A 71,888-nucleotide genomic window follows, 5' to 3' on the forward strand; every position below is an offset into this window, starting at 1 on the left:
AAAGTTAATATACAGTGCCATCGGAAAGTATTCAAACCCCTTGACTTTTTCAAAATGTTGATAGGTTACAAGCCTTATTTTAAAATTGATTAAATTTTTATTTTTCCCGCATCAATCTACACACAATACCTCATAATGACAAAGTAAAAACAGGTATTTAGAAATAGTTGCTAATTTATTGAAAATAAAGAACTGAAATGTACATAAGTATTCAGATTACAACTTCGAGTCTTCTTGGGTATTACACTACAAGCTTGACACACCTGTATTTGTGGAGTTTCTCCCATTCTTCTCTGCAGATCCTCTCAAGCTTTGTCAGGTTGGATGGGGAGTGTCCCTGCACAGCTATTTTCAAGTCTCTCCAGAGATGTTTGATCGGGTTCAAGTCCGGGCTCTGGCTGGGCCACTCAAGGGCATTCAGAGACTTGTCCCGAATCCACTCCTGCGTTGTCTTGGCTGTGTGCTTAGGGTCATTGTCCTGTTGGAAGGTGAACCTTCACCCCAGTCTGAGGTCCTGAGCAGGTTTTCATTGAGGATCTCTCTGTACTTTGCTCCGTTCATCTTTGCCTTGATCCTGACTAGTCTCCCAGTCCCTGCCGCTGAAAAACATCAGCTTAGCATTCAGGGCAAAGAGTTCAATCTTGGTTTCATCCGACCAGAGAATCTTCTTTCTCATGGTCTGTAAGTCTTTAGGTGCCTTTTGGCAAACTCCAAACGGGCTGTCATGTGCCTTTTACTGAGCAGTGGCTTCCGTCTGGCCACTACTATAAATGCCTGATTGGTAGAGTGCTGCAGAGATGGTTGTCCTTCTGGAAGGTTCTCCCATCTCCACAGAGGAACTCTAGAGCTCTGTCAGAGTGATCATCGGGTTCTTGGTCACCTCCCTGACCAAGGCCCTTCTCCCCCGATTGCTCAGTTTGGCTGGGCGGCTAGCTCTAGGAAGAGTCTTGGTGGTTACAAACTTCTTCCATTTAAGAATGATGGAGGACACTGTGTTTTTGGGGACATTTAATGCTGCAGAATTGTTTTGGTACCCTTCCCCAGATCTCTGCCTTGACACAATCCTGTCTCAAGCTCTACGGACAATTCCTTTCACCTCATGGCTTGGTTTTTGATCTGACATGCACTCTCAACTGTTGGACCTTATATAGACAGGTGTGCCTTTCGAAATTTTAGAATAAGGCTGTAACGCAACAAAATGTGGAAAAAGTGAAAGTGCCTGAATACTTTCCGAAGGCACTAAGTGCATATGACAAATGGGCGCAATAATAAATATTCAGTTGGCTCCTCTTTCCTTTATTAAGAGCCTTGAAAAATGATTAATGTGATATGTTTACTTTATTGAGAATATACACTGAGTATACAAAACATTAAGGTCACCTGCTCTTTCCATGACATAGACTGACCAGGTGAATCCAGGTGAAAGCTATGATCCCTTAATGATAAATCCATTTCAGTCAGTGTGGATGAAGGGGAGGAGACAGGTTAAAGAAAGATTTTTAAGCCTCGAGACAATTGAGACAGATTGTGTATGAGCGGGTGAATGGGCAAGACAAAATATTTAAGTGCCTGTGAACGGGGTAGGTAGTAGGTGCCAGGCGCACCGGTTTGTGCCAAGAACTGCAACACTGCTGGGTTTTTCACACTCAACAGTTTCCCGTCTGTATCTAGAATGGTCCACCACCCAAAGGACATCCAGACATCTTGACCCAAATGTGGAAAGCATTGGAGTCAACATGTGCCAGCATCGCTGTGGAACACTTTCAACACCTTGTAGAGTCAATGTCCTGACAAATTGAGGCTGTTCTGAGGGTCAATGGGTGTTCCTAATGTTTGGTATACTCAGTGTATGTGCAGTTGAAATTTGGCCAAAAGAATCATTGACCTAAAAATACATATTTTCAAAGTCTGTAAATGAATTATTTTTAACGTCCGGAAAATACGTATTTTTGAAGTGAGGAAATTACGTCTTTTCACCTTCCATTCAGCACCTTAAATACACCTGATTTCAATGTCCGGAACATACAGTTGAAGTCGGATGTTTACATACACTTAGGTTGGATCATTAAAACTCGTTTTTCAACCAATATTATGGGGTCAGGTGTGTTAAATATCACAATATTATATATCACGAGGCAAGTGGTGCAGTGACCGTTAGGCCAATTCTTTGTTGAAGAAAGTGTTAAAAACGAATTTGAATGAATATAATTATCATAAACATCAATCAATAATCTCACTGTTTGCATTCGTTTATTTCCCCCATCATTATGATTTTTCACTTTTGTCCAGTAGAGTCCGCCCCCTACCCAACAGCAAGGTTGAACTTTTGTAATAGTAGGCTTAGTCTAGAGTCTAAGACCACCTTATTCGAGTTTGATTCAAAACCAAGACAGTGGGGGGTTGAGACCAAGTCAAGACCAAGAGAGCAACCCCAGTCAAATGTGAGACCAGGAAGTATTAAGGATTTCCAAAAAGTGATTTTCTAACACCAAATTTGCCTAAATGTCTTATTGCCATCAGTAGTCTGCAATCACAGGAAATAATGCACTATTTTATATACATTTATAATTCTCCAAGACTGAGTCAAGACCGAGTACAAGACTACAACATTGGTGATTTCATAAATTAAATAAATCTCACAGCCCTGTGTTGTTCACCATCTGTTAACCTTCTCATGTGTCAGTTCCAAATATCTCTAACAGTCCCCCCAGCGTGAGCTTTTTTATGCACATGATGTCAGAATGCGCTCACTGTTCCAAAATGTGATTGTTACACAACAGGACAATTAACCCGTTTCCCCCCCCTCAAACCAAGGCACGATGCCTGCTAATTATCTATAGGCTATGTTTCAACTTGTCAATTTGAAATTATTTTCAAACAACAGTTTTAGTTTGAAATTGAGGCGTGTTCCGCCTCCTCGTTAATGCGGGCAATTTAAGTTTGAGGCATACTATGCTAATGTGATGCTAATCTCCAGTAAGAACAGAACTTTATCCCTCTTCATTGTTGTTTTCCTTACTAAAAGACGTTGTGGCACAGATGCTGTAATGTAAAGAAATGGTCTCGGTTTATGCATCCTCAATGAAGTAGGAAGCCCATGTAATGAAATCATAGAGCATGGCCTTTACATAACCACACACAATAACATGTGTAACCAAACAAGTGGATTCAAGTTGAAAAGGTGCACTTTTTAAAAAACTCTGTTGAGTTAGTGTTTTTAGCTAGCAAGATGGTATTTGATTCACTGATGAAACATGGCACATCATGACACAGGCAGTCTTCATGTATCATTGCTGTCAATGGTCATGTACTATGTCATGTATCATTGTTGTTACAGTGCAGTGTGGCTGCCTTTTTGACACGTCCTCCTTTCCCTGAGCCCCTACAATCCAACATGAGACGACCTTGGGAGTGTCCAGACCAACCCCAAGTCCTACTGTAGTCTATTAATAAACACTGCAACTATGTCTATAATACAAATCATTAGACTGATAATATGACAATTCACATATGTACGATGTTGTCTACATGGCAGGCTCTCACACTCATTTAATCCAATATAATGACAGAGGCTATTTTCCTGTTTTCAGACCAGGGGTGTGGTGTTTGGTCTTTTTCAACGAATGTCATAGCATTGCCCAGAATAGAGTTCACACATCTCCCCTGTGCTCACCTTTCAGACAGTGGCCAGTTGTGTGACAGCAACTGGTCCCCGTGTGTGAGTGTGTGAAAAGGGAGTAGAGGCTAGTAGCACTAATGAGAGGTTTCCCGAGAAATGTTTTAGAGGAAGTTTAACATTTGAGAAGAAACGTATCCCTTTTGTCAGTCGGTTTTCTTTATGAGTAAGTGAATTGAGTGTCATGACACTATCAAAGCACCAGGGGGTGATCTTTCTGTTGAAAAGAGTGCAGTATGTGTATTAGCTTTCTCATTGTATTTTTCTATTTAGTGCACTGATCTATTCTCCCATATCTGATATATTGATCTAATCTATCTACCTTATATCTGCTTTGGGTAAACCTGACAAACCGCAAAGTCTACCTGTGTCTTTAAAATTTGACATTGCTGTTTAATATTTTGAATTCATTTGTTGTGTTTATTTGTTAGCACCACAATGCAAATGTATTGTTTTTATAAAGAACCTCTCCCTCTGTCTCATTCTCTTTCTCTCTCTGACCTCGACATGTTCCAAACATATAATAATCACATTGCTAAGTATCATCCATCACATTAACCTGTCTAACACAGATCTTTAGATCTAACCTTCAAATATGGCCTTTTGCCAATTGTGACTCACCCTATTGTCATGGATTCATGGTGAGATATATAGCAGTCCAACTGAGAATATATATATATATATATATATATATATATATATACGCTGACCATGGGAGGTTTGTTGACTTTACAGTTGATATATAGAGTTTGGAACTTAGTGTATATTCAGAGGGTCCAAGCACAGGAGGTTGGTGGAACCTTAATTGGGGAGGACGGGCTCATAGTAATGGCTGCAACAGAATAAATGGAATGGTATCGAACTCATCAAACACATGGTTTCCATGTGTTTGATACCATTCTATTCACTCCATTCCAGACATTATTATGAGCCGTCTTCCCCTCAGCAGCCTCCTGTGAATCCAAGGTTCATAAGCTCACACTAATGATGCTATTTGCTATATTAATTCTCAACAAGACAAGGTTGCCAAGTTAGACTTTTTCAAAGGTCTCCCTTCTTATGCATTTGGCACATTTCGATCAAGGAGTCAGGCTATTGAGGCCAATAGCACTCCAATGAAAAACTCCTGTTACATATCACCATCTACCCCCTCTCTCTCATTGACCACCACATCTGGGACTTTGGCATGGCGGAAATAAGCTCAAGCCACATGCCTGGAGGGCTGACTAAAAAGAAGGAAACACAGATAATGAAAGAAAAAACAGAGACAGAACAAGTCGGTGGGAAGATGGAAGGATGGGAAGAGAGAGCAAATATACACGTGTGTCTTCATGCCTGCTGTTGACTGATGACTGGACACAGCAGTTGCTGCTCCCTTTAGGGGGGGATTGAGCGATGGGCCAACTGAAGTACTGCTGTATGCTCATCACTCGCTCCGCTCCATAATATGAATTCCTAGAGGAGCCACTCAGATTAATGTCGAACATGCTCAGCCATGTGAGTCAGGGTGGCACTATCTTTGTCCATGCAGCCCAAGGGAACAGAGGGGCATTATGGTGGGTGGTCAGGGGTCAGTGAGCAGGGGTTGGGGTCAGGGGTCACCATCACTGTGGCGAGAGACTAAGGAGGGGATTTGACAAAGATTGAGGTGTGGGGTATTTACAGGTGGTAGGGATGGTGAGCTGGGAGCCTTGGTTTCGGTGGTTAGGTTTGGTTGACAGATCACATTCTTCAGGTCCCTTGTGCTGCTAAGCAGGGTGTGGTGGGTGGAAGTGGAGCATGTTAGTAGAAATCAGGACAGGAATACAGAGAAGACATGGTAACTAACTACACTATCACCACACACACACACACACACACACACACACACACACACACACATTTACCAAAAAGCCCTTCTCACACTCTATACCTGACTATTTTTTATGGAATATCTACATAGGCATACAGAGGCTCATTATCAGCAACTATCACTCCTGTGTTCCAATGGCACGTTGTGTTAGCTAATCCAAGTTTACGGGGACCTCCCACTCCTCTTTCTATTCTGGTTAGAGCCAGTTTGCACTGTTCTTTGAACAAAGCGGTCACCCAGCCTCTGTTTCAGTGAAAAGCTGAGGGATGGGCCTGGAGGAATGTAACCACTTTCAAATTCATTGACAAGGACTGACCATCCATGATATCAAAATTATAGTTTTTATCATGTTTTGAGGCTATACAGTGTTTGTTTACATGTAGGCTATATTGTTCACAAACATTGGAATAGCCTAAAAAAAAATCATATTTTTGGTTTGGATGGGGTACGACAGTTCAACTAAATCGTGAGGCATCAATAAGTTGTAATCTTCAAGAATCAATGGGTACATATAATTTATAAGTAAAACATTTTTTTTTTAAGTAAAAATTGGATTCAAGCTGTAATCTCCCCCATTCTTTGCCATGCCAAAGGGAAACCCACATTTCAGAGGTCCCAGTCTGACCATGTAGTTACATCGAAATACAAAATTAGGCTATATTTGTGCGCAATGTTGTTACATTTGATCATAGTTTTAAGAGCGGCATTGTACTTTGTGTCATCTGATTTCACTTCGTTCACTCCGTGAGAAACAACCATGGGCAAGTAACTAAGAATTTAACCAGTTATGTCAACAAAGAGATAAAGAATGATTGTAAAACGTATTCTCTTTCTTGTCAAGTAGGGACCTAAATGGGGTCATAGACTAGATGTAACATAGTAAAGGAAAGTCCATGACACTCAAATTAGTATGATATGTTACGTTTGGTATGTTTACAAAAGACATAAGGTTACTTAATAAGGCAAAAACGGAAAGAGGGTGGTTGGTCGGTGCGGATGGGTGGGCGTATGAAGTGAACGTCTATAAATCCAAAAGGTTGCGTGTTCAAACTTCATCATTGATAACTTAATCAGTTTAGCTAATTAACAACTTTGCAACGACTTACTACTTTTTAGCTACTTTGCAACTACTTAGCATGTAAGCTAACCCTTCCCCAACCGTAACCCCTAACATAGCTAACCTTAGCCAGCTAGGTAACATTAGCGTTAGCCACAACAAATTGGAATTTGTAATATACCATACCTTTTGTAAATGTGTAACATATCATACGAAATGGATGATGGACATTAAGGGTGTGCTGACATGGCCATCGACAGTTGATAATCGGATCGGATGATACTCGTGATCGGAAAAACATGAATTGTTTTAATATGCCTAAATAGATGTTCGCAAAATACCTCCCTGCACATTTTCTCTGCAAAAAAAATGCAGATTAGAAGCAGCGCGATGAGGGGTGTGTTTGTATGTGTCTGTGTTTCCTCAATTTGCAGCAGGCAGCCAAATTTGCTGTCACTCAGTCAGATTGCGCATTAGCGTTTCGTCCTTTTCCCCTACCCTTGTCCCACCTGTTAGATATAATGCACATTGCAAACGTCCTTGCCGTGTGATTTATCATAGTAGCAGCAATCTAAACGATTGGACCGAAAACATGAAAGAAAAAGTGATCAAGTGAAATTTTGTGGACAGAGAAATTTCTTCACTCCAATCAGAGCAGCAAGATCAACGCACAGCCCGATTCTCTCTTTACAGTGATGCAAACTAGCCAGCTGAGTAATTTAGACCATGCAAACCCTTGCACATGACATGATTTACATTTACATTTAAGTCATTTAGCAGACGCTCTTATCCAGAGCGACTTACAAATTGGTGCATTCACCTTATGATATCCAGTGGAACAACCACTTTACAATAGTGCATCTAACTTTTAAGGGGGGGGGGTTAGAAGGATTACTTTATCCTATCCTAGGTATTCCTTAAAGAGGTGGGGTTTTAGGTGTCTCCGGAAGGTGGTGATTGACTCCGCTGACCTGGCGTCGTGAGGGAGTTTGTTCCACCATTGGGGTGCCAGAGCAGCGAACAGTTTTGACTGGGCTGAGCGGGAACTGTACTTCCTCAGAGGTAGGGAGGCGAGCAGGCCAGAGGTGGATGAACGCAGTGCCCTTGTTTGGGTGTAGGGCCTGATCAGAGCCTGAAGGTACGGAGGTTGACATGATTGACATGAGAAAGATGCGTGCTGGCATCGGAAAATGTATTTTTTTTTAGATCAAGGATAATACAAAAAAAATACTCGGTTCATAATCGTATCCATAAAATTGCCCATATCCGTTACGATACTAGTTTTGTCTGACTAGTCGGGCCACCCCTAATGGACATTCACAAATGAATACATACCATACCAAACATAACATGATGCCAGGTTGGATAATGCCCTTTTGGTGTAAGAGCTGTTTGAAAAGACCACCTGAAATGTCAGCCTGTTTTGGTGGGATGGAGTTTTGGCCTACCTGGTGAAATGAGTTAATAGACCATTGTAACCTTTATTTAACTAGGCAAGTCAGTTAAGAACAAATTCTTATTTACAATGACGGCCTACCTTGGCCAAACCCGGACAATACAGGTCCAATTGTGCGCTGCCCTATGGGAGTTCCATTTAAGTTCCAAACCTCTCTGCTATTAACAGCTAATTTTCAGTTTTCCCTTCAGTCCTTGCAAAATTTTTGCTTGAGAAATTGCTCACTGCTAAGAATACTTTTTTGTTTGTTTCTGACCATTTTAATTGAAAAAAAATCACAGTAAGGTACTTAATTTTTAACCAGAAATTATTTGATATTGAGATATTGGACCTTTAAAACCATAAATTGTAGTTTCATATTATTACATTGTATTGTGTTACACCCAATCAAATTATTGCACAGATCCCTTTTTTTGTTTTTATATCTGGCCGCGGACCCCCTGCAGTACCTCTTCCACAGACCACACTTTGACAACCCCTGGACTAGGGCACACAACTAGGCTACTCTATCGTATTAAAGTGGGTCTGCTCAGTGCTCACTAACCCAAACAAAGAGCCTGACAGACTGACATGCGACACGCCTACATGTATCCAACTTGTGTAATGTGCTGTCTGCTGAATACAGTACATTATTGGAAGGCCTGGACGAGATTCCCTAAAAACACGCCACTTCGATACAGCTACGACTTTTTCGTTGCAGGTTAGGAGAATTGGGTTAAGGTTATGAAAATGGTTAGGGTTAGCGAAAATGCTCTCCTAAACTGCTACGAAAGGTCACTTGTATCGAGGTGGCGTGTTTTTAGGAGGACCCTCCTAGGCTATATTTGCTCAGATTATTTAAATCTATTTTCAGCGCATGTGAAGACCATAACTCAACAGAGACAAACACACTTGACAAGTTAGGACAACTCTGTTTGTCCCGAGCTAAAACACTGTCATGAGGAGTAGGCTAGTTTATACATGTTCTAAATGGAGAGACGCATAAATGGGACAAGCACGATGTGAGGAGATCAAGGCAGCCAAACCAAGCGTGAGTGTGACCGCACATTTTCAAACAGAATCGACACATTCGCGCTCCAAAAACGACACATTCTGGCGTCCAAAACGACGGAGATCTGTCTAGATGGATACAGTTTTAGACTTTGGTTGGTTTATAGTTAACCCTAACTCTTTTCCTAACTTTAACCTGATTATCCTAACTTCATACATTAATTATCCATACCTGCTGTGTAAATTCTCCTAAACGTACTACGAAAAGTACATTTTGACAAAAGCTGTATCACTTCTAGACAAAACCGTTACATAACATCAGAAAACAACGCCAGTTTGCGGGCAAGGCAAGCCTACTAGATGCTATCAACCAAGGGGCGCACACACCTCTCTATCGCCAACGCCCCCTCCACAATCCTCCTCCCCGATAGGTCCAGGCAGAGATGAAAAAAACAACAACAACGAGGGCTTTAAAAAGAACCACAATGTCCCGTCCATCAGTAACATCTGGTCATTAGACCGGTGCTACTGTTACAGTCTCCGCATTGCCGACGCACACTTTCTCCATCTCCGAGGAGGACAGAAATCAAAGTTCTTAATTCTTTTTTGTAGCTTCAACCAAAAACTCGAAAATGCCCAGCAAAAGGAAGAAGAACAAGCGCCGCATGAGGAGGGTGGTAAGTGCGCACACCAGGGTTCCTTCAGTTCCTCCATATTATAGCTAATTATTATTTGATGATTATACATTTTTTTGTAATCCGTGCTACACGTGTTCCCCTCCACTCCGGTAGTCGAAGTGCATTGAACAGTTCATCCACTGAAATTCACCAAACATGAAACAATATATCACTGGATGAATGATCCTGACCATGATCAAGCAAACCTCTTTGTAGGCAAACTAAATAGTTTTTCACATTCTAAATTACTGATCGTTTTTTTTAAGACTAGTTGAAGCATGCGAAGAAACCACTGCCAATATGTCCTAATAATTTCCAATCCATCAGCCTGGTCTCATAGACGAGACGTAACATAGTAAACGAAAATCAGGGAAAACAAATTAGTATGATATGTTGTGTTTGGTATGGTTACATAAGACTGAAAGTTAGTTATGGGTGTCTGAGTTGGTTGGTTGTCGGAGTGCATGGGTGGGTGTATAACGCGAACATCTAGCCATCCAAAGGTTTCTTAGCATGTTGGGTAACTCTAACTCCTAACCCTAAACGTTAGCCATCTAGTAGTCTAGTAGTCACCTACCTAAGCCACAACAAATTGCAATTCGTAACATATCATACAATTTGTAACATCATACGAAATGAATGATGGACATCCACAAATTAATACAATTTGTTTACTTTGTTACGTCTAACCCTGAGTTCAGGTTGCACAATCCATATATCCCAATCCACCCAGCTACATGATGGGCACCATGCTTTGATGTAGCTCGTCTGGCTACATGACCAGCACCCTGCTTGTCGAACTGTTTCATTTAGTCTACTCCTGGCTCTGTAACGTTCCAGGCACGGTGCGCCTAGTTGGCAATGTGTGATTAAGAGCCATGCATAAAGTGTGACATGGCCATGCTGGTTCTGAGATTTTGTTGTAAATCTGATTTTAAGGTCCAGGAGTTTCATGTATCCTCCATCTTAGAACGTGCTCCTCCTCCATTTACACCATGATAATGTAACGCAGCAACGGGACAGTCCTCTGTAACCCTTCTCACCATGTATTCTTCCTTTTACATAAACTAACTTGAATGTGTATTCTACAAATCACAACATTTCAATTCCCTTTCTGTGACTTTCCATTGTAATGTTATCCAGAGCTCTGTCATAGCTCAGCAATAAGCCAGTAGGCCTAACATTGTACATGCACTACACTAGCGATCCCTTGCAAATACTTCTCAGTATGGTGAGAAAGAAGTTCTCCTAAACACTCTTCCCCCTAGTTTTCTGGCAAGACTCCACTCAAACCAAGCCTGTATTTGGTAATGAATTGTAGGCATGCCCTCCACCAGACTGCTTTTTTAGGGCCTGTGCCGTGAAACCTTTCACAGAAGCCCAAATGAAAACGTATCCCAAATCAGTTAGCCTTATCACCTCTGCATGCTCTAGATATCTACGGAGGTGCATGGAAGGGAGGTCTCTTGCTGATTGACACTCCGAGCACTAACTGGGGCTCATGTTCTGCTTACTGACTTTCTTAATGTGCTTTTTTTGTGCTCCCCTGCCCTTTCAAAACAGTTTTTCTAGTTTATTTCCAAAGGATGATGATGCCTAGTAAATGTCCTTTAGACTAGTCCTGTTGATAACTCAAAAAAACTCTAAATCGTACCATTACAAAAGGGGCAGGGAGGGGTTGTTCTGACGGACAGACCAAAGGCAGAGCTGTTTTTGTATGCACACTCACTGGGCTTATGCACTTGGTGGGCTGTGTAAACTCTGCTGGCTGGCCGGTCTTCTCTTGCAGCTAACGAGGCGTAGGGTATGATTGTAACCGGATTATAATGCGATTAGTTTACTGTCTGCTATGCGGGGCCCCATCCGGAGCCCTGAGCCCTGCTGACTCGCAGGTTTCGGTCCCGCCTGACTTGACCTGTCAGAATCACTCCGATTCAGCTAATTTACTGCCATTATCTAACTAGTTTGCCCCCCCCCCCCCCCCACCCCATTGCTCGGCGTCATAGCTCAAAGGTTTAGTCCTCTGTCCTCTCTGGAAAAACATGTTGATCCTAATTTGGCATCCCTGGTATTTCATCAAATAGAATACCMCCCCCCCCCCCATCAAACCCAAACTAGATGAGGAATTCAATAACTAACAGCCCTCTGGCTGGATTACCTTCAGCAGCCTCTCCCCATATTTTTTTCTCTCCATCTTTCAATGTTTAATCAAAGTGGAGTGATTCAAGGTAAAGTTAATCTGACACCCTTCTCTCTCTCTGTCTTTCGCTCGCTCGCTCTGTGTGTTGAGCAGCAGGCCCAGAGGAAAGTCCTTGAGGAGCAGCATGTTGCTGGCACTGGCAAAGGGACCCCAGGAGTGGCTGCTGTGGCGGCCCCCCCTGTTAAAGTCAAAGAAGTGGCAAAGTGTCCAAAGCTTGTCCCCATACAGACTCAAGTAGTAAATGTCCCCGTTGTAGCGCTGCTGGCCCCAGTCGAGGTACCGGAGCCTAAACCTATGGTGGCGGCTGAAGTGGTGGCAGCAGAGGTTGAAGTTGAGGCGCCAGTCGAAGCTCCAGTAGAGGCTGAAGAAGCCACATTGGAGGTCGAAGCCCCAATTGAAACTCCAGATGTGGTCGACGGCCCAGTTGAAGCCCCAGAAGAAGTCCCAGTTGTAGAAGTACCAGCAGAAACTCCAGTGGGGCCACCTACAGAAGAAACTGCAGCAGTGCAGGAGGTTGAAGAAAGCTTCATTCCAAAGATGGAGCTAGTAATGGAGGTAAAGGCCCTCTCCCATTTTGAATTTGTTTGCGGACGGAGAGTATATGGGGTCAGGTGCAGTTTCTGGTGTGTTGGGAAGGAACTGAGAGGGGGCAGTAAGAGAACAGTGTGTTCTATTTAAGAGGCTGTACATGTACACAGGGAGTGGGCAGGGCCTCTGTTGCAGTCACTATATATTGCCGGGTACATTAACATGGTCTACAGTGTAAATTATTTGTGTCTGTTTTAAAACTGATTTCACTTGTGTTTTTCAGAAGATTGTGGTGAGAGTAATTGGATAAAATGAGATTGATTACATTTCTCTAGAGCTGTACAGATCTAGGATCTTAATTTGAGCCAGTTTGCTACAGCAGGAAAATAATCCTGCAACAAGAGGACATTTGAATTATTATGTGGATTATAGTTAATGGACATTTTTGTAGGGGTTGATCCATTTTTCATACGGGAAAATGAAGTGGAAATTACAAATGTGTTTAACATTTCCTGTAACAAGGTGATCAAATTAAGATCCTACATCTGTATTAAGGTTTAGTGATGAATCATCTAAGCTAACGAAGGATAAAGCTACTTGCGACCCGCAATGACCACCAAATCATCTGTACTTGCGGGTCGTAAGTAGCTTTATCCTTCGATGTGGAAGTTTCAATCTTATGAAAGTTAAATGTTGGTAGTGTGTCATCGTAATAGTTTAGTTTGTGTCTTGTTCAATGTCCTGTGTTGGAAATGTGTACGATGCTTGTTGGCATTTGTTCAGCTGCTATAGTGTCTCTAAAGTGCCTCCCTCGCTGTAGCTAAGCAATGACCACATATGGCGTGTGTGTGCTGACATGTGCTCACATGTATGCGAGTGTGTGGCGCACGGGATGAGGGGGTGGTTATACACGATGATTGGCTCTTGGTCAAAATGACTCTTTTCCCCAGCCCCATGCTGCTGGACATACCGTGGACATGTCAGATGCGCCTTAGACCTATACGCACAAGCTTTCATGAAAGTACTTTAGGCGCATCCACACGCATAGCGGATGTGTTATACACACTCCGTATCAGGATAGTTTTATTGAGTTGATGAGATTGCAAATCCTTACACTCTTAACACAGGAGCGCTGAGACGCATACACACACACACACACACACACACACACACACACACACACACACACAGGTGTTGGTAGACAAAGAGTGGACAGTTGGTGGCTCTGGTCAGTCGGTCGTGGTGTCTTCACCATGGGCCTCATATTGAGTTGGCTGCGGGGGCCAAGAGGCCACCCCACTACTGGATGTTGCCGTAGAGACATGGGTGAGCCCCCCCCCCCTCTCTGATGGGTGGCGTGTTCAGGTTATCCTGCAGTAAGGGGACGGGACATCGGATGCAGAACATTTTGTACCAGGCAGCGTTCTCTCTTTGCTCCTGTAGCTCCCTCCTCCTTTCCCGCTTTTCCCCTCTTGTGTGTTTGTGTTTGCTTATCGGGCCCCTTTGGAGGAGCACTTTCTGCCTGGCACGTGTTTTCACTGATGGAGTGGCCAGTGGATGCACATGAGTAGATCATGCCGTGTTGTCACTGGTTGATGCCGTAGGGGTGGGAGGAGACAGAATCTTAGGTGGAACTGGAGTTTTTGGGAGTGGTACTGCCGATGGAGAGCGCTTGAGTATTTAAACAAAAGGAGTGTGGGGGCATGGAAGTCTTGGTGCCTTCTTGCTGCCTGGCAGATGGATTGATCACTTGGTGCCTGACGCCTGGAGTTTGCTAAACGGCATTGACACTTGGATTGGAACTGGTGCTTTGGTTAGATGATATGAAAATTGAGCTCTTTGGCCTCGCAAGCCAGTGGTGGGTTTGGTGTCGAAATGAGAATGCATAAGCAGAAAAGAACCCCATACCTACTGTAAAATATGGTAATGGATCTTTGATGTTATGGGGCTATTTTGTTTCCACTGGTCCTGGTGCCCTTGTTAAGGTCAACGACATCGTGAACTTTACTCAGTACCAGGACATTTTATCCCAAAACCTGGTTGCCTCTGCCAGGAGGCTGAAACTTGAACACAAGTGGATCTTCCAGCAAGACAATAACCCCAATCACACATCAAAATCCACAAAGAAATTGTTAATTGGCCACAAAATCAACATGTCTGCAGACTTGAATCCCATTGAAAATCTGTGGTTTGAATTGAAGAAGGCAGTCCATAAGTGCAGACAAAGGATATCAAGAAACTCTGGAGGATTCTGTATGGAGGAATGGTCTAAGATCCCTCTCAACGTGTTCTCCAACTCAAAAAACATTTTAGAAAAAGGCTCAGTGCTGTTATTCTCGCAAGGTGAGGTATTGAACACGTGTCATTTTGGACCGCTACCGTTCTGAGAAAAAAATGATATTACTTGTTTAACTTCTCTGGGATATGTGGGACACTAACGTCCCACTTGGCCAAAAGCCAGTAAAAATGCAGAGCGCCAAATTCAAATAAATTACTATAAAAATCAAACTTTCATGAAATCACACATGAAAGATACCAAATTAAAGCTACACTTGTTGTGAATCCAGCCAACATGTCAGAATTCAAATAGGCTTTATGACGAAAGCACACCAAACGATTATGTTAGGTCAGAGCCAAGTCACAGAAAAACACAGCCATTTTTCCAGGCAAAGAGAGGAGTAACAAAAAGCAGAAATAGAGATAAAATGAATCACTAACCTTTGATGATCTTCATCAGATGACACTCATACGACTTCATGTTACACAATACATGTATGTTTTGTTCGGTAAAGTTCATATTTATATCCAAAAATCTGAGTTTAGGCGGGACGCTACTGTCTCACTTGGCCAAAAGGCAGAGAAAATACAGAGCGCCAAATTCAAATAAATTACTATAAAAATCTAACTTTCATTAAATCACACATGAAAGATACCAAATTAATGCTACACTTGTTGTGAATCCAGCCAACACGTCAGAATTCAAATAGGCTTTTCGGCGAAAGCAAACAATGCTATTATCTGAGGATAGCAACAGAGTAAACAAAGAGAGAGAAGCATATTTCAACCCTGCAGGCGCGACACAAAACGCAGAAATAAAAATATAATTCATGCCTTACCTTTGATGAGCTTCTGTTGTTGGCACTCCAATATGTCCCATAAACATCACAAATGGTCCTTTTGTTCGATTAATTCCGTCTATATATATATATATATACAAAATGTCCATTTGTTTGGCGCGTTTGATCCAGAAAAACACCGGTTCCAACTTGTGCAACGTGACTACAAAATATCTCAAAGGTTACCTGTAAACTTTGCCAAAACATTTCAAACTACTTTTGTAATACAACTTTAGGTATTTTTTTACGTAAATAATCGATAAAATTGAAGATGGGATGATCTGTGTTCAATACAGGATTAAAACAAACTGTAGCTAGCTTTCTGGTCAGGCGCCTCTAACTAACAGTACACTTCCAGTGACCCTCGTTCAAGATGGCCGTACTTCTTCATTACACAAAGGTAAAAACCTCAACCAATTTCTAAAGACTGTTGACATCCAGTGGAAGCGGTAGGAACTGCAAGAAGGTCAATTAGAAATCTGTATTCCCAATGAAAACCCATTGAAAAGAGAGTGACCTCAAAAATAAAAATCTGAATGGTTTGTCCTCGGGGTTTCGCCTGCTAAATAAGTTATGTTATACTCACAGACATGATTCAAGCAGTTTTAGAAACGTCAGAGTGGTTTCTATCCAAATCTACTAATGATATGCATATATTATCTTCTGGGGATGAGTAGCTGGCAGTTGAATTTGGGTATGCTTTTCATCCAAACGTGAAAATGCTGCCCCCTATCCTAAAGAAGTTAAACAAAATCTCTTTCTCTGAGCAATTGTATTAGTATGAAATAATATACATTTCCATAAAAAATGTGCATACAATATAGCTCAGTATTTTAATTATACTGAACAAAAATATTAACGCAACATGCAACAATTTCAAAGATTTTACTAAGTTACTATATTGTATGCACAATTTTTTTTGTAAACTGTCATGGTCAAAACATATTGATACAACAGTAGCTAAGATGGGGAGAAGTCTGTTCATAATAAAGCGCTGCTCTTCATTCTTAACAACACTATCAACAAGGCAGGTCCTACAGTCTTTTTGTCACACCTGGACTACTGTTCAGTAGTGTGGTCAGGTACCACAAAGAGGGACTTAGGGAAGTTGCAGTTGGCTCAGAACAGGGCAGCACGTTTGGCCCTTAAAAGTACACAGAGAGCTAACATTAATGGCATGCATGTCAATCTCTCATGGCTCAAAGTGGAAGAGAGATTGACATCACCAAGCTGTCTGTTTAAAATACTAGAAACAGCTCGGACACCCATGCATACCCCACAAGACATGCCACCAGAGGTCTCTTCACAGTCCCCAAGTCCAGAACAGAACAGGCGGACAGTACTACATAGTGACATGACTACATAGAACTCTATTCCACATCAGGTAACTGATGCAAGCAGTATAATCGGATTTAAAAAGCAGGTAAAAATACACCTTATGGAACAATGGGGACTGTGAAGTAACGCAAACATAGGCACAGACACATGCATACACACACACGTACACATGGACACACACGTACACATGGATTTTGTGTTGTAGATATGTGGTAGTGGAGTATGGGCCTGAGGGCACACACTTAGTGTGGTGTGAATTCTGTAATGAATGTATTATGTTGTATAACTGCCTTAATTCTGCCGGACCCCAGGAAGAGTAGCTAAGGATTCCCTTAAAGGGGATCCTTAATAAATACAAATACAGTTCATATAAGGAAGTCAGTCAATAAATTCTTTAGGCCCTAATCTATGGATTTCACATGACTTGGCAGGGGTGCAGCCATGGGTGGGCCTTGTAGGGCATAGGCCCACCCACTTGGCAGCCAGGTCTACCCACTGGGGAGCCAGGCCCAGCCAATCAGAATGGGTTTCTCCCCACAAAGGGCTTTATTACAGACAGAAATACACCCCCTCCACCCCCTCAGACGATCCTGCAGGGGAAGAAGCTGGATGTGGAAGTCCTGGGCTGGCGTGGTTACACATGGTCTGCGGTTGTGAGGCCGGTTGGACGTACTGCCAATTTCTCAAAAACAACGTTGGAGGCAGCTTATGGTTAAGAAATTAACATTCAATTCTCTGCCAACAGCTCTGGTGGACATTCCTTCAGTCAGCATGCCAATTATACGCTCCCTCAAAACTAGAGACATCTGTGGCATTCTGTGTGACAAAACTGCATATTTTAAATTGGCCCTTTATTGTCCCCAGCACCAGGTGCACCTGTGTAATGATCATGCCGTGTAATCAGTTTCTTGATATGCCACACCTGTCAGGTGGATGGATTATCTTGGAAAATGATTTCAGACCCGCCGTATCTCTCTTCCCATCTCCCACACGTGAACGCATTTAACATATGGGAAAAGCCTCTTCAGAATAGAACAGGCTATCTCTCCCATGTGTGTTGAATCATTTCTCTGTTTAGCTCTCCAGAAGTTCCCCTCCATTGGCAATTGGTGTGTCATTAAGCTCTGTTAGCATAGTTTTTTATTCTAGTTTTTTACCTTGACGTTATATTGTTCCCTAGCAAATTTCTACAGTAAAAACAGGAACTTGGCTTCTAGGAAGAAGGAGGGGGAAGGGGATGTGTACTAGGAACATTATGTACATAATATTCTCTAAAGAGGTTAAACTAATCTGTCAGATAGAAAGGGCTGCACTTGGATCAGTTTAGTACATTTTGTTCCTTGAGTATTTATGGGGCCTGCGAGACGAGCTGCGATCCGACCAGTTTGGTACACTGCTAAGGATATGAGGGGGCTGCTGTGGCTGTAGCTATGTGAATATAGGCTGCTGTTGCAGAGTACATGGAAGACCTGTAGCCCATAGCCCCTCCCTCCCCCTACACAGCTGTAGCCGAGCTACAGTGCATTCTGAAAGTATTCAGACCCCTTGACTTCTTCCACATTTTGTTACATTACAGCCTTATTCTAAAATTGATTAAATAAAAAAGTTTCCTCATAAATTTACACACAATACCCCATCATGACAAAGGAAAAACAGGTTTTCATACATTTTTGCAAATGTATAAAAAAAAAAAAAAAACATGAGTACATGAGTATTACATGAGTATTCAGAGCTGTTTCCATTGATCACCCTTGAGATGTTTCTACGACTTGATTTGGAGTTCACCTGTGGTAAATTCAATTGATTGGACATGATTTGGAAATGCACTCACCTGTCTATGTAAGGTCCCACAGTTGACAGTGCATGTTAGAGCAAAAACCAAGCCATGAGGTCGAAGGAAATGTCCGTAGAGCTCTGAGACAGGATTGTGTTGAGGCCCAGATCTGGGGAAGGGTACTCCAAAAAAATTCTGTAGCATTGAAGGTCCCCAAGACCTTCAACATTCTTAAATGGAAGAAGTTTTGAGCCACCAAGACTCTTCCTAGAGCTGGTCGCTCGGCCAGACTGAGCAATCGGGGGAGAAGGGCTTTGGTCAGGGAGGAGACCAAGAACCCGGTGGTCACCCTGACAGAGCTCTGACAAGTCTCTGAATGTCCTTGAGTGGCCCAGCCAGAGCCTGGACATGAACTTGATTGAACATCTCTGGAGAGACCTGAAAATAGCTGTGCAGGTTGGAGCGTGAGAGGATCTGCAGAGAGGAATGGGAGAAACTCCCTAAATACTGGTGTGCCAAGCTTGTAGCATCATACCCAAGAAGACTCGAGGCTGTAATCGCTGCCAAATGTGCTTCAACGAAGTACTGATTAAAGGATCTGAATTCTTATGTAAATGTAATTTATTTTTAATAAATGTCTAAAAATGCTTTGTTATGTGGTATTGCGTGTAGATTGATGGGAAGAACTTTCTGAATGTACTGTATATACTGTGTGTGTGTGTGTGTGTGTATATATATATAATATATATTTCCACAATGAGGTTGGAATTTTCACAATATTATTATGACGATGCTATTTTTATTGAAAAGGCTGTTTGAAATGACCGCCTGAAATTTCAACCTGTATTGGTGGGATGGTGTTTTGGCCTTCCATGGTGACATCACCATGCTATACGTTTGTTAATAGACCAATAAAGAGTTCCAAACCTCTGCCAATATCGGCTAATTTTCAGTTTTCCCCTCCCCACTCAGACCATTCCCAGACAGTCCTAACTAAATTCTTTCTTGAGAAATTGCTCTTGGCTAAGAATACATTTTTGTTTCTTTTTGACCGTTTTAATAGAAAACAATCACAGTACCCAGAAATGATTTGTTATTGAAATTAAAACGGCTGCATTGGACCTAACTGTTCACAGGTGTGCCGTTGAGGTTACACTGCTGAGCGCAGGTTTTTCAGCTTTTGTGTTGTGACTTCACCGAAAGGAAAGTTTTCGTTTAGGGTAAGAATGAGCTTTTGCTTTTGTCTCCTGGTGTAGCTAGCTGCTGAGACTTGGCTAGTTAGCTACGGGACATGGCTAGCTTAGCTACAAGGCTTAGCTAACCTGGCTAGCTATCCTACAAACCTTTTCTACCTGGAAAGATGGAATTACTAGCCCGCTCTCTCGTTTAGCTCAACTCACTACTGTGCTGCATTGACTAAACCGACCGTCCTAGCTTCACAGCTTATCAGTTGAGAGCCACGCTTTTAGTCATCGCAAGACCAACATAGCGCTAGCTTCCTTTGGATAACTTTGTGCTAACTAGCTAGGCTACTAGCCCAAGTGGTGTATGCTAGCTACATTTCACTTTGTTCTCGGATTAACAGTTTTTTTTTTTTAGAGCCATTGCACCTGTTAGCTCAGCCCAAGGGGTACCGAGCAAGGCCCAGGCCCTGGCTCCAGCACCGGTACATCAGTGCCCATGCAGGGCGTGTGTCGTCTGTCTGGGTCTTGAACACGAGGATGCAGCATATGAGGACGCCCGGTCATGCATCCATTGTGGGGATTTTGCTGCGAACACCCTCTGTCGGAGAGTGCGCAGAGCAGCCCAATGTGATTCCTCTCCCACACTGCCTTCAAGCGGGGAGAGTACAATGCAGACCCAGCCCTCATGGGCTGACACCATGGATGGCTATCCTGAGGACATTCACCTAGTTTTCCTCATCATCGACGAATACAATGGCATGACGATCTCCTCCAGATAGAGGAAGAGGACAAAAAGGCACATGCCGTTACTTCTAGGTCCTCTTCTGCCCTTAGTGGGGCATCGATGGCTGATGACAGATATTCGCTCATTGATATCTGCAAACGGGCAGCGACCAGACTCAGTATTCAGTGGCCCGAACTCGTGGCAGCGCAGAGAGGGACTGGTACGATGGCAGGAAACTCCCCTTTCGCACCATCCCAGGCAAGAAACTCCTCTCAGGCTTCTGCCATGCAAGCTGGGATTGCTAACGCAATTGGAACAGACTCTTGACCTGCAAGATCCAAACCAGACTTTTTGCCAGCATGAATGTTCCGTCAACCCCAATGCCTCATCACTAACAGACACTTCTCTCCTTGGTAAGATGGACCGCTTCTCCAGAGTCCATCTACCAAAAGGTCTACTTGTCTGCCACACGTTCTGTACTGGCATTGAACATTACGTCCCTACTGCTGGCTTAGCAGGCTGATTTGATGTTAGAAATGCATAATCTCCAAGCTATCGGTAAGCCTAACCCAGACCTTTGGGATGAGATCTGTGTCGTCACAGACCTCAACCGCCGAGCCTCCAGGGGCACCATTCAAGGCTGTGGCCACGCCATGAGACTTACAGTGGTAGAAGAGAGAGCCTTGTTGTCCAGCCTGTCGGAAAAGGAGAAAGCAGATTATCTTGACGCTCCCATCAAGCAGAGGGAACCGTTTGGGCCGGCTGTCTCTGCCATGCGGCAGAAGTGCAAACTTTGAAAGGAGGAGGGCAAAGCCTTCAACTTTTGCCTGCCCGTAGACCCGGGTATTGACTAATTGTCCTTCGCCACCAACACTGTCCACTAGTTCCAGTGTGTCAACACTCCCCTTTTCAATAAAAAAAGTCTGCTGTATCCAGGCATCATGCAAAGGACACAGAGCAAAAATGCAATTAAAAGGAGACTTGCTCCATCACCACCAGAGGGTGCTCCGGCACCACTGGTGAGCGAGAGTCTACTGACTGGTGGGCTACTCGGCACCAGAGCAGGGAATTGCCGTGAATGTTCAGTCAAGCCCTGGGTCTAGTCCACGGTTACGAAGGGTTACGACTGCAGTTCGTGCAGAACTTTGGAATCAGTAGCGACTGGCAACTCGGCACGCATACTTGAGGATATCTACTCTATTACGCAAAGGGGCTATCAGGGCCATATTAGCGGCAGAGAGCCACCTCTGCTTCTACTTCCGGTACTTTCTGATTCCCTGCAACACTGCTGCGTTCTTCATTCAACAGTTTCCCATGTGTATTAAGAATGGTCCACCACCGAAACGACATCCAGCCAACTTGACACAGCTGTGGGAAGCACTGAAGTCAACGAGGGCCAGCATCCCTGTGGAACGTTTTCGACACCTTGTAGAGTCCATTCCCTGACAAATTGCGGCTGTTCTGAGGACAAAAGGGGGAGGGGGTTGCAACTCAATATTAGGAAGGTGTCCTTATTAATGTTTTGTACACTCAGTGTATGTTCAACGTGCTGTCTCGCTCTGTTCGTAGAGGTGTCTGGTTCACCTCAGTCGACCTGCGGAATGCTTATTTTCACATAAGCATGCTGCCAGCACACAAGGTTTCGAAGGTTTTCTTTTCAAGGCACAGCCTATGAATACCTTGCTGTCCCATTCAGGCTAGATCATTCAGCAAGTGTGTAAGAGACAGCCCTCACACCCCTGAGAAACCTGCTATGCTCCCCATCCCGGGTGCAGGGGTTCAAGACACGACTTCCCTTGTAACCCACCTCTCAGAGCTAGTGTTCAAGATCAATCAGAAAAATTGTTGTTTGGTGCCAACACAGAGAATAGAAAACATAGGCATAATGCTGGATTCTCTCTCTTACCAGGCAAAGAGTCATTCCGACAGTGCCTTTCCCTGTTCCACAGGGAGCGCTCGGTTACGATCAAGACATGCCTCCGAGTGCTGGGGTTGATGGCCTGGTAGTACATCTTGGCCTACTGAGAATGAAACCTCCAGCGCTGGGGGTTTGCGCAAGTCTGTGGACACGGCATCACTTCAATCGTCAGATAAAGATGACCTCTGCATGTCTCTCGGCTCTCTGCCACTGAAAGAGCTCCTCGATTCTTCATTCTTGGCACTCCCCTAAGGGTAGTCCAATGAGGAAAGTGGTGACGACCAACTCATCACGCATGGTCTGGGGCGCAGTTCACGAGGGGAATGCAATAAACAGTGTGGCCCACTCAACTCTGGATTGCTCACATAAATTACCTTAAATTGCTCACTGAAACTTTGTTCTTGAACTTTGTTCTCTTCTCTCTGCCTGACATGGAGAAAAGAGGGGGTGCGTGGCAGCTTGTCTTGCATGTTTGCACCTCTAGTGTGTTTTCCAAGGGAAGGTTTATGATCTCTGAAATGTATGTGTTTTTCAAAACCTTGCCCATTTTTAGACATGGGTTGAAAAACAACAATTGGGCACCACCCACCCACCACTGTTTCTAAAATAAACTGCCATCATGTGGTTGTCAGAACTCAAGTCTGAATTGCTTTATCCTAGACTCGAAATTAACATTATGTCCCAAACCTAATATCTATTTACTTATAGTAGTCAGTGAATATGCATATTAATAATTCTTTCTCTCTACCACTTGCAGGCCGCATCCATCCCTGAGGCTCCTGTGTCAGCTCCTGACGAATTTGAGGTAAACCTAGTACTGAGGGTATATCACCCATAGTTCCGTTGCATGGTGTTTTTTTTGTATGTGTGGCGTCTTTGACCGTGTTCTACTGCATGTTTAGACACATGACGAGCCGTTGGTGAAGGCCGAAGTGGAGGCTGAAATAGTTGCCAAGGTCCAAGCGGAGGTCAAGGCAGTAGTCGAGCCGGAATGCGGGCCCGTGGTCGAGGCCGTAGCTGCCCCAGTAGTGGAAACTGAAGAGGTGGTGATTGACACAGAGGACAGTCCTGAGGTCATTCCTATGGTCAACACAGATGCCATTCCTGAAGAAGTTGAAGTAGAGGAGGCCCCAGTCGTCACAGAGGTGCTACATCATGCTAACGTGCTACGTCGCTAATGACCCTCCTCTGCTCTCACGCCTCTGCCTTTCCAGAAAAAGCTCAACTCAAGTCCTTTGTTCTTTTGCGTGATGTTGTCTTGTGTGGTGGTGCATGTAGTGCGTGATCATGTGTGGTTTGCTCTGTTCCTTACCCTTCCTCTTTCTCTTAAACAGAAAAAGCATCTGATATTTTTTTCTGTTTGATTGGATGAGTCTTTAATGAGTAATATCTCCTCGTTCCAGGATGAGCCTGTCACGACACAGGCACCTGAAGAGGTTCCAGTTGTAAGCAGACATTTCTCACTACTTTATTATTGTGCAACTTCTTATACATGGGAAATATTTAGATGCCACTAGATCCATTTCCTAAGCGTTCGTATCAGCTTATTGCAGCCTGGGCTTTTGAGCTAGTGATTGCTCCTATTAGTAAGGCTATGGCTCTACCTAATGGACAGCTGGAACACTTCACAAATGTTACACTTCAGTGTTTGCTCAACTTGTCGTGCCTGTATTGACCAATGGTCGATTTTTATGTGTCGCCTAATTTTTGCTTTGGAATCAAACTGACCCAGGCCCCAACCTCTCTCTTCCAGGAAACTATCCCAGAAACGCTGTCGGAGCCCGTGGTAGCCCCAGTTGATGAAGCCCCCGTAGCCGACGTCGCTCCCTCAGAGCCCCTTGTAGAGGTAAGGCTGACCAACGCATGACATTAAGCCAGCTCAGTCCTAGGGGTGTGAACGTTAAACAAAATTGGGATGGTAACGTTGAGAAAAAATACCTAACAGAAAAAGTTAGCTTCCACAAAATTGTAATCACAGTGCAGTTATCACAAAATGATCATCATAAAGGGAAAATTGCATAATAAACAAAAACCTAATGCAACAATGATGTAACGTTAGTCGAAGATATGCATCTTTCAATTATTTGCCATGGATATAAAGCACTTTGCTCGTCATCGTTAAGTTTGAAAATTGGCAGAGAAAGGCAAGCAACAGCAACGAACAGCCTGCTCTGCACGCTGTCGTACACATCGATCCAGAACATTCCAAACTGCTCAATGTGTGACATGTCTGAATCAGTGGAGGCTCCTCAGAGGAGAAAGGGGAGGACCATTCTCTGTGATTTTCAGAAAATGTAAAACGCTGAAACATTTGAAAAGTTATACTTTTTAGGTAACTATACGAAACATAATCACGTCACCAAATAATTGATTAAAACATACTATTTTGCAATGAAGGTCTACAGTAGCCTCAACACCGTTCTCTAGTGTAGCACTGTGGTGTAGCCGAAGGACAGCTAGCTTTTGTTCTCCTCTGCGTTCATTGGCTCCTGGACTCTGTCCACGCATTTCAAGGCTGCGTTGAAACAATGACTGGTAAATGATTCAAGACCAGCTCAGTTAATCCCTACCATTGTGACAATGAGTCATCATAATGCTGCATCAAATTTACATGATCTTAGGGGCATTGGCAAACACAATGTAAGTAATTTAATTTATGTACCCCTAATTGCACCGAATACATCTGTTTATCCTACAGCTATTGTAAGCAGTAATCATGAGCCTATAAACCAGAGTAACACTGTTAGCACTGAGGCGGTGTGCAATAGTAGGAAGACCACTTTATGCAGCTCACCATGCACTATCCACTCCAATGTAAATAACATGAGTAAGTCTAGCTCTGATAAGCTTCCCAGTAAAGCATTAAAAACAATCAAGCAACCCAGAAAAGTGCTAAAAAATTGCCCATATTAACATATGTAGCCTAAGAAACAAGGTCCACGAAGTCAATAACTTGCTTGTAACAGATGACATTCATTTTCTGACTATCTCTGAAACTCACTTAGATACAGTGGTAGCAATACATGGTTATGCCATCTACCGAAAAGACAGATATGTCAACGAAGGCGGTGTTGCGGTCTATATTCAGAACCACATTCCTGTAAAGCTTAGAGACAATATACTGTTGAAGTAATATGGCTACAGGCTCATTTGCCTCACCTAAAGCCCATTCTGCCGGGAAGCTGCTATAGACCACCAAGTGCTAACAGTCAGTATCTGGATAATATGTATGAAATGCTTGATAAGGTATGTGATATCAACAGAGAAGTATATTTTCTGAGTGAGATAAATATTGACTGGCTATCACTGGCTATTCCTGAGCTGCCCACTCAGGAAAAAACTTCAAACTGTAACCAGTGCCTGCAACCTGGATCAGGTTGTCAGTCAACCTACCAGGGTAGTTACATAATGCACAGGAATTAAATCATCAACATGTATTGATCACATCTTTACTAATGCTGCAGATATTTGCTTTAAAGCAGTATCCAAGTCCAGAGGATGTAGTGATCACAATATAGTAGCCATATCTAGTAAAACCAAAGTTCCAAAGTCTGGGCCTAATATAGTGTTTGAGGTCATACAATAAGTTTTGTAGTGATTCATGTGTTGATGATGTAAAGAATATTTGCTGGTCTGTAGTGTGTAATGAGGAGCAACCAGACGCTGCACTTGACGCATTTATGAAACTACTTATTCCAGTTACTAATAAGCACGCACCCATTAAGAAAATGACTGTAAAAACTGTTAAATCCCCTTGGATTGATGAGGAATTGAAAAATTGTATGGTTCAGAGGGATGAGGCAAAAGGTATGGCAATTAAGTCTGTCAGCCCAACTGATTGGCAAAAGTACTGCAAATTAAGAAATCATGTGACTTAACTAAATAAAAAGAAAATAAACTATACTATGAGACAAAGATAAATTATACACAGAATGACAGTAAAAAGCTTTTGGGCACATTAAATTAAATTTTGGGTAAAAAAGCCAACTCGGCTCCTTCATTCATTGAATCAGATGGCTCATTCAACACAAATCCCACTGATATTGCAAACTACTTTTAATGACTTTTTCATTGGCAAGATGAGCAAACTTAGGGATGACATGCCAGCAACAAACGCTGACACTATACATCCAATTATATCGGACCAAATTATGAAAGACAAGAATTGTACTTTTGAATTCCGTAAAGTCAGTGTGGAAAAGGTGAAAAAAGTATTGTTGTCTATCAACAATGATAAGCCACCGGGGTCTGACAATCTGGATGGAAAATTACTGAGGATAATAGCAGCCAGTCCTATTTGCCACCTACTAGAGAGTGTGTGCCCTCAGGCCTGGAGGGAAGCTAAAGTCATTCCGCTACCCAAGAATAGTAAAGCCCCCTTTACTGGCTCAAATAGCCGACCAATCAGCCTGTTACCAACCCTTAGTAAACTTCTGGAAAAAATGGTGTTTGATCAGATACAATGCTATTTCACAGTAAACAAATTGACAACAGAATTTCAGCATGCTTGTAGGAAAGGACACAAGCACAGCACTTACACAAATGACTGATGATTGGCTGAGCGAAATTGATGATAAAATGATTGTGGAGGAAGTCTAACAAGACTTCAGTGCAGTTTTTGAAATTATCGATCAGTCTGCTGCTGGAAAAACGTATGTGTTATGGCTAGACAGCCCCTGCTATAATGTGGATAAAGAGTTAGTTATCTAACAGAACACAGAGGGTGTTCTTTAATGGAATCCTCTCAAATATAATCCAGTTAGAGTCAGGAATTCCCCAGGGTAGCTGTTTAGGCCCCTTGCTTTTTTACATTTTTACTAATGACATGCCACTGACTTTGAATAAAGCCAGAGTGTCTATGTATGCGGATGACTCAACACTATACACGTCAGCTACTACAGCAACTGAAATGACTGCAACACTAAACAAAGAGCTGCAGTTAGTTTCAGAGTGGGTGGCAAGGAACAAGTTAACCCTAAATATTTCTAAAACTTAAAGCATTGTAGTTGGAACAAAACACTCACTAAACCCTAAACGTCAACTAAATCTTGTAATAAATCATGTGGAAATTGAGCAAGTTGAGATGACTAAACTGCTTGGAGTAACCCTAGATTGTAAACTGTCATGGTCAAAACACATTTATACAGTAGTAGCTAAGATGGGGAGAATTCTGTCTATAATAAAGCGATGCTCTGCCTTCTTGACACTATCAACAAGGCAGGTCCTACAGGCCCTAGTTTTGTCGCACCTTGACTACTGTTCAGTCGTGTGGTTAGGGGCCACAAAAAAGGACTTAGGAAAATTGCAATTGGCTCAGAACATGGCAGCACGGCTGGCCCTTGGATGTACACAGAGAACTAATATTAATAATATGCATGTCAATCTCTCCTGGCTGAAGTGGAGGAGAGATTGACTTCCTCACAAATGTTTATTTATGAGAGGTATTGACATGTTGAATGCACCATGCTGTCTGTCTAAACTACTGGCACACAGCTCAGACACCCATGCATACCCCACAAGACATGCCACAAGAGGTCTCTTCAGTCCCCAAGTCCAGAACAGACTATGGGAGGCACACAGTACTACATAGAGCCATGACTACATGGAACTCTATTCCACATCAGGTAACTGACACAAGCAGTAAAATTATATTTAAAAAACAGATAAAAAAACACCTTATGGAACAGCAGGGACTGTGAAGCAACACAAACATTGTCAGACACACACACACGCACTATACATACACATGGATTTAGTACTGTAGATATGTGGTGGAGTAGGGGCCTGAGGGCACACAGTGTGTTGTGAAATCTGTGAATGTATTGTAATGTTTTTAAAATTGCATAAACTGCCTTAATGTTTCTGGACCCCAGGAAGAGTAGCTGCTGCTTTGGCATCCATAATAAATACAAATACAAAACCTAGGAGCCTCATGGTTCTCACCCCCTTCCATAGACTTACACAGTAATTAGGACAACTTCTGGAGGACGTCCTCCAACCTATCAGAGCTCTTGCAGCATGAGCTGACATGTTGTCCACCCAATCAAAGGATCAGAGAATTAATCTTGTACTGAAAGCATAAAATACACCTAGCTAGCACTGCAGTACATCAATTTCCATCAATGGAAATTGATGGAAATTGATAAAAAAAATGTATCACTAGCCACTTTAAACAATGCCACTTAATATAATGTATATGTATATACTGTACTCTATATCATCTACTGCATCTTGCCATCTTTATGTAATACATGTATCACTAGCCACTTTAAACTATGCACTTTTATGTTTACATACCCTACATTACTCATCTCATATGTATATACTGTACTCGATACCATCTACTGCATCTTGCCTATGCTGTTCTGTACCATCACTCATTCATATATCTTTATGTACATATTCTTTATCCCTTTACATTTGTGTGTATAAGGTAGTAGTTGTGGAATTGTTAGGTTAGATTACTCGTTGGTTATTACTGCATTGTCAGAACTAGAAGCACAAGCATTTCGCTACACTCGCATTAACATCTGCTAACCATGTGTATGTGACAAATAAATTTGATTTGATTTATATGGTGAGTAATTTACTCAAAGAGAGACAATAGTTGAACAGTTTTGAACAAATACATTCCTTCCAAAATGAATGAAGGAGGGAGAGAGAGAGCGGGTCATTCTTTTTCAGTTTCACTTACTTAGCTAGCAAATGCAGCTAGCTAGTTTAGCCTTCTCAAACACCCTGCTCAAACAGAGGGGTGCTATGCTAGCTGGCTATGACTATCTAACACAACACTGGAACTGTTCCAAGTCAAGGTACCTTTTGGTTTTACTAATTTAATTGACCTAAACTGGTTACTGACTGTACACTAACGTTACTGCTTGATTGTAGCAGGTTTACTAACACGTTACTTCTATTAGCTATGTTGACTATGACATTACTTTAGCTAATATGGTGACAATGATGCAGGCTGTATGTAGCAGATATGATATGGTTTGGCTTGTAAAGGTTTTTTCGCCTGGTCACATACAGCTGATGTGTTGTGCATTGACATCCACAAGCGATGAAGGGAAAAGGTGAGAGGAGGAGAGTGCATAGATGCGAGAAGGAATACAACGTGGCTGTTATGAATGTGAACTGTGTTTACGCGTGATAAGCAGTGTATTCATTCCGCCAATTCTGTTGAAAAAAGTTTTTTAAACTGAAAGAAATGGGGATAAACATACCTGAATGTTTAATAGAAATTCTCGTTTGCAACTGTTGGACTAATGATTACACCCTATATCAGCTTGATGCAGGCAAGAATGTGCAAGGTGGTATTGAATGTGTCACTGTCTGTCATTGTGTTACCTCCAAAATTTTCTCTCGACCTGTGTGCACCTACGTTGGAAACTTTCATTCATAGGCTAGATTGTAGCAACCTCATGATGAGTGAAGGTGAAAATTCGAGTATCATATAGTAGCCTAGACCTATCGATGTTACATTTAACTGGATGAATGACATATGAATGACAGTCATCCAATATGCTGTAATAGAATTAAGGCCATGCTCATGAAAGAAAATTAAATAAAATCATCCTCCCTCATCTTAAAGGGCACTGACCGCCACTGGTCTGGACATGCAGGCCATGGAAGTTATGGGACATTTTGAGCTTCCAGGAATTGTGTACAGATCCTTGCGACATGGGGCTGTGCATTATTATGCTGAAACATGAGGTGATGGCGGCGGATTAATGGCACAACAATGGGCCTCAGGATCTTGTCACAGTATATCTGTGCATTCAAATTGCCATCGATAAAATACAATTGTATTTGTTGTCTATATCTTATGTCTGCCCATACCATAACCTCACCGCAACCAATGTTGATATAAGCAAACCGCTCTCCCACACAACGCCATACACACCATCTGCCCGGTACAGTTGAAACCAAGATTAATCTGTGAAGAGCACACTTCTCCAGCGTGCCAGTGGCCATCGAAGGTGAGCATTTGCCCACAGAACTCGGTTACAATGCCGAACTGCACGTAGAGCACGTAGATGAGCTTCCCTGAAATCGTTTTTGATCATTTGTGCTGAAAGTCTTCGGTTGTGCAAACCCACAGTTTCATCAGCTGTCTGGGAGTCTGGTCTCAGACGATCCCGCAGGTGAAGAAGCCGGATGTGGAGGTCCTGGGCTGGTGTGGTTACATGTTATCTGTGGTTGTGAGGCCAGTTGGGCGTACTGCTAAATTGTCTAAAACGAAGTTGGAGGCGGCTTATGGTAGATAAATTAACATTTGAATTCTCTGACAACAGCTCTGGTGGATATTCCTGTCAGCATACCAATTTCACACTCCCTCAACTTGAGACATCTGTGGCATTGTGTTGTATGACAAAACTGCGCATTTTAGAGTGACCTTTTATTGCCCCCAACACAAGGTGCACCTGTGCCATGATAATGCTGTTTAATCAGCATCTTGATATGCCACACCTGTCAGGTGGATGGATTATCTTGGCAAAGGAGAAATGCTCACTAACAGGAATGTAAACACATTTGTGCACAAAATTTGAGAGAAATATGCTTCTTGTGCGTATGGAACATTTCTATGATCTTTTATTTCAGCCGATGAAACATGTATACATGCTCATTTTGGCCAAAACGCTTGCAGACTCGAGTGGTTTACTATCGAACACAACAAATGCCACTCGACAAAAGGCTTAGGGGCCAAGTGTTCAGTTTGAGATTCAGTTTATGACTGCGGTAGATAGAACTTCATTGCCCCCTAGCGGCCATACGCAATAGGACCACCATACGCATAAGGACCATATTCTGCATTGTGAATTCACATGGAATTTTATGAAATTTGTACGGAAAACCAATAAATGGCCGTTTAAACACTAAGATTTGTTTTCCCATTTGTCACATCCCTACTCAGTCCCTTTACTTTTCCCAGTAAGAAAGGAGAAATGGAAGTTAAAAACATTGTGTAACAGTCCTACGCTCTCCAGGCCCCAGTAGACTCTGTCATCGATACAGTGGCCGACAACTTTATCATCACAGAATCTGTCCCTACTGTGGAGGCGGCCATGGCTGAGCCCGCCATTGAGGAGCAGGTGAGACTCGGGCTCCAAATCATACCTACTCTTAGCACATACACACAAGGATGTCGTTTTGGCACACCTTTAATCACCTGCTGACGTCCCGTCAAGTCCGACTGCGTGTCATTTCTGTTCAGGTGCCCGCAGTCCCAACAGATGCACTTGAGGACCTATCGGAGTCGCTGAACAACGCCCCCCCAGTATCTGAGCCCGCCCCGGTCACAGCTGATGAAGTCATCGACGTGAGTCTTCCTACTTTTCTCTATGCAGAGACTGAGGTGCCCAGTGGCAGATGTAGTTTTGGTAGAGCAGACATGAGACACACACGCTTACTTCTGTAACCCCGTTGTCTGGTTGGTCTCTGGAGGCAGTGTGAGGAGGAAGAGGTGACAAAGATGGGGGAGAGAGAGACGACACACTTCCACCCGATTACCGGCCCTCTCCGGAGGACCTGCTGGTCAGAGTTAAACCATAATAACCTACAAGCTTTTCATCTACTCAGTCTAATTTATAATAATGACTCAAACCAACTCTTTACGCAATCACCTTGGTATATTAAGCACTAACATATGATCAAATACTTTGGTGTAGGCTATCCTCTCATTTGAATGCTCTCGCACATTTTGAAATGTGCCCATCCAGGAGTTCTTGCTTCCTCGTGAGTTTCTCTCGCCCATCTTTGGATCAATCCTCTCTCCTTGTGGTCTTCCTTTTTACATTCTGTTCATTTCCTGGGCTGTGGGCTCCTCCAGCTCATTTTATTGCATCAGGCATGTCATCTAGTGTGTGGGACTACTGATTTTAGTTGTGCGCTCAACATTGACTGGGTGTGTTGCCTTTGCAGGCTAAAGAGGAAATTGAAGCCCAGATGGAAATCGAAGCCAAAAAGGACGCCACTGATGAGAATACTGCTCTGGATGTCCTCTCTGGACATTTCTCAGCCCCCCAGCCTGTCCTCTCTGGACATTTCTCAGCCCCCCAGCCTGTCATCTCAGAACTGCAGTGTCACATGCAGCTCGCCTCTGCGCCCGTAGAGCTCGCCTCCGTGGTAAGAGCATATAGTGACACTACTGTATCCAACTCTCTCAATCAATTACGATCTGTCTTTACACGTATTGTAAACCAACCACCCCCTTTCTTACATTCCCATCTAAACACCTCCCTTGTTCTTTAGGATATCCCAGCAGAGGCAGCATTGAATGGACATATTGCAACTGAGGTGGCCATTGAGGGATAGATCTCTGCAGGTGAGGACTTGTTGTTTAATCTCCCGAAACGCTTCGTTTGAACGCACTTGCGTTGGGTCTAAATTGGCATTAACATTCTGTTATTGTTTCTGTCTCCCCATAGATTTCCTCAGTCAGTATGGAGGACTAAAGAGAGCCTCACGGGGAGCCGACCAGCAAATTTTACTTTTCAATATTTAGGGCTTAAAGGGACCACCGGGAAACTATTAACATCCAACACTCAGTGCCTTTCCTGCTTAGGTTCTCACCAAAAGAAAATCAAACAAACACATTTTAATGGGGCATCAAGGCGGGGGAATAAGAGTCTTTGGATCAGAATGTGAATATTTGGAATTAACAAATTATGGCTTCTTTCATAGATTTTCTGTATCCTAATGCATGTATTGTGGATTTGCATCGATTGTAAATGGCATACATTATGTATGGAGACTGTAGAGTTAATGAATGTGGCAATGACTTGTCTTCACATTTGGACCATGTTTGTATGGATGGGAGGGGTATTTCCTTGTACATGTTTTCTACATGCTGACTACACCGGGCACGAGCGTGCGTCTGCGTGCTCCATCACGTGCATGCTGATTTTGTCCATCCACACCAGACGCGATCAGGACATGCACGTTGAAATATCAAAACGAACTCTGAACCAACTATATTAATTTGGGGACAGGTTGAAACACGTGAAACATTCATGGACATTTAGCTAGCTAGCTCGCTGTTGCAAACTAATTTGTCCTGGGATATAAATAGTGGGTTGTTACTTTACCTGAAATGCACAAGGTCCTTTTTTCCCCTGGATCTTTGTAGAATTTTGACCCATTTTGAGTCACACAAAATTGTGTGTCCTCTACTCCGACAATTAATCCACAGGTAAAAGTGGAAACCTAGTTAGTTTCTAGTAATCTCTCCTTCTTCAGTCTTCTTCTGTGGACTTTATATGGCGGTTGGCAATCAACTTTAAGGTGCATTACCCCTATCAACTGGACTAGAGTGTCGATCTCAGTTCAGCTTTCAAACACCCACGTCGGTCTATACTCCTAAAAACCAACGAGGAGCTGGGAGATGCAGGACTTACAGCGTGTCATGCGTCAAAAATAAAACCAAGTTCTATTTTAGCGCCTGGCTACGCAGACGCTTGCGAGCAGTTTGGATGATTGAATAACATACCCATCCTCTTCACTGTGTACTGGCAATGTGTCTACAGTCCTGTCGGAGAAAGTCTGCCCTGGGCAATGAGAAAGGGTGTGAAGTTTTCCAGGCCCTCTGGCCAGATTATCTTAAGGACGTCCTCTGGCGATTTTCTAACTTTTACTGTTGAAAAGCGATATCCCAAGTATATATACAGTAAAGTACACACAATAAAGGGTAAAAAAATAGAGGAACAAAAGAGGAAAGCCCCCCCCCCCCCACTTATGCTACGTTATGACTTACCTGGACCACCTATTGAGATGTGCCTTTTTAAGCCTTTTAAGTAAATCAGGTGTTAAATGAGGTGAAAAGGAGACGGGAGTGCTGCTTTAACTTTCAATTAACTACACTCAAATCTGGCCACTGAAAATGGGGGCTTGTAAATCGTGTTTGTTTTTAAAAATTATATTTTCTAATTCTGTTTTGTATAGACCATTAGATGTGGTACAACCGCAGTTTGCGTACACGGTTCCGTGCTCTGGAAGATACCATGAGGAGTTATGTAAAGAATATGCTGGGTTGGATTTCATTCACCTTTTTGAATAAAGATGTTACTCACCGTGATCCAGTTGTTGGCCTGTTTATTCTACATTAAATGTAGTAATCAGATGTATACTGAACAAAAATATTAACACAACATGCAACAATTTCAACAATCTTACTGAGTTAGTCAATTTAAATAAATTCATTAGGCCCTAATCTATTGATTTCCCATGACATAGGCCCTGCCAATCAGAATCAGTTTTTCCCCACAAAAGTGCTTTGATACAGACAGAAATACTCCTCAGTTTCATCAGCTGTCCGGGTGGCTGGTCTCAGCCAGATGTGGAGGTCCTGGGCTTGCATGGTTAAATGTGGTCTGGGGTTGTGAGGCCGGTTGGATGACATTGGAGGTGGCTTATGGTAGAGAAATGAACATTTACATTTTCTGGCAACAGCTCTGGTGGACTATCCTGCAGTCAGCATGACAATTGCTTGCTCCCTCAAACCTTGAGACATCTGTGGCATTGTGTTGTGTGACAAAACTGCACATTTGAGAGTGGCCTTATATTATCCCCAGCACCAGGTGCACATGTGTAATGATCATGCGGGTTAATCAGCTTGTTGATATGCCACACCTGTCAGGTGGACAGATTATCTTGGCAAAGGAGAAACTCTCACTAACAGGAATGTAAGCACATTTGTACACACAATTTGAGAGAAATAAGCTTTTTGAATGTATGGAAAATATGTGGGATCTTCAATTTGAGCTCATGAAACATGGGACCAACACTTTACATGTTGCGTTTTATATTTTTGTTCAGTGTAAATGTTCAGCTTGAACTCTACATTGGCATAACGTTTGAAACTTCTTGCACTACCATACAAGCTTTCAGACAGTTGAACCAAGCACAATCAATTATTTTAAACTACATTTCGTGGCATGTAATACAGAGTTCTCATTAGCTCATAATCCCTTTTCAATATTTAAATTTAATAATACCACACAAAAGTATTGATTTAATAGTTGGAAAGAGTTAACGTTACATGCCAAGGCACAACATAAGGGTAGCAGCAAAGGGACATTATTACAACCAGTTCTGTCGGTGTAACCTACCTAGGAAAAACACCATGCTCTAGTTCTATGCATCTAGGATGTTAATTTAGGAGACTGGTTTCATTTGACAAGTTGAGTCATTTCCAAATGTATTTGAAAGATCTCCACAGATCCAAAGATGTCTGCTACTTTAGCAAGTGTATCATGAGTAAAATAAAATGTAGAATAAATAAATAAAGCTTATAAATGAATTATACCCATTGATTCTTGAATATCTATATTACAATACTATAAGCCTCTAACTGTGGGGTAGCTCTCAAACTCTAAATGGCATTCTGCCTTCTCCCTACAGTTCTCAGCCGTTGGTTTTACCCACAACTGCCTCATTTGAACTACAATACCGACGTGGTCTTTTAATGTTTAGAAGCATCAATAATCATTGCTTGCGATACGGCTTTCGAAACATATGGTTCTTATCTTTCATCAGCCAGAAATCCTTCAAATAAAAAAGATACACTTACTGTAGCAGTTTTACACAGATCCATACGACTATGGGTGCCTCCATCCGACGAAACTACACTTCCTGAGCTACACTTACACACAGGTGTTCGGCGCATGCTAGCTAGTTAATTAGCACAGGTGGTCGCTTCTTGTCTTCCGTAAACAAGCGCTGTATCATGGAGATATGGCCGTGTGGGAACCCTAATCCTAACCCTATCAAGGTGTGTATCAATTTAGCCTTTTGTTTTTAGAAAATTATCTCTCTCTCATATGAAAGATAAGGTCCTTATGCTTCGAAAACCGTACCACAAGTGATGCATGTTAAATGTTCAGACCGAGCGTCGGGGATCTTCACAAAACTTCCCTTTACAGAAGACACCTTTGTCCAATGACTCGTGTAATATAATAGAACTGAGTCATGATCAAGGGCTAACTGCGGGAGGATCTCGTACAATTTTGAGCCGATTTTCATCATTTTATTCTCAAAAGAAGTGCGTCGTCCTCTTACATGCCACAGTAAACTTTATATTCCGCCGTGTTTTGTATTTTATTTTTGTCCGATTTTGTTTTTTGGAATGTCTTATATCCTTGGGATACCATGCTGCCACAATGTAAATTATGTAAGCATTTTTTAAATCTGTAGAATTACTACATTACCCATAATGCTCATTGATTGGACATTCCAAATTACCATGGCAATTTTGCATTGTTCTATGGTGAAGAACCTTCTATGTAGGGCAGGCCAGTAACATTTGCAAACAAATTGGGCCCCACAAGGGTGCGTTCTCAGCAACTCCTGTACTTCCTGTTCACCCATGACTGCGTGGCCATGCATGCCCCCAACTCAATCATCAAGTTTGCAGAAATTTGGCTTGTTACCGAAAACACTCACAAACTTCTACAGATGCACAATCGAGAGCATCCTGTCGGGCTGTATCACCGCCTGGTACGGCCACTGCTCCGCCCACAACCGTAAGGCTCTCCAGAGGGTAGTGAGTTCTGCACAACGCATCACCGGGTGCAAACTACCTGCCCTCCAGGACACTTACAGCACCCGATGTCACAGGAAGGCCAAAAAGATCATCAAGGACAACAACCACCTGAGCCACTGCCTGTTAACCCCGCTATCACCCAGAAGGCGAGGTCAGTACAGGTGCATCAAAGCTTGAACCGAGAGACTGAAAAACAGCTTCTATCTCAAGGCCATCAGACTATTAAACAGCCATCACTAACATTGAGTGGCTGCTGCCAACATACTGACTCAAATCTCTAGCCACTCTAATAATAAAAAATTGGATGTAATAAATGTATCACTAGTCACTTTAAACAATGCCACTTTATATGTTTACATACCCTACATTACTCATCTCATATGTATATACTGTACTCTATACCATCTACTGCATCTTGCCTACGCCGCACGTCCATATATTCTTATTCATTAATTTACACTTGTGTGTATAAGGTAGTTGTTGTGAAATTGTTAAGATTACTTGTTAGATATTACTGCGCGGTCGGAACTAGAAACACAAGCATTTTTCTACACGCGCACTAACATCTGCTAACCATGTGTATGTGACCAATAAAATTGGATTTGACATTTGCAAACATATTGTTTTACTGTGCCCAGTTGCACACAGACTTTTATGGTCACACTAGGTGCCACCGATTGATTCAAAATGAGTAGCCTAACAATTAGACTATTTACATGGCCCCAGTTGCATTTGCAAACAAAAAAACAATAACAGTTCCACACATCTGTTTGGCCTCAAACTGTAATTTCAGCTAGAATTTTGATATCATGGATGGTCATTCTTTGCATCCATAGCTCTATGAATTTGAGAGTGGTTACATTTCTCCAGGCCCAGCCCTCAGCTTTTTACCAAAAGAGGTGGGGTAAATGCTTTATGGTTTCAACTGCAGATTCTAGCTTTAAATAGTCTGCAATTAGTAAATGATGTGTAATAAATCGATATCAGATCTCGTGTTTTTAACTTTGTGACACTTCTAATTATGTATGTCCCTCTGTGGGCTTCATGTATAAGTTTCACTAGTGTGATCAACTTTTAGCCTGTAACCATGTTTGGTATAACAATGACCATAGGATCTGGGACATGGTAATTGAAATGTGCATTTTGTTACCACCCCCCCCCCCCAAAAAAAATCACAAACGTCAACTTTTTATTTCTCTAAAACAATCCCATCATCCGTCTTTCATCGGTAGGTCAAATCATTAGATAAAATAATTTTATTGCATAGCTGACAGGAAAGAAAGCAGATAGACAGAAAAGATCAACAATGAACACATCTTTATGAAAGACATCATATCAGGTGACTTATTCACATACACACCTGTAGACAAATTATATCTTCACATAAGGCACTTCTAGTGACATATCTTTTAACAGTGGAGCAGTGGTCAGTGTGAACAACATACAGTACATGAAAATGCACTGTCATTTTCTTTCTACAGTACAGATAGAAAATGCAGTGGCAATTTACTAATCCCCAGTGAAGTGAAGATATTGGGGAAGAAAATGTTTTGCACAGCACACCTAATATTACAGTATTCCATGAGAGATGACATGATTGGCGACAAAAAACCCAGCCCGTGGTTATTTGAAAGTTCACATTTGACAATGCAGAAAATTATTTGACAGACATATGTATGCATTCCAATGCTTTTAGAATGAGGTTAAGTTAAGGCAGGATGAAGTATGATTTCCAGTATCATCCCATTTCTATGCCAGCCAGTGCTTACTAGTGCCAGAGAGAAATAAAACTGACTCGACATGGTCACTTCCTGCGATGCAGGTTCAGACCACCTTCAAATGGGAGATATGATTAGTTCAGGAGATATTTGTATGAAATAATCGCATGTCAATCTCTCTGGTGTCAGCAATCACTGACTCACCCGCAGATAGCACGATAGTGGAACCCATGCTATTGGTTCCCTTAGAACAGCCAATCATCTACCAGAATTTAATAATAAAGACGTCACCTCTCCACAGCCCTAAGGTTTTATAAATTCCATGTTCCATTCACATTGTTAATTATATGTCTTGTATTACTTTTATTACATTTGTTGTTCAGAAAATATTTGGAAAAATTGGAATGTATCCGAACACCTTCTCCCTCCCCACCCAGCTAATAATGTCCCACAAACTGCAAACTCCCCCCATCCCATGAGAGACAGGCCCGAGATAGCCCACTCCGAAAGGGGGGAATCAGTCAGAGTCTTCGTCGTCAAGGTATTCATCGGCGTTGCTGTGTGTACGTGTGATATCTGTAATAGAACAAATCGGAAGGAAGAGCTTAGGCCAGTAACAGTGGTAGGAGATTCAATTACATTTCATGGAATTAAAAAAAACATTTCCTCTAAGGGACTCATGATTGCAAAAGTACAACTATGTTCCAGTATGGACTGGACAGTTCTTTGTTGGCGGTTCCTCATTTTGTCATCTTGCATTCTTAGTAGTGTTATTGAAATGCATGAAATGCCTTACTAAGCAAGTTAAATCTATAAATAAACATGGTGAAGAATAAGCACTAAAGCATATAAATAAACGTGTCTATATGGGAAATGAGCATGAACAGTCAATCAACCTGATTGACTGTGTGACAATAAGGGCCCGTTTCACAGATACAGATTAAGCATGGTCATGGACCAAGAAACATGTGCAATAGAGATTCCCCACTGATAGTACTTTTGAGTCCCGGGACTAGGGCTTTCATCAGTTTCCGGGAAACCGAAATAGCGTAAGGCTTCCACCTTCTGGCCTAAATGACTCACTGCCTCCTTGTTTCCTCTTGATGAGAGAGGCACACTGGGCATTTGTGGCCATCTCCAGAGCCAGCTTCTTCTCATTGTTTTTAATATCCATCCTGGCATCTGAAACACAAATACAGAAAATGATTAACATACAAACAACCAGACATGCTCATACCAGGGTTATGGTCAATTCTAAATGGAACTCAGTCAATTCAGGAAGTAAAAAATAAAAGGCTTATTTTGAATACATTTTTAAATCAGTTAAAACAGGAGAAGGTATGTGTCTAATTTTATATTTCAAATTCATATCACTTTCTGAATTGACTGACTTCGATGTGAACTGAGCCCCAAACCCTGGCTCATACACATACAGAGATGGGAAACTAAACAGGAAAAGAGAGCAACAACAAACAAAAAAAGATGGAACTTGAAACAAAAAGTAAATGGACTTACTCTTATTCAGTAACATCTCCACTATGTCTGAGTATCCCTTCCAGGCGGCAGCATGCAGAGCAGTGTCTCCCAGTTTATTCTGCAGCGGAACAGAACAGCCAACATGTCAAAGACCTTACCCATCACATTTTTGCATAATTCTCACCATATAGGGCCAGTTTCCCAGACACAGATTAAGCCAAGCACTGGACTAAAATACATGCTCAATAAAGAATCACCTTTGGGGAAAAAAAAAAAAAAAGTGTTTAACTAGTCCTGGACTTGAGTCTAAATAGAGTCTTTCGAGTTTAATACTGTATGCATCAATCGCATACAGCCCAATCAGGCTGTACATTATCATTTTTTTTAATCAATCATAAGAAATTTGCCTGAAACCGCATTTTCCAAATGTGTAAACTGTTCTTCTCACCTGCTGGTTCAACTCAACGCTAGACTGCCCCAGCAAGATCTCCACCACATCTGTCACAAAAATGACAACATAACATAAAACTGTCATACATCTCACAACAGTGTGTGTGTGTGCAGGCTGACATGCATTTGCTCTGTCATTCAAGAAAAAAAGCCGAGTGTGTGTGTGCGTTGGCGCATGTGTGTGAGTGCATGCGTCTGTGCAACGATGCATGTGTTGTGGCGTGTGTGTAGTAGACAGAACTGTTACCTTTGTGTCCTCCGTGGCATCCCCAGTAGAGGGCAGTATTTCCAGCTTTGTCCAGACCATTAATTCCCACTTTGTTCTCCAGACACTCACGTAGCCAACTCAGATTCCCTGCGTCCCACAGACGCAAAAATTTAAATACACACAAATAAACATTGGTATGCAAATGAAGCAAGCATCACACCATTCAAATTCATACAGGTTATAGAAGGTGTATAGCAAACAAACAATCAAAACGTAGTTTGTTATTGAACTATATAGTAGGTTTAGATTATTGGTGGTGCGGTGCACAATATTTGCTAATTGGGAAGAGTGAGTGAGACAGCGGGCCTCTTTTGGTGCCTCACCTCGTTTAGCTGCCTCGTGCATTGGGTTGTCAATGGACTCTGCCTGCTCGGCCACTGTGGGTTGAGGAAGTCAGAGAGCAAATCATGATTTCAACAGAGCAACATGCTCCTTTGAAAACCATAATTAGGGCACTAATCTATTAAGGGGCGCCTAGAATAATCAAACACAGAGAACCTGTTTTCTCAATCTAAAGACAAGTTAATGGAATAATGCATTTACTGACATGGATGGGCACCTCTATTGTGATACAACTTCAACCTTACCATGAAACTTGCGATATGACATATCACATACAGTGAATGGTTTGTTTACTCACCATAATTGCTTGGGATGAGGCCAGTTCTTCCCCTGCAGGTTCCTTTCCACCAATTGCTGTCACTCTAAGGATGACAGACAGGCAGTGAGAGCCAATGGCAATACAGAATGCTTGCATCCAGTATGTCAGAGGTGAGAGAAAAGACAGAGAAAAAGAGTATGGGATACAGGAAAGACAAGAGATGTAGGGAAAAAGGAGTGGAAGATTGAGGACATAAAAAAAAAAAAAAGAGTGCCACAAAGACAGAATAAATGAGTGAAAGGGAGAAAAGTGGACAGGCGGACACGGTAACTTACCGTATCAGAGATATACAAGATGTCTCCCTCTTCAAAGTAGAGCTCATCTGGCTGAAAAGCAAAAAATAAATAATACCATCTTTAATTTGGATTGTTGTGAGGCGGAGTGAAGGGACTAGACCAACCATTACGAAAAGAAACACTAACCGTTCGGGGGTCAAAGGTGAACATGGCTCGGAACACCTTGACCTGGCCTATAAGAGAACAGAGAGGGAAAGGAACATGAGTTTGAATGTATACAACTGTGCAGCGGGTCACACACACACACACACACACACACACACACACACACACACACACACACACAGCCATAGTTGACAGTATACAGCACAAAAAGATCCAGACATGCTATCACACACACTTTTCAGATTTTGTTCTATCAGACCCATTCACACAGTGAACAGACATCGGGTCCTCGTCCACACACTCCAAGGCTACAGGCCTAAGGGCCTCTGAAGACACACTGTACTAGCTTGTCTCAATCCCAGGGGTGGAATGTTACCAGATTGGTGTTGGGAGAAAGCTAAATTAGTTCATAGGCACAAAGAAACCAGGGTTGTGTTCATTAGGCACAAAACTGAAGGTGAAGGTGCTACCTGCAGGCCTTATTGTCCAAAAATAAACGTCAAATGAACATGACTCAGGCTTAAAGAAACACTGTTTATGCAGAAACTGATCAAAATGGAAATCAATTAGCGACCTGAAAACACTGGAGTAAGCCAGTGCAAGCCTTTATGCTGCTTTCTGACTGTAACACCTGTTTTACACTAGTGTATACACCCTTATGTTATACTAGGGAAGTTGTTTTTCCATAGCTAGGGCTAACAGTGAGGACTTGTGAAGAGCAGAATCAACAACCTCTGCATAATTAAAACAGTTACTTTGTGAGAAGGCGTTATAGTTTACAGTTAGCCATTACGTAAATGAAAGCTGAAAAATACCAGTGGCCTGGCTTTGGCACCAACTGAGAGCAGGTCCGCCAGAACCATGGCCCAGGAAGACATGGGTGCCGACCCACGTAGATGAATACAGAAAAGTCTGAGCCTTTTGGGTAAAACACTGGGGGTAAATCTTATATGGAAATGTGCCCGGAGTGGTTCTACAGGCCCCATCCTGCCCCTGTGAAAACTCTGGGGCCTGTGCCGACTAGCCCACCCACTATACTCTCAGCCTCAGTCTGAGCTTGCTATGCAGCGGTAATTCACAACAGACAGAAACCAGGACATAGCTGGCTTGCTGAGAGGCTACAACTCTAATTACATTAAAAAATATATATATGTTTTCAAATAACTTTAGTACTGTGTAGGGCAAGCACCTGGATAATTAAATGCCTGTGGAGTGGGGGGGGCTAAACAGCTTTGGGCAGGCACAGGCTTGTGGGGCTCTGTATTTCAGGAATGGTTCATTCCTGATTCAGGAAAAACCCCAAAGGTAGGCCTAAATCAGAATGACAGTCTTCATGTTCATAACAATCTTGAATTTAAAAAAGGTAAAAATAAAAAAAAATGAAAAACAAAAAGCTAAACTTTGGTGAGCGAGTTTATACAATGTCAAGGGGTCAACTGACTTGTGCATGTTACCACCATGGCATTTCCAGTGCCCCAGTATCTGTAAATTAGACATGTCGACGATGAGTATGACGTGTCTCCTCTCTAACGCCCAGGATGCTCTGATTCAAACTCCCATTAGACAGCTCTGCAAATGTTATACTGTTAAAATACTTTCGTTGCTCGCCGAATATTGGAGTGTTGCTGACCAACTATCTTCAACTATTCCCGTTACGGTCGGTATGTACTTCCAAAAAAAGTAAATATAAAAATGTATTCGGCACATCCATTGTATCACTCATCCGTGCCACGCACAGGACGGAAGTCTACAACAGCTCAATACATTGGATGTTCCGAAGAAGCATTTTTTCAGTTGCTTGTACATTTTTATTTTGACATACCGGCCGTAACGGGAGTAAAGGAAGATAATTGCTCAGCGAAACGCCATATTTGGTGAGTAAGGTAGGGTTTTCACTAACAACGAATTCATGAGAAGTTCCGCCCCCATTCATTTTCAACGAGGGCACGCAGAGAAATGTGCCGGGAAAGGTGAGCGGCAAGAACCCTGCTATCCGAGCGGTAGAAAAAGTTGACCTCGGCTCTACTTTATGCAAATGTTAAGCGAAGTGTTGGAGCGAAGCACTGTCAAGAGGAGGCGCCGCTTCTGGTCAGAACCCATTGTATATTTTGACATAACGCTTGCAGAGCTGTGTAATGGGAGTTTGAATCTGAGCTTCCGGGGCCCGGTTTCACGTTAGCGATGGAATTTAGCCTTACGTGTGTTTTAATTATGCATATTTCCTACAATGACCGAAAGCTGTAGCATGCGTTTCCCAAAACACAACGGTCGCTAAGAGTGTGTTGTTGGAGCATGTGTCAATACCGATAGGATCGAATGAAAGGGAGCGCTGCTCTCGGATCAGCTTCTCCATTAAAATGTTACCTTAGAATTATTTCACAATAGTGACGACGGATCAGCTCCTAGAGAGAGATTACCACCTATAGCTGCAAATATTGAGGCGGCTTATTCTAATGCTTAGATAAAAATGCACTAAAATCGTAGATTTGACAAATCATTGCGCACATTAGGCTACACATCATGAAATATATTGAGCCAAATTACAGACAGTTGCGAAATAGAACTCAATTGATTGAACAAATGTATTTCAATATGATTGAAATAGACCTATAGCCTACTGTTTATATTTGAATAAAGGTTTTAATTTTCCTGGTTACCCAAACTCCTTGCTCTGGCGAAACGCTATGCCACGCCCACGGATGTTACTTCTCCGCCTTGAGGGGATTCGATTAATCTCGCCCGGGCGTGTTTTGCACTGGATGAAAGATTATTGCATTTGTTTTGGAACCGGGCTGCCCCACGGGCGTGAACCGGGTGCCCCGTTCAAAGCCCATCGCAAAGTCGGCTCAAAACAAAAAAAAGTGACGTAATTAAGCACAAGGAGCAATGAGTAGGATTCAAATGAAATTGTATGTGTCATATGCTCCATGAACAACATTGTTTCACTGTTAGTGTACAAATTACTTACAGGCCCTTCCCAACAATGCAGAAAGAGGGAAAAAAAGAAAAATAACAAGGAATAAATACACAATGAGTAATGATAACTTTGCTGTATACACACGGGGTACCAGTACCGAGTCGATGTGCAGAGGTACGAGGTAGATATGGACATATACTGTAGGTAGGGATTCATTATAATAAAAACATACAAATACGAGCCTTAGGCCATTAATATGGTCAAATCCAGAAACTATCATTTTGAAAACAAAGTGTTTATTCTTTCAGTGAAATACAGAACCGTTCCGTATTTTATCTAACGGGTGGCATCCATAAGTCTAAATATTGCTGTTACATTGCACAACCTTCAATGTTATGTCATAATTATGTAAAATTCTGGCAAATTAATTGCAGTCTTTGTTAGGAAGAAATGGTCTTCACACATTTCGCAACGAGCCAGGCGGCCCAAACTGCTGCATATACACTGACTCAGCTTGCACTGAATGCAAGAGAAGTGACACAATTTCCCTAGTTAATATTGCCTGCTAACATGAATTTCTTTTAACTAAATATGCAGGTTTAGAAAAATATACTTCTGTGTATTGATTTTAAGAAAGGCATTGATGTTTATGGTTAAGTACATTTGTGCACCGATTGTGCTTTTTTCGCGAATGAGCTTGTTAAATCATCACCCGTTTGGCAAAGTTGAAGTAGGCTGTGATTCAATGTTAAATTAACAGGCACCGCATTGATTATATGCAACGCAGGACAAGCTAGTTAACCATCAACCATGTGTAGTTAACTAGTGGTTATGTGAAGATTGATTGTTTTTTATAAGATAAGTTTAATGCTAGCTAGCAATTTACCTTGGCTCCTTGCAGCCACAAGGTCCTTTTGATGCTGCACTCGTGTAACAGGTGGTCAGCCTGCAACGCAGTCTCCTCGTGGATTGCAATGTAATCGGTGTCCAAAAAGGCTGATTACTGATTGTTATGAAAACTTGAAATCGGCCTTAATTAATCGCCCATGCCGATTAAATCGGTCGACCTCTAGTGTGGACCGTGATAATTCCTTAGTGATGTGGACAGAGAGGAACTTGAAGCTCTCGACCTGCTCCACTACAGCCCTGTCGATGTGGATGGGGCGTGCTCAGCCCTCAGTTTCCTGTAGTCCACAATCAGGGTCTTTGTCTTGCTGACATTGAGGGAGAGGTTGTTGTCCTGACACTACACTGCCGGGTCTCTGACCTCCTCCCTGTAGGCTGTCTCATCATCGTCGGTGATCAGACCTACCACCGCCCGTCGTCTGCAAACTTAGTAATGATGTTGTAGTCGTGCTCGGCCACAGTCTTGGGTGAACAAGGAGTACAGGAGGGAACTAAGCACGCATCACTAAGGTGCCGCCGTGATGAAGGTCAGCGCAGCGGACGTGTTGTTACCTACCTCCACCACCTGGGGGCGGCCCGTAAGGAAGTCCAGGATTCAGTTGCAGAGGGAAGTGTTTAATCCCAGGGTCCTTAGCCTAGTGTACATGGTACCAGGGCACAAAAGAAATAGGGCCAAACGTTCCTTTGTCCCAGTGGCAATAAGGCTCCTGAATGTTTAAAACTACAAGTAGGACCAGCAGGTTGGCCTACAGCTAACATTGTGGATGACAGAGTGTTATGTACAGGTTAACCATTGATGACGAATTGCACTTATTCTACCTGTATATTATGTCCTTTGTGTTATGTGTGCACAGAGCCACAACCAAAATTTCCCCATGGGGATATATCTTATCTTAGTGTGTTTTCACATGCAAAAGTGATTGCTTTTGATAAAAAACGCTTTATCTGCCTTCCCAATGAAAACTATACTGAACAAAAATATAAAATGCAATATGTTGGTCCCATGTTTCATGAGCTGAAATAAAAGATCCCAGAAATGTTCCATATGCACAAAAAGCTTATTTCTCAATTTTTGTGCACAAATTTGTTTACAACCCTGTTAGTAAGCATTTATTATTTGCCAAGATAATCCATCCACCTGACAGGTGTGGCATATCAAGAAGCTGATTAACATCATGATCATTACACAGGTGCACCTTGCACTGGGGACAAAAGGCCCTAAAAAAACTAAAATGTGCAGTTGTCACAACAGAATGCCAGAGATGTCTCAAGTTCAGGGAGCATGTAATTGGCCTGCCTACTGCAGGAATGTCCACCAGAGCTGTCGCCAGAGAATTGAATATTAATTTCTCTCCCATAAGTCACATCCTGTAGTCCTGGTTCACCCACGACTGCGTGGCTGCGCACGACTCCAACACCATCATTACGTTTGCTGACGACACAACGGTGGTAGGCCTGATCACCGACAACGATGAGACTGCCTATAGGGAGGAGATCAGAGACTGCCAGGACAACCCTCTCTCCCTCAACATGAGCAAGACAAAGGAGCTGATCGTGGACTACAGGAAAAGGAGGGCTGAACACGCCCCCATTCACATCGACGGGGCTGTAGTGGAGCGGGTCGAGAGCTTCAAGTTCCTTGGTGTACACATCACCAACAAATTATCATGGTCCAAACACACCAAGACAGTTGTAAAGAGGGCATGACAACATCCTCAGGAGTCTGAAAAGATTTGGCATGGGTCCCCAGATCCACCAAAAAGTTCTACAGCTGCACCATCAAGAGCATCCTGACCGATTGCATTACTGCCTGGTATGGCAACTGCTCGGCATCCGACTAAGGCGCTACAGAGGGTGGTGCGTACGGCCCAGTACATCACTGGGTCCAAGCTTCCTACCATTCAGGACCTATATACTAGGCGGTGTCAGAGGAAGGCCCACATTTATTTCAAAGACTCCAGTCACCCAAGTCAGACTGTTCTCTCTGCACCGCACGGCAAGCGGTGCCGGAGCGACCAAGATGAGGTCGAAAAGGCTACTTAAAAGCTTCTACACCCAAGCCATAAGAGTGCTGAACAATTAATAAAATGGCTAACTGGACTATTTGCTTATTTTCATTAAAACATGTTCACACACTGTTTTATCTATGCATAGTCACTTTACCCTTACATACATATTACCTTATTTACCTCGACTAACCTGTACCCCTGCACATTGACTTGGTACCGGTACTCACTGTATATAGCCTCGTTATTGTTATAGGTGTCACTAAATAAACCAAAGTAATAAAATAAAATATTTTCTTAACTCTATTTTCTTAAAACTGCATTGTTGCTTAATTAAGTGCTTGTAAGTATTTCACGGTAAGGTCTACTACACCTGTTGTATTCAGCGTATGTGACAAATACAATTGTATTTGATTTGAGAGAGGGGCTCCTCAGTCACCGCTTTTGCCCGTTCACGTCACGGGCCATAGACCGGTGCCCCGCGGCTCAGGATAATCGAACACGCCCATTGGCAACTTTCTTTGTAGTCAACTTTGTTCTGAAGTTATCGGCGGTCACAGAGAGAGTTAAAGCACGTGATTCTATGTTTAGCGTAGATCTTCAGTGTATAAAGTGACGCGGGAGGGCAAAAAAAGTTTCTAAAGACGAGCTTTGATGTTCTACGACTGGTCTGAGGCAGACATTAGATTACGAGCGTTTTCAAGTGCAACTTTAACGATGGTTTTTGGAAAAAGCTCGGAGATAGAACCTGTGTAGGAGCATAGTTCAAACAATTAACTTAGCCTAAATATATTTTGGGGGATATCCGGCCTTGGACGTTAGATAAGAGTCACGTCACGCTCATCGTCGACATCTCTAATGCCGCGTTCACGTACTAATCGGAACTAGGAATCTGACATTTCCGACTTGCTAACTGGTTGTAGTTACACACGTGCCGCGTTCAACCAGTTGCGACATTTCGCACACACTGGGGCAGGTTTCCAGTACTGAACCACAAGTGCAATATGTAGCTAACAATATAAAATGTCTAACATTGGCTTAAGCAACTCCACACAACTTTCTGGAAGCCTTTGGGATGGGACTGCACACATTGCAATCAACTGTATTTTGTGTGTGGCTAGCCAGATAACGTCAGCTAGTTAACTTGCATTACTGTGAAATGGGGAAGTCACGTTAGCCATGATGACATAGCCATGGGATCTACATCTAACTAGCTAGATAATTTTGTAAGGATAAGGACAATAAGGACGACGGTGAGAAAAGGACAGAGACAACTGAAATGTTCAATTATTCAAGGAGATTACTGGTCAAACATTTGGCTAACTAGTTCGCTCGCTAGGTGTGTTACACTTGCTTGATGCCGGGATGGGAGAGGCAGTTTCAAGTAGCTAACGTTAGTTAGTTTAACGTTATCTAGCTAATTATCACGCAGTTAATCGAATACTTACCTGGTTTGGCTGGCTTGGGAGGCGGTTTGGACATTTTCAGACTTTAAAGAGTAGCTACGCCGTATCTTTTCTGAAAAAAGTTGCTTATCGTTGCTTATTATAAGAGGTACTGTCTCACTTCCAATAAGGAAGTAGGCTACTGTCTGACAGAACCAGCTAGGCGGAAAACTAGCAGTGCGCATGCCCACTGAGAAATTACTAATATTTTGGTTAGTCTGAGGTAAAATATGTTCTAGTAGCTAGGTAATATAATTGGATAGAGTTGTATTGCAGCCTAGATACCAATAAACTGTAGCTTTCCACAGCTAAATGCAAAAATATTATCAGCCCTGAAAAATGGCTACTAATGTCTTAGCTAGTATCTTTATCAACAAGTAGAAATGGACTGATGACAACAGAACTTTGCAACTAAAACAGCACACTTTAAAAAATTGTTAATTTATTATATTTTGCGTAGCTAATGTTTTATTTTGAAATGTTAATTCATTTAATATTTCTATGCACCCACTACAGATTTTGTCCCAGGACTTGGCAGCCAGGGGTCGTGCATCGTGGACCCCTTTAAATGGTGACGTATTAATGCAGGATCGCGAATCCATCGTCCTGCTGTGGAATAGCGGAACAACTATCAGGCAATGGACCTACTTTCATAAAAGTTCTCTAACATAGCCCTGTTTTTTAATAATTTCTCTAAATTCTGCAAGAGGAGGTTTATGTTACCCACATTTGTCAGCAATTCAACTGGACCATTTCACAACCTCTCAACTAGCTTCAGCCATGAGGACCCTTGTCGTTGGAATTGGAGGGTAAGTGATAGTGTACGTGCTATTATTTGAATCTGATCTGAAATTGTGTGAGACGAAACCTTGTTATTTCATAATCATGACCATTCAATCTGACCATTACATCTGAAATGTAGCTGCATTCTTTTGGGCTTTTCTTTTGGCCATTGGGGTAGTTGACGCGACGCCCCCTTTTTTTGTCCATAATGACAAACAATTTGAAATTGGTTAAAATTGTGACATATTACTAAAAGCTATGTGTGTTTATTACACTTCATGCAGTGTATTTGTTTTCTTACTATTTTGAACCAACGCGGTAATTCTGCAATGGTTTGACTGTCCCATGTAAGGTTATGGAACTTAATGAAAACATTAATAAAATCCCCTTCACCTACTCTTGTATTTATGACATCTATTTCAAGAAACAGTAATCCTAGTCCCTAACAGTAGGCCTAGTCCATTCATGATATTTCCAAATAGTTCTGATTGATTACATGGTATCGTCAAAATCAATGTCCACATGGTGTGACACAATGTAGTCCTAAAAACCGGACATGAAACCTCTGCTTCGTTCAGCCATTCCTATGGTAAAAATGAATGTTTTTTGGGGGGATGTCAGTTCATGTCGGAAACTCGGAAACTTCTGACTTAATATCCAAAGCGGAAAGTCGGGCTCTTAGAGCATCCTATTGGTTGATTCTGATATCTATGCAAATAACTTATGTTTCTGACAAATTGAACGCAGCATAACACAGGTTTGGGGGGATATATAATACTTTTTGAATTATGAAGCCTCTTTGCTTTGTGTTTATTTTGATGACATTAACGCTTCAAAATGCACACAGAGACGTTAGCTCATGAAGGTTCTCTCATAGAACAAAATGTATAAGATGTTCTAAACCTGTGTTAAATGCAGACCTTATTTTCGGGGTTTATCCAAAAAAACAAAACCCCCATTCATTACCCCATAGGCTTTGGACAACGAGCCATAGTGGAGTTAGTCTCCATTAGTGCCTACAAAAAGAAGCCATTACTTTTGGTCTCTATTATGTGATTCTTCTTTCAGCTCTATGAAGAACTACACGCAAAATGTATTTTGTCACCACTAACTGGACAGAGGTTAAAAAATTTACAAATGAAAAGTAAATTCCATACAAGGAAGGGGAAATTACCATTAAAACTTCTTACGGCTGAAATCCCGTTAACGGGATCAATTGGACAACAGCCAGTGAAAGTGCAGGGCGCCAAATTCAAACAGAAATCTCATAATAAAAATTCCTCAAACATACAAGTATTATACACCATTTTAAAGATAAACTTGTTGTTAATCCCAGCACAGTGTCCGATTTCAAAAGGGCTTTACGACGAAAGCATACCATGCGATTGTTAGGTCAGCGCTAAGTCACAGAAAAACACAGCCATTTTTCCAGCCAAAGAGAGGAGTCACAAAAAGCAGAAATGGAGATAAAATTAATTACTAACCTTTGATGATCTTCATCAGATGACACTCATAGGACTTCATGTTACACAATATATGTATGTTTTGTTCGATAAAGTTCATATTTATATCCAAAAATCTCACTTTACATTGGTGCGTTATGTTCAGTAATGTTTTGCTTTCAAAACATCCGGTGATTTTGCAGAGAGACACATCAATTTAAAGAAATACTCATCATAAATGTTGATAAATACAAGTGTTATACATGGAATTAAAGATATACTTCTCCTTAATGCAACCGCTGTGTCAGATTTCAAAAAAGCTTTACGGAAAAAGCACACCATGCAATAATCTGAGTACAGCGCTCAGAGACAAAAACAAGCCATACAGATACCTGCCATGTTGTGGAGTCAACAGAAGTCAGAAATAGCATTATAAAAATTCACTTACCTTTGATGATCTTCATCGGAATGCACTCCCAGGAATCCCAGTTCCACAATAAGTGTTTGTTTTGTTCGATAAAGTCCATCATTTATGTCCAAATACCTCCTTTTCCCCTCGCGTTTAGTTCACAAATCTAAATTCAATATGGCTTCTGCCAGACCCCTGACTCAAACAGCTCTTATTCTCTCCCCCTTCACAGTAGAAGCCTGAAACAAGGTTCTAAAGACTGTTGACATCCAGTGGAAGCCTTAGGAAGTGCAATCAAATTTTACACTGTATATTGGATAGGCAAAGACTTGAAAACCTACAAACCTCAGATTTCCCACTTCCTGGTTGTATTTCTTCTCAGGTTTTTGCCTGCCATATGAGTTCTGTTATACTCACAGACATCGTTCAAACAGTTTTAGAAACTTCAGAGTGTTTTCTATCCAAATCTACTAATAATATGCATATTTTAGCTTCTGGGCCTGAGTAGCAGGCAGTTTACTCTGGGCACCTTATTCATCCAAGCTACTCAATACTGCCCCCCAGCCATAAGAATTCAAGAGCGTCCTCCCCTAAAAACCAAAGTGTAAATAGGATAATTTTGGTCATAGTAAGTCTAGTATAAAACGGAGTTTGGATCCTCAGTGCATCACAATGAGTAAATTAAGGTTGGGTTTGGATTACAATAATGTCAACAAATCATTCCCCTTTTTGCGAAGATCCACGTGCAAATCGCCCCTCCGCCCACTTCGCTTCCCTTCATTTAATGGGGCACTGTTGTTGTTTCATCGCCCCCAACCAACGCGTTCAAAGGATCACGGCCTTTGGTTTCAGATGTAAAAGCCTTATACGGATTGACCATGCTTCCCGCAGGATGCACAGCCAACAACTATTGTTTGCATGCCCTGCCGAAGGACACTATCATCATGCGGAATATGTGGTTGGAGTTCGTTGGTCCCAAGTGATGGTGAGTATACCGGTAGCTAGACCATAGACTGCTGGTTATGTAGCTGAAGTTAGCTAGCAGCAGGCTACCAACTAGCTAGCTGGGTAACGTTAGCCTACCTCAATGCAACTTTGATTTGGCTTGGGAAAACGATGACGTTTCAAATAAGTAATGATTGTGATGTCGCCAGATTGACTTTAGCCAGCTAAGATTGGGGGGACCACTGTATTTTAGCTAGCTAACATTAACATTGTTAGTTATTTTTGTATTTTAAGGTAAAATTGACGACTACATAATATGGCAAAGTTGATTCCTACAAATGATATGCCTACTTTAGCAATGTCATCGTATTTCCAATGCACTCTAATGTTGTGTAATTTAGAGGAAACAGTCACAAGCGAGGTGCAACCCATGCCTAGACTCTAGGGCACAAATAAATACTGGATGCAGTTATGGTGGTACTCATGTCTGACTACAACAGTGTACTAACTAGCAGCAACAAACTCAAACCAACCCAGGGCCATAGCAAAACATGTCACAGTTGGTTGCATAGTCTAATGTGTCACTGGCCTGAATCCAATCTAATCTGGAGCCAGTCAGTCTACATCTGTAAAGCACAACATTAGCTTCCAAACAAGATTTAAGTTGTTTCTCGAGCTATGTTTATAATTGAGGGATGATGACAATCGTTGACCCTGTTTTTCTGTTAGACAAAGTGCACCGTTGGGTGCCAGACTGATCCCCTGGTCATTAATGGATGCTGGGACCTACCAGAAGGAACAAAGGTGGGTATCGTAACATGTCCAGCAATGTGATTGCAATGGTTTAGCGACCTCAATCATTTCATTCACTGTTCACTTGCTATTTTCACAGCTTGTCAGCAAGATCTTGGAATAAAAGTGTGTCATGCGACACAAGTAGGCTGAATCACATCTGGCTATGATTGGTAGTCCCATAGGGCGGCGAACAATTGGCCCAGTGTCGTCTGGGTTTGGCCGTCATTGTAAATAAGAATTTGTTCTATACTGACTTGCCTAGTTAAAGTTTTTTTTTTTTTTTTTTTTTTTTAAGTACTCTTGTGAACTTTCCTCGGTTGTCAGTCCATCTCGACTCCTATGAAAAGGACAGGAGGCCTCTGATAGTGACCTGAGTTACTGCTCTGATGATACTGACGGCTTCATCAACAACGACAAATAATGTGAATTATGTGAAAAGTTGTATTCAAGTATACCCATCTTGATAAACAGTAGGCTAATTCCCCAGCCAAGCAGATACAACTAGTAGTCATTTTTGTTGTGAAGTGCATTAGAAAAAAGCTTTGTCCATTCTAAAGAACAAAATTCAATTTGCCACTTGGCTGTCTATTATATCACACCACCTCATAAGATTGCCTGCTGCAGTTGTTGGAGAGATGTCCAGTTTGCGACCGTACATGCAGTATAGAGAACCAGCAAGGGAGCCCTCATCGGCATCATGCAGACATGCCCTCACTGTGAGCACTCCAATGAAGGGAACAGTCAGCTACATGTTGGCAAGTGTCCACACCAGCACCCTTCACCTCTCAGCGACAACCGCTTTCACAGGCTCTTCATTGGTACAAATACAGAAGGTAACCCAGTTCATTACTTTGTTGCATTTGATAGATACTTTATGTAAACTGACATTATTTGTGGCTTATTTACTTAGATGCATATAATGTCCAGGGCATAACCTAGCCTGGTGGAACCAGCCTGATTGCTGTGTTCACCATTCGATTTCATTTCAGTGTGTGTGTGTGACCGACCAGTATCTTTGAGGGGCCAGGAGCTGATCTACGCTGCTATGCCCATCAATGCTGCTCTGGAAAAGACCTCAACTCCAGCCTCACCTCTTGCCTGCTCACCAGTGGTCGTCGATGGGGAGGTCAGAATTAGGTAGGTTTTATCTGACTTGTTCAGACTTCAACATAGGATAGGTAATATCTGACACACAAACATGTACTAACTGCCATTGGTAATAGAAAAGTAACTGTGTGTGTGTGTTCACAGAAACATGTATGGAACCAGTACACGGAGACTTGTAAGGTGATGTGATGAAGTCCAGACGGACAGATGAGCTTGATACTGATGTCTCTGAATGGAGAGAACTGGCACTCGGTATTATAATTTTACAAGACACAGCGTTTACTTGCATTGTCTTTTTTGATTATTGAATTGAATGGTAGGAAGAAACCCTTTTGTATTCTTCACCAGGATCAGGGAACTCCTGTTGTATACAGGACACCACACAGGAAGGTATGACCACTCTGATATGTTTGCCAAGATGGCCCCATTACCACCAGACAAAATGCCGATAGGCACAGTATCTGTATCGGCTGGGAATGACAAAGAAAGATGATAGGTGCACATTGTTGTATTAGCAGAACACTGCCTCTATGGTATTATGCGAAGGGTTATTTATTCTACATGGACCTGTTACTACATTTGAAAGATATCAAAACACTTAATTTAGAATATCTTCATCAATTCAGCAATTGCATTCTTCTTATATTACTCTGTAGGCTACTGACCTATTCAAAGCTTCATCCGGCATCTCACCATACGTCTGCCTGTAGTTATTGAACTCAACCTACAGGAGTTTTTTGTTGTGATAGACGGTATGGGTGTTTAGCAACAAAACCGAGGCGTGCGCAACTGTGGGGCAAAACAGCCGGCGTTGGTTTAGATTGTTAACAACATGTAAACTATATTTAGTCGCCAATGTTTATTGAAAACATAATACATCGTTAGTTGTTGGTTAGCTAGTGAATTTTTGCCATATTAGCATTGACATGAAATCTGTCAAAACACCTCAAAACAAGACATGTTATCAAGATAAAACTCGCTGAAACGAGTCATTTACGATTCCCCACATGGGTGTTTCTTGTTATTGTTGGTAGCTATCTTGCCATCCATAATCACAACAACTCAGACTTCTGCCCCATTGAAGCGAGTGCATCGTTTTCGTGATGTTGTCAGCTAACCCATCCATTGAGTGGGGGAAAACGGCTTTTTGCAGGCAAGGTGCTGACAGCTGGATGTGTCTTGGTGATGGCAATATGAAGGGACATCTTTGTATCAGAGAGACATAAATACATTTCCTATGTTCTACCTGAAAATACAGTCGTGGCCAAAAGTTTTGAGAATGACACAAATACTCATTTTCAAAGTTTTCTGCTTCAGTGTCTTTAGATATTTTTGTCAGATGTTACTACGGAATACTGAAGTATAATTACAAGCATTTCACAAGTGTCAAAGGCATTTATTGACAATTACATGAAGTTGATGCAAAGAGCCAATATGTGCAGTGTTGACCCTTCTTTTTCAAGACCTCTGCAATCTGCCCTGGCATGCTGTCAATTAACTTCTGGGCTACATTCTGATTGATGGCAGCACATTCTTGCATAATCAATGCTTGGAGTTTGTCAGAATTTGTGGGGTTTTGTTTGTCCACCCGCCTCTTGAGGATTGACCACAAGTTCTCAATGGGATTAAGGTCTGGGGAGTTTCCTGGCCATGGACCCAAAATATTGATGTTTTGTTCCCCGAGCCACTTAGTTATCACTTTTGCCTTTTGGCAAGGTGCTCCATCATGCTGGAAAAGGCATTGTTCGTCACCAAACTGTTCCTGGATGGTTGGGAGAAGTTGCTCTCGGGGGATGTGTTGGTACCATTCTTTATTCATGGCTGTGTTCTTGGGAAAAAATGTGTGAGCCCACTCCCTTGGCTGAGAAGCAATCCCACACACCTTGTCTTCCCCGGACAAGCTTTTTTCCAGATGCCCCAAACAATCGGAAAGGGGATTCATCCGAGAAAATGACTTTACCCCAGTCCTCAGTAGTCCAATCCCTGTACCCTTTGCAGAATATCATTCTGTCCCTGATGGTTTTCCTGGAGAGAAGTGGCTTCTTTGCTGCCCTTCTTGACACCAGGCCATTCTCCAAAAGTCTTTGCCTCACTGTGCGTGCAGATGCACTCACACCTGCCTGCTGCTATTCCTGAGCAAGGTCTGTACTGGTGGTGCCCCGATCCCGCAGCTGAATCAACTTTAGGAGACGGTCCTGGCGCTTGCTGGACTTTCTTGTGCGCCCTGAAGCTTTCTTCACAACAATTGAACCGCTCTCCTTGAAGTTCTTGATGATCCGATAAATGGTTGATTTAGGTGCAATCTTACTGGCAGCAATATCCTTGCCTGTGAAGCCCTTTTTGTGCAAAGCAATGATGACGGCACGTGTTTCCTTGCAGGGAACCATGATTGACAGAGGAAGAACAATGATTCCAAGCACCACCCTCCTTTTGAAGCTTCCAGTCTGTTATTTGAACTCAATCAGCATGACAGAGTGATCTCCAGCCTTGTCCTCGTCAACACTCACACCTGTATTAACGAGAGAATCACTGACATGATGTCAGCTGGGCCTTTTGTGGCAGGGCTGAAATGCAGTGGAAATGTTTTTTTGGGGATTCAGTTTATTTGCATGGCAAAGAGGGACTTTGCAATTAATTGCAATTCATCTGATCACTCTTCATAACATTCTGGAGTATATGCAAATTGCCATCATACAAACTGAGGCAGCAGACTTTGTGAAAATTAATATTTGTGTCATTCTCAAAACTTTTGGCCACGACTGTAGACAGGTTTTAATGACTGACTGTGAAGCATTAAACAAATTCATTATTTAAACATCAAACCACACCCCCAAGCCAACTCACATTTGGCTTTTGTCATGGCCGTCAGCATTTCTTGAGGAGCAAGCCAAAAGACAAGGCCAAATCAGCGGGTGCAGTTCCCCTTTAATCCACACAAACTACAAAAAAATTATTAACCAAAAAAATATACATTCCCACTCCTTAAGTCATTAGGAAACTCAAATACCCTGCTCAGGCTCTGGGGTCTGAGAGGGTGTGACCGCACGAGACAGGACTCCATGTAGCTCCTCAGATGTAAATCATTTTTATCCCAGAGAGTTCAGCTGCAGAAACAATGTTTATCATTGAGCTTTCTTGACTTCTTTTGTACTTGTGCAGTTCGGTTTATCCCCATTTCGATAAATGACAGTCTACTTTCTTCACATTAACAATTTCTGGGTCCTGCCGGTGATACTCAGGCTGCAGTGTAGGCCTACCGGTCTTCACTACCATCAGACCTTCAGAGATACTCGATCTTTCTACCCTTTTGACAGCCTCTGCATAGGAGACTCTCAACTGCCCTGATTTTGTTCACCACTACATTTACAACATTTTGCTCCCTGGCCATTCTCTAACACTAAACATGTGAAATCTCTTTCATAGTGATTTTTTTCCCCCACATCTCAGCTTTTCCCGTCTGTAGACACTTCTTACATGTCCAAACATTTTACAACAAGAACATTGTAAAGACCGCTTACAAAATCTCTGACAAGATAGTACACATGTCCCAGCTGCACTCGAGTAGGGAGAGATTTCACATAAAACATACAGAACAGACTTCCTCTTTCTGCCATTAACCATTCTTCAGAAAGGAAACAGCCTGTAAAAATACATAAACATTTATTAAAGAATGAACAATGCAAGTCTTGGCGATATAGGCCCTGCTCCTTCAGGGTACCTCACTGCCCAATCAAAGCGTCAATATATAAAATGACATACAAACAGTGAGCGCGGTAAGCTATAACAATCCCCCAACAGGAAAACAACTTAACAGGTGGAGGCTGGGGTGATGGTGGGAGTAAAAGAAGCAAACGCATTCTAGAAGAAGGATGTGTGACCAGAACCGGTCATCTTAAATAGACTGCCAAATAAGGCAGATGTGATTGCTACTAGCGTCTAATTGGCTGATGCGTCAGCTGAGGTGGGCACTCGGTTCCCTTTCTGAACAGGCTTCACTTTATTTCAGAAAGGAAACACCACATAGAAATATATGTTTTGCCATTTATTAAAGAATGAATAATGTAAGTCTTGGCAAATATTAATATATTTTTTAATATATTTTTGTATTTTTTATAGGCTCTGCTCCTTCAGGTTAGCTCTCTGCCCAAGAAAGTGTCAATATATAAAATGATCTACAAGCAGTGAGTGCGTTAAACTATACCAATCCCCCAAAACAGCAGAACCATATGCCAATCTACACATAATAACCCATAATGAAATATTAGCAAATGTATTGAAGATGAAAAAAACAAAAAAACATATGTAAATAACAAGTATTCAGACCCTTTGCTATGAGACTTGAAATTGAGCTCCGGTGCATTTTGTTTACATTGATCATCCTTGAGATGTTTCTTCAACTTGATTGGAGTTCACCTGTGGTTAATTCAATTGATTGGACATGATTTGGAAAGGCACACAACTGTCTATATATAAGGTCCCACATTTGACAGTGCATGTCAGAGAAAAAACCAAGCCATGAGGTTGAAGGAATTGTCAGTAGCGCTCCGAGACTGTACCAAAAAAATGTCTGCAGCATTGAAGGTCCCCAAGAACACAGTGGTGTCACGTTCCTGACCTGTTTTCTGTTGTTTTGTATGTGTTTGATGGTCAGGGCGTGAGTTTTGGGTGGGCAGTCTATGTTTTCTGTTTCTATGTTGGTTTTGGGTTGCCTGGTATGGCTCTCAATTAGAGGCAGGTGTTTGACGTTTCCTCTGATTGAGAGTCATATTAAGGTAGGTTGTTCTCATGTTTTTGGTGATTGTTCCTTGTCAGTGTCTGTATGTTACGCCACACGGGACTGTCCGGTTTTTGTTTGTTTGTTTGTTCGTTTATATGTAGTCTGTTTCCTGGTTCATGCGTTCTTCACGTTGTATGTAAGTTCGGGTCCAGGTCTGTCTACATTCGTTTTTTTTTGTAATTTCAAGTGTTCGTCGTTTTCTTCAGTTTTGTTTATTAAATCATTATGTATTCAAACCCGCTGCAGTTTGGTCGAATCACTACTCCTCCTCTTTCGTATGAAGAGGAGGAGGAAGCCCGTTAAGAATCACCACACAACCCAGATCAAGCAGCGGTTTAACGGACAGCGCGAAGCAGGATTTATGGTCTTGGGAGGAAATCATGGAAGGAAAAGGACCATGGGCAAAGTTGAAGTGAATCGCCGCCCATGGAAACAGCTGGAGGCAGCTGGAGAACGGAGGAACCGGAGAGAGGACCGGCATTACGAGGGGACGCGTCTAGCACGGAAGCCCGAAAAGCCCGCAAGTAAACCCAAAAATTTCTTGGGGAGGCTAAGAGGTAGTGGTCAAGGGCAGGTAGGAGACTGCGCCCACTTCCAGGCTAACCGTGGAGAGCGGGAGTACGGGCAGACACGTGTTACGCAGTAGAGCGCACGGTGTCTCCTGTAGTGTGCATAGCCCGGTGCGGGTGATTCCACCTCCCCGCTGGTAGGGTTAGATTGAGCATTGAGCCAAGTGATGAAGCCGGCTCTACATATCTGGCCACCAGTACGTCTCCTTGGGCCGGCTTACATGGCACCAGCCTTACGCATGGTGTCCCGGTTCGCCTACATAGCCCGGTGCGGGTTATTCCACCTCCCGCACTGGTCAGGCGACGGGGAGCATACAACCAGGTAAGGTTGGGCAGTTCAGTGCTCAAGGGAGCCAGTACCCCTACACGGTCCGGTATTTCGGCGCTACCTTCCGCCCCACCCAGTACCACAGTGCCTACACCACAGGTTTCCGGTGCGTTTCCAGAGCCCGTTCCTCCTTCACGCACTTCCCTATGGTGCGTGTCTCCAACCCAGTGCCTCAGTTCCGGCACACGCACTAAGCCACCTGTGCGTCTCCAGAGCCCTGTACGCACTGTTCTTCTCCCCGCACTCGCCCTGAGGTGCGTGCCCTCAGCCCGGTACCTCCAGTTCCGGTACCACCACCAGGCCTATAGTGCGCTTCGAGAGGTCAGTGTGCCCTGTCCCTGTCCTCCGCACTAGCCTTGAAGTGCGTGCCGTCATCCCGGTACTCCAGTTCCGGCCACCACGCACAGGCTACTGTGCGCTCAGCAGGGCAGAGTCGGCCGTCTGCCAAGCTTTCTGCACTGCCTGTCTGCCAGCGCCGTCTGAGCATCTGTCTGCCAGCGCCGTCTGAGCCATCTGTCTGCCAGCGCCGTCTGACCATCTGCTGCCCAGCGCCGTCTGAGCATCCGTCTGCCAGCGCGCTGAGCCATCCGTTGCCCAGGCCGTCTAGCCATCCGTCTGCCCAGCGCGTCTGAGCATCCGTCTGCCAGCGCGTCTGAGCATCCGTCTGCCAGCGCCGTCTGAGCCATGTCTGCCGCACGCCGTCTGAGCCATCCTGTCTGCATCCTGCCAGCGCGTCTGACATCCGTCTGCCAGCGCCTTCTGAGCCATCCGTCGGCCCAGCGCTTCTGAGCCGTCCGTCTGCCCAGCGCCTTTGAGCGCCGTCTGCCCAGCGCTTCTGAGCCGTCCGTCGCCACGAGCCATTAGAGCCGCCCGTCTGTCCCGAGCCGCTAGAGCCGTCCGTCAGTCAGGAGCCGCCTGAGCCGCCAGCCAGTCAGAGCGAGAGCCGCCAGCATCAGCCGCCAGAGCGCCAGCCAGTCAGGAGCCGCCAGAGCGCCAGCAGTCAGGAGCCGCAGCCAGTCAGGAGCCAGTCAGGAGCCGCCAGCCAGTCAGGAGCGCAGCCGTAGAGAGCCCGCCAGCCAGTCAGGAGCCGCCAGAGCCGCCAGCAGAGGAGCCGCCAGAGCCGCCAGGCAGGTCAGAGCGCAGGCGCCAGCCAGCAGTCAGGAGCCGCAGAGCCGCCAGCCAGTCAGGCAGAGCGCCGCAGAGCCAGGCCGCAGTCAGGAGCGCAGCCAGCCAGAGGCCGCAGCCAGTCAGGAGCGCAGCCATCAGGAGCCGCCAGAGCCGCCAGCCAGTCAGGAGCGCAGAGCGCCAGCCAGTCCAGAGCGCAGAGCCGCAGCAGTCAGGAGCGCCAGAGCCGCCAGCCAGTCAGGAGCCGCCAGACCGCCAGCCAGTCAGGAGCCGACCTACAGTCAGAGCGCCCTACAGTCAAGAGCCGCTACCAGTCAGAGCCGCCCTACAGTCAAGAGCCGCCCTACAGTCAAGAGCCGCCCTAATTCAAGAGCCGCCTCAGTCAAGAGCTGCCCTACAGTCAAGAGCGCTGCCTACAGTCAAGAGCTGCCCTACAGTCAAGAGCTGCCTCCAGTAAGCTGCCCTCAGTGCATGAGCTGCCTCCAGTCAAGGAGCTGCCTCCAGTCAAGAGCTGCCCTCCAGTCAAGAGCTGCCTCCAGTCATGAGCTGCCCTCCAGTCATGAGTGCCCTCATCATGAGCTGCCTCAGTCCGGAGCTGCCCTCCAGTCGGAGCTGCCTCCAGTCCGGAGCTGCCACGCAGTCCGGAGCTGCCAGTAGGACAGAGTTGTCCCTCTGTCCGGAGCTACCTCTCTGTCGGAGCTACCTCTCTGTCGAGCTACTCTCTGTCCGGAGCTACCTCTCTGTCCTGAGCTACCTCTCTGTCTGAGCTACCTCTCTGTCCTGAGCTACTCTCTGTCCTGAGCTGTTCTCTATGTAGGGGGGCTTAGTGAAGGTTCCTGGACATGGTCGGGGGCGAGGGTCGCCACTCAAAGGACGCTAAGGAGGGGACAAAGACAGTGGTGTCCTCGTCACCGCCGGAGCCGCACCGGACAGATGTCCACCCAGACCTCCCTTGAGTTTTAGGGGTGCGCCCGGGGTTCGCACCTTGAGGGGGGGTTCTGTCACGTTCCTGACGGTTTTTCTGTTGTTTTGTATGTGTTTGATGGTCAGGGCGTGAGTTTTGGGTGGGCAGTCTATGTTTTCTGTTTCTATTGTGGTTTTGGGTTGCCTGGTATGGTCTCAATTAGAGGCAGGTGTTTGACGTTTCCTCTGATTGAGAGTCATATTAAGGTAGGTTGTCTCACTGTTTGTTTGTGGGTGATTGTCTCCTGTGTCAGTGTCTGTATGTTACGCCACACGGGACTGTTCCGGTTTTTGTTTGTTTGTTCGTTCGTTTATATAGTCTGTTTCCTGGTTCATGCGTTCTTCACGTTGTATGTAAGTTCGGGTCCAGGTCTGTCTACATTCGTTTATTTGTTTTGTAATTATTCAAGTGTTCGTCGTGTTCTTCAGTTTTTTTATTAAATATTATGTATTACAACCCGCTGCAGTTTGGTCGAATCACTACTCCTCCTCTTCGTATGAAGAGAGGAGGAAGCCCGTTACAGAATCACCACCAAACCCAGATCAAGCAGCGGGTTAACGGACAGCGCACGAAGCAGGATTTATGGTCTTGGGAGGAAATCATGGGAAGGAAAAGGACCATGGCTAAAGTTGAAGTGACACGCGCCATGGCACAGTCTTCGTATGAAGAGGAGGAGGAAGCCCGTTACAAGTGGCCTCCATCATTAGAACCATCAAGACTCTTCCTAGAGCCGGCTGTCTGGCCAAACTGAGCAATCGGGGTAGAAGGGCCTTGGTCAGGGAGGTAACCAAGAACCCGATGGTCACTCTGAGAGAGCTCCAGAGTTCCTTTGTGGAGATGGGAGAACCTTCCAGAAGGACAACCATCTATGCAGCACTCCACCAATCAGGCCTTTATAGTAGAGTGGCCAGACGGAAGCCATTCCTCAGGAAAAGACACATGACCACCCGCTTGGAGTTTTCCAAATGGCACCTAAACAAGATTCTCTGGTCTGATGAAACCAAGGTTGAATTCTTTGGCCTGAATGCCAAGCGTCACATCTGGAGGAAACCTGGCACCATCCCTATGCGGAAGCATGGTGGTGGCAGCATCATGCTGTGGGGATGTTTTTCAGTGGCAGGAATGGGAGACTAGTCAGTATTGAGGAAAGGATTAACGGAGCAAAGTACAGAGAGATCTTTGATGAAAACCTGCTCCAGAGCGCTCAGGACCTCAGACTGGGGTGAAGGTTCACCTTCCAACAGGACAAAGAACCTAAGCACACAGCCAAGACAATGCAGCAGTGGCTTTGGGACAAGTCTCTGAATGTCCTTGAGTGGCCCAGCCAGAGCCCAGACTTGAAACCAATCTAACATCTCTGGAGAGACCTGAAAATGGCTATGTGGGAGAAATGGGAGAAACTCCCCAAATACAGGTGTGCCAAGCTTGTAGCGTCATACCCAAGAAGACTCAAGGCTGTTATCGCTGCTAAAGGTGCTTCAACAAAGTACTGATCAAAGGGTCCGAAGACCTATGTAAATGTGATATTTCTTTATTTTTAGTAAACATTTCTAAACTGTTTTTGCTTTGTCATTATTAATTGGAGTGGGTCTAGGTTTTTCGGAATGATGGTGTTGATGTGATCCATGGCCAGCCTTTCAAAGCACTTCATGGCTACCGACGTGGCATAAAAGCAGATGCACTTATTTGCTTAGAGCAGAAAAACAGTAAAAGTGTAGCTATACAAGCAGGAACGTCACGACTTTCAGAACATCCGGGGCTCAGCCCTGAAGACATGGTGCTTTCTTTCATGCGCTGTGCTCTCCTGACACCAAATAATAAACCCTTCTTAATATTATTTAAATGAATTGGGGTCAGTAAACCAATGGAATATGGTGTTAGGTAATTGCGTAGCTACTGTTAAAAATACAAATCTACTAGCAATACAAATTACAAGTGCATAACTAGATGGTCATTTTCCATGAAGAAACATTTTTGAAAAGTATTTGTATCATTATTTTGTTGCAATGTTTTCATAAATAATGTACAATATTTGATTGTCAATAAAAACATTTAAAAAAGCCTAATGTTGACGTTAGTCACATTACTGCTAACTAATGTGAGCTTGTCATGCTGTGCACTCTGTGCAGTTCCAACATAATCCTAAGGGTGGCAGCGGAAATGAAATGTTCTGGTTACGTGCAATATAGGATTGGGTAGGCTGCCATCCTTTTGCATGGTTGGAACTGCATAAATTCACATTAGCAGTAGGCTTGTATTATAATTGTAGAGTGGGGGGACACAGAACTTTTGCAGGTAATATGTACAGACTTGGGTACCAAACAATTGAAAATCCAAATGTTATTATTTGTGGTAATAAATCACAGATTCCAAGGTCAATTAGCTACAGGACAATATTTCTACTGATTTAATTAGGAACCTGAGAAAAGTTTGAGTTTTACTGTAGTGACAACACTTCACAATTGTACACATGTGTATACCAGCATACAATACTCTCTCCAACTAAATATTCACAATGTTTGTCAATTATATTACACAGTAATAGTTTGTCATTCCATCCATTCAGATTAGAAATTAAACAAAATGATACTGTAGGTAAAACATCCAAACTCTGTGTGTGTTGCGTTAGAACAATAAAGAAAGCTACTTTCCTGTTGAGGGTAGCAGCAAGCTACAGTTGAAGTTGGAAGTTTACATACACTTAGGTTGGCGTCATTAAAACTTGTTTTTCAACCACTCCACAAATGTCTTGTTAACAAACTATAGTTTTGGCAAGTCGGTTAGGACATCTACTTTGTGCATGACACAAGTGATTTTTCCAACAATTGTTTATAGACAGATTATTTCATTTATAATTCACTGTGTCACAATTCCAGTGGGTCAGAAGTTTACATACACTAAGTTGACTGCCTTTAAACAGCTTGGAAAATTCCAGAAAATGATGTCATGGGTTTAGAAGCTTCTGATAGGCTAATTGACATCGTTTGAGTCAATTGGAGGTGGACCTGTAGAAGTATTTCAAGGACTACCTTAAAACTCAGTGCCTCTTTGCTTGACATCATGGGAACATTTTAAAAAAGCAGCCAAGACCTCAGAAAAAGAATTGTAGACTTCCACAAGTCTGGTTCATCCTTGGGAGCAATTTCCATACGCCCGAAGGTACCACGTTCATCTGTACAAACAATAGTACGCAAGTATAACACCATGGGACCATGCAACCGTCATACTGCTCAGGAAGGAGACGCTTTCTGTCTCCTAGAGATGAAGGTACTTTGGTGCAAAAAGTGCAAATCAATCCCAGAACAACAGCAAAGGACCTTGTGAAGATGCTGGAGGAAACGGTTACACAAGTGTCTATATATCCACAGTAAAACGAGTCCTATATCAACATAACCTGAAAGGCCGTACAGCAAGGAAGAAGCCACTGCTCCAAAACCGCCATAATAAAGCCAGACTACGGTTTGCAACTAAACATGGGGACAAAGATTGTACTTTTTGGAGGAATGTCCTCTGATCTGATGAAACAAAAATAGAATTGTTTGGCCATAATGACCATCGCTATGTCAGAAAGTTAAAGCTTGGTCACAAATGGGTCTTCCAAATGGACAATGACCCCAAGCATACTTCAAAAGTTGTGGCAAAATGGCTTAAGGAAAACAAAGTCAAGGTATTGGAGTGGCCATCACAAAGCCCTGACCTCAATCCTATAGAGCGTTTGTGGGCAGAACTGAAAAAGCGTGTGCGAGCAAGGAGGCCTACAAACCTGACTCCGTTACACCAGCTCTGTTAGGAGGAATGGGCCAAAATTCACCACACTTATTTGGGGAAACTTGTGGAAGGCTACCCGAAATGTTTGACCCAAGTTTAACAATTTAAAGACAATGCTACCAAATACTAATTGAGTGTATGTAAACTTCTGACCCACTGGGAATGTGATGAAAGAAATCAAGCTGAAACAAATCATTCTCTCTACTATTATTCTGACATTTCACATTCTTAAAATAAAGTGATGATCCTAACTGACCTAAGACAGGGAATTTTTACTAGGATTAAATGTCAGGAATGGTGAAAAACTGAGTGTAAATGTATTTGGCTAAGGTGTATGTAAACTTCAGACTTCAACTGCATATATACACACATACATACACACACACACACAAAAATAATAACAATATATATATTAAATATCCCTTTGAGCATGGTGAAGTTTTTAATTACACTTTGGCTGGTGTATCAATACACCCAGTAACTACAAAGATACAGGCGTCCTTCCTAACTCAGTTTCCAGAGAGGAAGGAAACTGCTCAGGGATTTCACCATGAGGCCAATGGTGACATTAAAACAGTTAGAGTGTAATGGCTGCTATAGGAGAAAATGGAGGATGCATCAACAACATTGTAGTTACTAACCTAAATGACAGAGTGAAAAGAAGGAAGCCTGGACAGAAAAAAAATATTTCAAAACATGCATCCTGGTTGCAACAAGGCACTAAAGTAAAACTGCAAAGAAATCCAACACGACACGTCACTGAGTACCACTCTGAATATTTCCAAGCATGGTGGTAGCTGCATCATGTTATGGGTATGCTTGTCATCGGCAAGGACTGGAGAGTTTTTCCAGGATAAAAAAGAAACGGAATGGAGCTAAGCACAGGCAAAATCCTAAAAGCAAAACCTGGATCAGTCTGCTTTCCACTAGACACTGGGAAATAAATTCACCTTTCAGCAGGACAATAACTTAAAACACAAGGCCAAATCTACACTGGAGTTCCTCATGAAGAAGACAGTGAATTTTCTTGACTGGCCGAGTTATAGTTTTGACTGCTTGAAAATCAGCAAGACTTAAAAATGGTTGTCTAGCAATGATCAACAAGCAATTTGACAGAGCTAGAATAATTTAAAAAAGAATAATGAGCAAATATTGTACATCCAAGCGTTGGTTGGGGTGCGATGAAACAATGGATCACCATTAAGTGAAGGGAAGCGAAGCAGTGATTTGCAAGTGGAGCTTGGAAAAAGGGAGCATGATTTGTTGACATAATTGTAATCCAATCCCAACCTTAATTTACTCATTATGATGCACTGAGGTACCAAACTCATTTTAGTTGAGACTGACTATGACCAAAATGATCCTATTTACACTTTAGTCAATTTTGACACTAGAATAAATGTTTGTGTCATATTGATGCCACATAGGCTGTTTTCAAAGGGATTAGTTGTTTTTAGGGGAAGACCTTTTTGTTGCAACTTTTTGGATTTCTTCAAATTATCGAAGGTTTCCACATTGCATGTTGAATTGTTTAGACAGTTTATTGCAATTGTTTTTTAACTTTAATTTTAGAATAAATACTTTTTTCACTTTTGATTTGGCCATATGGCAACACCCATAGATAGAGAATCAGTCATTGAAGGCAATGGTACAAATGTACAGAAGATAGCCTTTTGACAACAATTTAACTAAACAATTACCCTGGCTTTTTATGCATTGATTTGTTCCAAGGAAACCCTATTAGCATAACGATGGCCAAATCAGGTGGACATTTCAACAATGCACATTGCACACCAAAGTGCAGTATGTCTGACACAGATTAAACCCAGTCCTAGTATACAAATCCAACTGAATGCCAATGGCTTAATCTGTGTCCGAGAAACCTGCGCTTGGTGTCAGGCTGGAATCTCAAATCTTCACCTGATTTTAAGATTCCAGTCATTGTGAATCTTGCCTTGTCATGTCTCCAGGATGACCAATGGGGGGAAGTCGACCATGTCCAGTAGTCTGCACCTGCGGATCCCCAACAGCTGCATCATAGCACAGGATGCTTTCTTCAAGGTCCTCTCCCTCCTCTTCCTGTCTCCTCAATTCAACTTCTTCATGGTCGTCTCCCTCCCCCTCCTGTCTCCTCAATTCAACTTCTTCATGGTCCTCTCCCTCCCCCTCCACCTGTCTTCCTCAATTCAACTTCTTCATGGTCCTCTCCCTCCCCCTCCTGTCTCCTCAATCAACTTCTTCATGGTCCTCTCCCTCCCCTCCCGTCTCCTCAAATTCAACTTCTTCATGGTCGTCTCCCTCCCCTCCTGTCTCCTCAATTCAACTTCTTCATGGTCCTCTCCCTCCCCCTCCTGTCTCCTCAATTCAACTTCTTCATGGTCCTCTCCTCCCCCTCCTGTCTCCTCAATTCAACTTCTTCATGGTCCTCTCCCTCCCCTCCTGTCTCCTCAATTCAACTTCTTCATGGTCGTCTCCCTCCCCCTCCTCCTGTCTCCTCAATTCAACTTTCTCACATGGTCCTCTCCCTCCCCCTCCCCCTTTTCTTCCTTTTCGTTTCGTCTCCTCAATTCAACTTCTTCATGGTCCTCTCCCTCCCCTCCTTCTCCTCAATTCAACTTTCTTCATGGTCCTCTCCCTCCCCCTCCTGTCTCTCTCAATTCAACTTCTTCCATGGTCCTCTCCCTCCCCCTCCTTTTTCCCTTCTCCTCAATTCAACTCTTCATGGTCCTCTCCCTCCCTCCTGTCTCCTCAATTCAACTTTCATAGTCCTCTCCTCCCCCTCCTGTCTCCTCAATTCAACTTCTTCATGTCGTCCCCCCCCCCTCTGTCTCCTCAATTCAACTTCTTCTCATGGTCCTCTCCCTCCCCCTCCTGTCTCCTCAATTCAACTTCTTCATGGGTGTCTCTCCTCCCCCTCCTGTCTCCTCAATTCAACTTCTTCTATGAGTCCTCCTCCCCTCCCCCTCCTGTCTCCTCAATTCAACTTCTTCATGGTCGTCTCCCTCCCCCCCTGTCTCCTCAATTCAACTTCTTCATGGTCTTCTCTTCATGGTCTTCTCAGTTTAAGGAGGATAGGGAAGAAGAGGCTCAGTGTCAGTGGTCATGTATTTTTCTTTCTCTCCCTTTAGGATGACTCTGTGATAGCTGTGGACAGCAATGGGTTCAAGCAGTATGATGGTAGGGGAAGAGTTTCTTTCTATTTTATCAGCAAGAAGATACATTTCAGAAGATCAAAAAAGTTTAACCTCATTGAGTGTAAGTTTACCGAGTTATTACTTATTTGTAAATGTAAACAATAATGTGACCTATTACCAAAGTTTACATTTACAAATAAGTAACGAGTCAGTAAAACCTATTGTTCATTTGGAACTCAACACTTTAACTTTGACTGTCTGATACATTTGTAGTGCTTGATGCGCTCCACATGGACAGAATGATGAGCAAGATTGAATCATGGCGGAAGGACCCCGGTTCATTCCTAGCATCTCAAAGTCTGAGAACACAATGCTCTGTAGGAGAGGAGGTGTTTGTGCTCATCGTCGAGGGCTTCTTGATCTTCAACTACCGGTAACTAAGAGAAAATGGATCTTTCCTCCTATGTGTCTCTCTCCCTCTCTCGGTATGCCCTTTGTCTGTTGTCTGCATGATGAGAATAATTATTTGTCTGGCTTTTTGTTTCATGTTTTGATTGGCAGCCCCTTGAACGAATTAATGGACAAGAGATACTTCCTTGAAATTCCTTATGACGTCTGCAAAGAGAGGAGAGGGTGGGGCTAATAGTTTTTTAACTCCGATATAATTGCAATGCTTGGATATAATTATGGTATGTTCAGATAGGCCACTGTATAACCTGTGGCTGATGAAAAGAACAAGCCTTTGGCCCACCTTTCCTGTGATTGACAGCTCGAGAGTGTATACACCCCCTGACCTGCCAGGGTACTTTGACGGATATGTGTGGCCAAGGTACCTGAAAAACCGGCAAGAGATGGAAGACATGGTATCGGATATTGGTGAGTTTTTCATTTAGTAGATATAAAGATCTTTCTTTGCCAGGTATGTTTCTGATAGTCGTTGTAGTTGTTCCTCCTCACTCCATTGCTGTTAACATGCTATTGCCTTAGTTCGTTCTTTCTGATGCTACCATAAGGTGTGTTTCTTTGTCACTCACTCATGCTTTGTTTCCAGTCTTTTTGGATGGATTGAAGTCAAAGGAGGACTTGCTGGATTATGTGTATGGGGATGTAACCATGGAAATACAGAGTCTCATGGGTAAGTTTGCTCCTACAAAAAATTAAGTTACTTACCTACTCAAAATGAAACTGTTTTTTTTGAAGAGTCTGATTTGTGATTCGACACCAGAATGATTGGGCCAATGGGAACTGAACGAAAGGGAAGGGCACTCAGTATTCTAATGTTCTAGAATCTTACTTTATTTTGTTGTCTTGTTTTCCCAGGGAAAGACTAAGCAGTTGGATTTCTCAAACAGTTGCTGGAATGTGGAAGAGTAAAAGAGACAATGTGTTCAGAAACAGATGTGTTGAAACTTAGACTAAGGTTTACAGCCACAGGAGAAAGACAGGAGACACACACACACACACACACACTCACACACAGTGCAGAACAAACTTTCATGTTAAATCCATGTTACTTTTACTCCAGTGAGGTAAATCTTGTTTACATAGTTTTTTAACTTAGAAAGTATTTTTGCAATCTACAGTACATTTGTTTTGTTCAGTCTATAATGGTTATGTACATAGTTAAGGAGTGCAAAGTCTATAAGCAGTGCAGACTCTTGACTAAAGTTAATATGGGCGGCAGGTAGCCTAGTGGTTAGAGCGTTGGACTAGTAACCGAGAGGTTGCAAGATCGAATTCCCGAGCGGACAAGGTAAAAAAATATTTAGTTCTGCCACTGATCAAGGCAGTTAACCCACTGTTCCTAGGCCTTTATTGAGAATTAGAATTTGTTCTTAAATGACTTGCCTAGTCAAATAAAGGTTAAAAAAATATATATACTGTATATTTCTCTGTTATACTGCAGTGTTAAAAAAATATAATGGACACTGAAATATGTTCCTGAGTAGTGCCATGGCAGGAAATGCATTGATTAGAAGGTTACTGAAGTGTGGTTTGGCTCTTAGCATGCCAATGAAGTAGTAGCTCACTATTGCATTGTTAAACAGTATAATGTACCAGACATGGGTATAAATAATAATATGCCATTTGGCAAACGCTTTAACACAAGCAACTTACAGTCATGCATAGATGTTTTTTGTATGGGTGGTCCCAGGAATCAAACCCATTATCTTGGCGTTGCAAGCGCCATGCTCTACCAATTGAGCCACAGAGGACCACCGTATATACATACAGTTGAAGTCGGAAGTTTGCATACACCTTAGGCAAATACATTTAAACTCAGTTTTTCACAATTCCTGACATTTAATCCTAGTAAAAATTCCCTCTCTTAGGTCAGTTAGGATCACCACTTTGCTTTAAGAATGTGAAATGTCAGAATAATAGTAGCGAGTGTGATTTATTTCAGCTTTTCTTTCTTTCATCACATTCCCAGTGGGTCAGATGTTTACATACACTTAAGGCAT

The 71,888-nt window shown here is 42.9% G+C and overlaps 4 protein-coding genes across 7 annotated transcripts in view; 3 read left to right on the top strand and 1 right to left on the bottom strand.

Moving 5' to 3' along the window:
• Positions 1–9,496: 9,496 nt before the first annotated feature.
• Positions 9,497–34,563, top strand: LOC111958235 (calphotin-like). 4 transcript variants are annotated; one of them, XM_023979453.2, is made up of 11 exons: positions 9,499–9,708; positions 12,002–12,463; positions 23,248–23,295; positions 23,393–23,635; positions 23,894–23,935; positions 24,244–24,336; positions 31,478–31,582; positions 31,705–31,809; positions 32,412–32,615; positions 32,742–32,814; positions 32,918–34,563. In XM_023979453.2, exons 1-10 carry the CDS (start codon positions 9,664–9,666, stop codon positions 32,802–32,804), a joined length of 1,410 nt encoding a protein of 469 aa, XP_023835221.1. In that variant the 5' UTR covers positions 9,499–9,663; the 3' UTR covers positions 32,805–32,814; positions 32,918–34,563. The 4 variants fall into 4 exon arrangements, with proteins under 4 accessions (XP_070292970.1, XP_023835223.1, XP_023835221.1 ...); XM_070436869.1 differs by lacking the exon at positions 23,894–23,935 and having other exon boundaries at positions 9,497–9,708; XM_023979455.2 differs by lacking the exon at positions 23,393–23,635 and having other exon boundaries at positions 9,498–9,708.
• Positions 34,564–38,267: 3,704 nt separating this feature from the next.
• LOC111957800 (osteoclast-stimulating factor 1) lies at positions 38,268–49,467 on the bottom strand. The gene is made up of 10 exons (XM_023978816.2): positions 49,281–49,467; positions 42,025–42,071; positions 41,878–41,928; positions 41,582–41,645; positions 41,265–41,318; positions 40,921–41,028; positions 40,672–40,721; positions 40,263–40,341; positions 39,831–39,929; positions 38,268–39,323 (listed from the first exon to the last, which is right to left on the bottom strand). Exons 1-10 carry the CDS (start codon positions 49,312–49,314, stop codon positions 39,265–39,267), a joined length of 645 nt encoding a protein of 214 aa, XP_023834584.1. The 5' UTR covers positions 49,315–49,467; the 3' UTR covers positions 38,268–39,264.
• A 5,553-nt stretch (positions 49,468–55,020) lies between these two features.
• On the top strand, positions 55,021–70,833 carry nmrk1 (nicotinamide riboside kinase 1). The gene is made up of 8 exons (XM_070436952.1): positions 55,021–55,148; positions 68,260–68,350; positions 69,418–69,466; positions 69,697–69,856; positions 69,985–70,056; positions 70,193–70,299; positions 70,475–70,558; positions 70,744–70,833. The coding sequence occupies exons 1-8, from the start codon at positions 55,072–55,074 to the stop codon at positions 70,752–70,754; spliced, it is 651 nt and encodes a 216-aa protein (XP_070293053.1). The 5' UTR covers positions 55,021–55,071; the 3' UTR covers positions 70,755–70,833.
• A 256-nt stretch (positions 70,834–71,089) lies between these two features.
• LOC111957799 (alpha-1-antitrypsin) overlaps positions 71,090–71,888 on the top strand; it is a 6,502-nt gene continuing 5,703 nt past the window's right edge. The window contains exon 1 of the mRNA XM_070436950.1: positions 71,090–71,176. The gene's annotated coding sequence lies outside the window, so the exon portion shown is untranslated. The remainder of the gene's footprint in view (positions 71,177–71,888) is intronic.

Source organism: Salvelinus sp. IW2-2015, linkage group LG33 (genome assembly GCF_002910315.2).
Source record: "Salvelinus sp. IW2-2015 linkage group LG33, ASM291031v2, whole genome shotgun sequence".
NCBI lineage: Eukaryota > Metazoa > Chordata > Actinopteri > Salmoniformes > Salmonidae > Salvelinus > Salvelinus sp. IW2-2015.

Coding starts and splice junctions, on each gene's coding strand:
- LOC111957800 (XM_023978816.2), bottom strand. CDS start 49,314: ATGTCCAAACCGCCTCCCAAGCCAGCCAAACCAG. Junction 41,029..41,264: donor GCACGAGGCAGCTAAACGAG/GTGAGGCACCAA, acceptor TGTGGGACGCAG/GGAATCTGAGTTGGCTACGT. Junction 40,342..40,671: donor GCGTTGAGTTGAACCAGCAG/GTGAGAAGAACA, acceptor GTTCCGCTGCAG/AATAAACTGGGAGACACTGC.
- nmrk1 (XM_070436952.1), top strand. CDS start 55,072: ATGGTAGGAAGAAACCCTTTTGTATTCTTCACCAGGATCAGGGAACTC. Junction 69,467..69,696: donor TGGGTTCAAGCAGTATGATG/GTAGGGGAAGAG, acceptor ATACATTTGTAG/TGCTTGATGCGCTCCACATG. Junction 70,300..70,474: donor AGACATGGTATCGGATATTG/GTGAGTTTTTCA, acceptor CTTTGTTTCCAG/TCTTTTTGGATGGATTGAAG.
- LOC111958235 (XM_023979453.2), top strand. CDS start 9,664: ATGCCCAGCAAAAGGAAGAAGAACAAGCGCCGCATGAGGAGGGTG. Junction 9,709..12,001: donor AGCGCCGCATGAGGAGGGTG/GTAAGTGCGCAC, acceptor TGTGTTGAGCAG/CAGGCCCAGAGGAAAGTCCT. Junction 32,616..32,741: donor CCGTAGAGCTCGCCTCCGTG/GTAAGAGCATAT, acceptor CTTGTTCTTTAG/GATATCCCAGCAGAGGCAGC.